The sequence below is a fragment of the Telopea speciosissima genome, chromosome 11, assembly GCF_018873765.1.
Source record: "Telopea speciosissima isolate NSW1024214 ecotype Mountain lineage chromosome 11, Tspe_v1, whole genome shotgun sequence".
NCBI lineage: Eukaryota > Viridiplantae > Streptophyta > Magnoliopsida > Proteales > Proteaceae > Telopea > Telopea speciosissima.
In genome coordinates this window covers 6655115-6725873 of record NC_057926.1, presented here as the reverse complement: position 1 = coordinate 6725873, position 70759 = coordinate 6655115, and the positions used below count along the sequence as shown (strand labels likewise).

At 39.3% G+C, this 70759-nt stretch overlaps 7 protein-coding genes across 8 annotated transcripts; 3 read left to right on the top strand and 4 right to left on the bottom strand.

Annotated features, from left to right (window-relative positions):
- Nucleotides 1-5064: 5064 nt before the first annotated feature.
- LOC122645626 (salt tolerance receptor-like cytoplasmic kinase 1) lies at nucleotides 5065-6344 on the bottom strand. Of its 2 annotated transcripts, none has more exons than XM_043838941.1 (2): nucleotides 5915-6344; nucleotides 5065-5809 (listed from the first exon to the last, which is right to left on the bottom strand). In XM_043838941.1, the coding sequence occupies exons 1-2, from the start codon at nucleotides 6321-6323 to the stop codon at nucleotides 5100-5102; spliced, it is 1119 nt and encodes a 372-aa protein (XP_043694876.1). In that variant the 5' UTR covers nucleotides 6324-6344; the 3' UTR covers nucleotides 5065-5099. The 2 variants fall into 2 exon arrangements, with proteins under 2 accessions (XP_043694876.1, XP_043694877.1); XM_043838942.1 differs by having other exon boundaries at nucleotides 5065-5803.
- Nucleotides 6345-12827: 6483 nt separating this feature from the next.
- LOC122644719 lies at nucleotides 12828-16553 on the top strand. The gene is made up of 8 exons (XM_043838112.1): nucleotides 12828-12958; nucleotides 13024-13255; nucleotides 14251-14403; nucleotides 14494-14570; nucleotides 14619-15499; nucleotides 15590-15651; nucleotides 15733-15994; nucleotides 16240-16553. The coding sequence occupies exons 1-8, from the start codon at nucleotides 12828-12830 to the stop codon at nucleotides 16551-16553; spliced, it is 2112 nt and encodes a 703-aa protein (XP_043694047.1).
- A 12694-nt stretch (nucleotides 16554-29247) lies between these two features.
- Nucleotides 29248-33243, bottom strand: LOC122644718 (basic blue protein-like). Its single transcript, XM_043838111.1, has 3 exons — nucleotides 33103-33243; nucleotides 29970-30078; nucleotides 29248-29447 (listed from the first exon to the last, which is right to left on the bottom strand). The coding sequence occupies exons 1-3, from the start codon at nucleotides 33241-33243 to the stop codon at nucleotides 29248-29250; spliced, it is 450 nt and encodes a 149-aa protein (XP_043694046.1).
- A 3838-nt stretch (nucleotides 33244-37081) lies between these two features.
- On the top strand, nucleotides 37082-38237 carry LOC122644717. The gene is made up of 3 exons (XM_043838109.1): nucleotides 37082-37642; nucleotides 37702-37903; nucleotides 38194-38237. The coding sequence occupies exons 1-3, from the start codon at nucleotides 37082-37084 to the stop codon at nucleotides 38235-38237; spliced, it is 807 nt and encodes a 268-aa protein (XP_043694044.1).
- Nucleotides 38238-39929: 1692 nt separating this feature from the next.
- LOC122644577 (basic blue protein-like) lies at nucleotides 39930-40927 on the bottom strand. Its single transcript, XM_043837955.1, has 2 exons — nucleotides 40753-40927; nucleotides 39930-40131 (listed from the first exon to the last, which is right to left on the bottom strand). The coding sequence occupies exons 1-2, from the start codon at nucleotides 40910-40912 to the stop codon at nucleotides 39932-39934; spliced, it is 360 nt and encodes a 119-aa protein (XP_043693890.1). The 5' UTR covers nucleotides 40913-40927; the 3' UTR covers nucleotides 39930-39931.
- A 5894-nt stretch (nucleotides 40928-46821) lies between these two features.
- On the bottom strand, nucleotides 46822-48092 carry LOC122644716 (basic blue protein-like). The gene is made up of 2 exons (XM_043838108.1): nucleotides 47903-48092; nucleotides 46822-47021 (listed from the first exon to the last, which is right to left on the bottom strand). The coding sequence occupies exons 1-2, from the start codon at nucleotides 48090-48092 to the stop codon at nucleotides 46822-46824; spliced, it is 390 nt and encodes a 129-aa protein (XP_043694043.1).
- A 4526-nt stretch (nucleotides 48093-52618) lies between these two features.
- On the top strand, nucleotides 52619-53377 carry LOC122644715 (protein FAR1-RELATED SEQUENCE 5-like). The gene is made up of 2 exons (XM_043838107.1): nucleotides 52619-53242; nucleotides 53327-53377. Exons 1-2 carry the CDS (start codon nucleotides 52619-52621, stop codon nucleotides 53375-53377), a joined length of 675 nt encoding a protein of 224 aa, XP_043694042.1.
- Nucleotides 53378-70759: the final 17382 nt, after the last annotated feature.

Genomic DNA, 70759 nt, shown 5'->3' with positions numbered 1-70759 from the left:
TCGTCGACCGCCATTGAAATCATCTGGGAACGATCGAACGCGTAGCAAGAAAAGAAGGGGGCTAGAGTTCCAACATCTAACTCCAGGTGCTTGGTTTCGTATTATGAAGAGTGAGGGTTAGCAGAGCTCGCGAGGGTTAGGGGATTAGGGAAATTGATTGATTCTTTTTAAAATGTAAATGTATAATATGTATTATATGCATTTTATTCATGTATAATACTCCAAACTTTAAAAATCTCTTATAAAACCGTATCAACGCATTTTATACGCAAAAAAACATATTTTCCAATAATATGTTCGGATTCACATATAATTCGCAAACTTACTAGCTATGGGGGAACCACCTGATCCCCACAAATTCCATGTATAGTGAAGCCTTCCACTTGTAAATAACTTACATGTGGCTAAGAAAGGTTTACGATGTAACACGGTTGGAGATTTTCAAAGGTGATGGGAATTGGGATCTCCCTCATGAGGTTCAACTTACTTTTGTTTGATGATCACTTGTATCTCTACCCCATCTTTATGAAAATTTTCTGGTTTGAGACTCTAGTTTTTTACCTATTTCCATTTTGGGAAATAGAATGCTATCCGGTTGTGCGCCTTGTGTGGCTCCCACGCCTAGACACACAAGGTGCACAACCGGGTGCCATTTTGTCTCTCTTATTAGGGGATAGCTATGCCTTGTATTGGAGTTTAAAGTCTTTCTCTCTCTCCATGGTTTAGGGTAAGTCTAGGTATCCCCACTGGATGTACTTTATTTTTACTAATATTTAGAAGGGAACAACTTGTTATCACAATAAATTGTAAGTTTCTTTTAATAACACTTTATCTTATTCCGAAAAATTATGTAATATAATATTTAATGCATGGGGGAAAAAAGATTTTGAAAAAATTGAAAATCATTTAATGCAACATAGGGAAAAAGTTCTCTGTCCGGGAGTGTGGCCTACACTAGCACTCCCATGAGTCTATCTCTCTCCTCCCCATGTGAAAAGACATCTTTGCCCCCTTGTTTTAAAGAAGAGAGAGATAGACACATGGGAGTACTGGCGTAGGCCACACTCTCGTACAAAGTTATGTGAAATGAAGAAATACCCTCATTGGAAAAAGAAGTATGTTGTACTAAAAGAATAACAAAAGTAAGATTACAATCTTATTGTAACCAACTTTAGTTATAACAAGATTTAAGTCACTTGAGATCAATGAGAGTTTCAAAGCTTAAAAAATAACCTATTTAATAACATGAAGCCTACGTACACCATTGGCCACTCTGATCTATCGAGTTGCAAATGTCACCCCAAACTTCCTAATACCTTCTACCATAATTTTCCTCTTGGCAAAAAGAAAATTTGACCTCAATTATGTTCATCAACCCCAAAAGGAAAAGTACAGAGTTTTTGCTTTACCCTCTCTCATGCCAAATTTGCTACCCTTTTTCACTACCAATCCCGTTGGACTGAAAATGAACTCTCTCATAAAAATAAGGGTAAAGTACATGTACCCCCCTATAATGCACCCAATATTCCTCGTAGCCCCCCTAAGCGGCTCAATATTTCACATACCACCCTTCAATATTCCACGTACCACCCCTGCTTTACACCCCAAATGCCAGATAGGTTCAATCCGTTAAATACCATCGTTAGATGCCAAAATTTTGACCATTTTACCCTTTGCTCCATTTTTTTAAATCTAAAATGACTTAATTACCCTCACTTATTTGTTGCCCTAAACTAATTGAAAATGATCATTTTACCCTTTGTTTTATTTTTATAAATGAAAAGACCTAATTGCCCTCATTTATGTATTACCCTAACCTAATTTAAAAAGACTATTTTACCCCTAAATATTTGTTCCTAAAAACCCCAAAATACCCTCATCTTCCCCAAATCATCATCTTCTTTTACATACCCACCACGCCCGCCACCTAATTACCAACAATAATTATGTCAAAGAATTCTTGACAGCAAAATAGCCCATCAACAATAACCCAATAGAAACGAGGACGAACAGGCTTTCACAGGGGAGAATAGACAAGGAAAAGAGGATAGAGAAAATTGAAGGATTCTGTCAGCAGTATCAGCCGTAGGGATGAGGGAGAAAGGAAAAGAGTAGAAATCGTGGGGAAAAAATCTCACAATCGATCGATTCCCTTATTAGAACCACAAAATGGTAGGGTTACAGCTTTCGATCGATTCCCTGAAAGCTGTTCCCTTACCATTTCGGTAAAACCTCCTTAGGGTTACAACGACCGTCCAATAGAGATGACAAAGGCTTTCGCTTTCTGAGCATTAACCCCAACTTTTAGAAACAAAAATTTATACACAATCCACTGTAGCTTCAATGCAAATTTATTGCTATCCTAAAAGATATTAGATGAAGATTCTTTCTCTCATAACCAGACGTCTTGGTATGATCTGTCTTCTTCCTTTTCTCTCGATCATCACAAAATTGAGAAATTATGTTGCTCAATGTTGAGTCAATTCCAAGTTAAAGCCTTATTTTCGGGTGAGATATAGAATCGAACCATAATCTTCGATGATCTTTGCAATAAAAATTTCTAATAGAATAAGGGAGGCGGAAGGAGAAACAAGGAAAGATGGAAAGAATCAAGTAACAACAGAAGTTATTGAGCTTCCCTCACTTTCTTGTTTGCTCCAGGAGACATTAAACAGAGCGATTCAGATCATGTGATGAGAGAGAAAGAAGGAGAGAAACTGGTATTCGAGATGGAGATGGGGGCTTGGGTTTCAGTTTCGTATGGAGAAAGAGATGGGTTTACAGGTTTAGGGTATTAAAGAAGAAGAAAAAGAAAAGCAGCAATAGGGAAGAAGCAGGTTCGTTGGGAGAAGTTTTAGAAATGGAGGATGGATTTTGGGGAAGATGAGGGTATTTTGGTAATTATGCCCTAGTAAGGGCATTTTGGTAATTAGGTGGCTGTGGTGGTGGTGGTGGGTATGCAAAAGAAGATGATGATTTGAGGAAGATGAGGGCATTTTTGGGTTTTTAGGAATAAATATTTAGGGGTAAAATAGTCTTTTCAAATTAGGTTAGGGTAATACATAAATGAAGGCAATTAGGTCTTTTCATTTATAAAAATAAAACAAAGGGTAAAATGGTCATTTTCAATTAGTTTAGGGCAACAAATAAGTGAGGGTAATTAAGTCTTTTCAGATTTAAGAAAATGGAGCAAAGGGTAAAATGGTCAAAATTTTGGCATCTAACGGTGGTATTTAACGGATTGGATCTATCTGGCATTTGGGGTGTAAAACAGGGGTGGTACGTGGAATATTGAAGGGTGGTAAGTGGAATAATGAGCCGCTTAGGGGGTACGAGGAATATTGGGTGCATTATAGGGGTACGTGTACTTTATCCTACAAATAATGGTCAAATGAAATAAATTTAAATTATTTTAAAAAGTAATTTTATTATGAAACAATTTTTAATACTAAATTTTGGTCCAATTTGAGGTCATTTGATTACCATTTTGATTAATCAGCGCTGTAGTGGCATTCTAGCTAATTTTCCATATAACAATTATTTTTGCCACTTCTAGATGGTTCTAGTCGTTAGGTAGTCAAGGAACCACAAAGTCTTTGAACCTCTAAGTGAGACCCCAAACCATAACCTAAGACATCCAATCACATCATCATTACCCACAATTTCAAGATGACAAAATGAGGTATTTACAAAAAGTCTTTCTATGACTGAGACAAAATGTAAATAGGCCTGTAAACGGATTGGATTCGGCTTGGATACGGATCGAATGTAATCAAATTCGGATATTTCTTGGTCGAATTCAGATACCTCTAAACGGATTCGGATGCGGATCGAATTTGAATTTTTGACCATCCGTTTACACCTCTGTCTTGTGTAACCCGAACCTTCCTCCCCCTAGTGGATACAATTCACTCTCAATCCATAGTTTTAGATCATGATTCTCTTTTCCTCATATTCTAGAACCTGTTGAATCTTCAAAAACCCTCAAAATCATTATTTACTTAATTTTTTATAATTAAGTATTCGGATTAGGATTTTTATCGAAGTATTCGGATTTTTTTCAGATATCTCTAAACGAATTCAGATGCTTCGAAATAGATACGGATGCGGATCGAATTCGGATTTTCAGTTATCCATTTACAACCCTACATGTAAACGAAAATAAAGAAGTGGTTCTCCACCAACCATGGCGGGAGCTGGAAGGTCCAACGCTAGAAAACCCCCTTCCACCAAAATAGGGAGTTGGTCATTTCACAGGTGGGTACCACTTGGGACTCACCTATGAAATGATTAACCCACCCCTGTTTTAGCTGGGCAGGACCCTCCAGCTCCCGCCACAGCTGGAGGAATTCTGTTCCCTATAATTCACCAACATGAGCGAAATATTCTCTTCACCTTGCTTATGGGTACCAGAGGGAAAATTATACATCAATTTGCCTGCCCGTCAATTTCCTTAATTCCCTCTAATAGAGGGAGGAAGATCCCACCCAGGCAGACAAGTGGTAGGATGGTCATTTCTACCCCCTTATTAGATGGAATTGAAGAAATTGAGGGACTTGTAAATTGAGGGGATAAAGATCCGTACCATAGTATGGAAATTGTGATGCTCTTCATGGCACCACAACAAAAAACCAAGGCAACCATTAGCCAAATTCAACTAAATATTGTCAGATTAGAAATCATATTCCCATGACGATTCCCTACCCTTAAATATAGAATCAGATCCTCTCCAGCACACCAACAGCACCTCCCGTTCGCATCCAACGGCTGGCAGCACCCTGGAATTCGTGTCGGTGAGTCTATACTGCCATAATTAGTCCTTGGTAAAGTCTAACGAGATCCTAAAGAAACGGAAAAAGCACTTATTCAAGATCTCATACTACACGCAACATAGATCTAAGCCAATTGAAACCATAAAAAACTATTTAATGTTATGATCCTTCATCACTTGAGTTATAATATTTATATCTACAAAACAATAAACAAGCTCAAAGATAGTTTTTTTGTCCCCTCTCCCTCCATCTTTTGGCCCTTCTTATTCACAAGTTTTTTTCATGAATTTTGTTTTTTTTTTTGGTAATAACTAGTGAAATAAAATCTCAATTCAAATATTTACAAAATTCCATTTTTGAAGTAGCAATATCCTTGAATCTTCCTGCTGCCTCAACGAAGGATACAGATGGAATACACTCTTTCATGGTATTCAAGATATCAGTCATGGAAGGCCTAAGACTTGCATGTTGACGAAGACAAAGTGAAGCTATTGAAGCCATGGCTATTACTTCCCTACCTTTAAATTGACCCTCCAATCTTGAATCTACCATTTCTACTGCTTTTTCTGGATCTTGAAGAATTGGATTAGCAATTGATGTCAAGAGCTTCTCCTTTTTTGTACAAAAGGCTTCAATTCCTGTTATTAATTCCAAAACAATCACGCCAAAGCTGTAAACATCATTCTTCTTTGATACAATCCCTGTTCTCAAGTAATGAGGATCTATATAACCTGGAGAACCCATTATTGAATTCCTGGAAGATGGAACAACTACTGAAGAAAAACCCATCTTTGCATACCCGAAATCACAGAGCTTACAGTTGAGATTATGATCAAGAAGAACATTTGATGCTTTAATGTCACCATGAACTATTGGAAGTTTGCAATTTCCATGAAGGTAATCAATTGCTTGAGCCAATTGGTATGCAATCAACATTCGATTGTTCCATGGAAGTACTGAATTCTTTCGATCTTGATTATGAAGCTTTTCGTGTAAATCTCCATTCGGAACAAATTCTAATAACAGAACACCTTCTTCTTCTGCAACATAAAAAAAAATAACAATGATATATAAATATATTGATGCGAAACTTGGATAGAATTCATCCTTAAAAGCTAGCTAATTAACAGTTATTTAATTACCTCGATCATCGCAGTAGCCAAGAAGTTTGACAATGTTCTTGTGTTGGACATGAAGAAGAACTTCGAGTTCTTTCTTGAAGATATGGCGAAGGCGTTCACTCTGGCAATGAATCTTAATAGCTCCAAGGGAGAAATCAGGGAAATAGCCGAGATAGACAGTACTGTATCCTCCTTCACCAATCACATGAGCAAAATTCATGGTGAATTTCTCTATTTCACTCCAACTGAATCTCTTGATCACAGTAGAGTTGGAAGATAACTGGTCCTGTTCATGATGATCAGGGATCAAATCCTTTGCTGGTTCTGTGACACAGATTGATAAATCTGTTACAGACAAACTTTGATGCTTTCCATTGCTTAACAACTTCTTGGATCTACGCTTGAGATTCAGAAATTTGAAGCAGCCCATTGAAGAAGAAGCAATGGATCTGATCAGAAGATATAAAAACAGAGTAAGATCATTGTTCAGAAAGGTTCTTTCTTTCTTTGTTTCAATGGAGAACTAACAAACTTGCCAAAGATGGGTTCCACGTTCATTGGGATTAGAAATTATTTGGTTTGGACCCAAATAAGGAAGAGAAGATTTTAGTGCTTATAATTCATAGATGAGAAAGGAGTAATTGTAAGGCTCCACATCAGATTATTATAATTCAGGAAATCCAATCGCCAAATCTCTCTCTCTCTTGACCAGTTCAACAGTTGATGAGAAGAGATGAGGAAAGGTGGAAATTGGGGAAGATACAACTTCTTGGAATGGGGAAAGAAAAAAAGAGCTTCTTGGAATTGACTTGCCACTTACCAGTGAAGTTAAGTTAATTAATTGAATTAAAATATAAAGCAAATGGGATTAGGTAGCAAAGATTAAAGAATGAATAAATTAATGAAGGGTTGCTTGTAATGATTCAGATCCAGTTGTTAAGTTGCTTTTAAAAGTTTAATTATTGGAACTGAGAAACGATTGGTCCCTTTGACCTGACTAGTTAGCTATAGTTGCCTTGAATCAATGAATATGTATCATGACCTTAACTGTAAATTCACCATATGTCAACCTTTTTAAGTTAAATGGTTAAAAAAACAATAATCCTTGAATTGGAAGGTTGGAACTATCGAAAATTAAAAAATAAATAAAAAAAATGTATTATTATACATGATGGACCACCATATGGCCCCCCAAACTTAGGCCTTAATCTACACATTGCACACTCTTCCCAACAATGTTTCAGATTCACCCATTTGCAGTTTCTTACTTTTAAGAGGGTTTTTTTTTTTTTTTTGTTTTTAGGTTTGAGGGGACAGTCTTACTACTTTCCTGAGGATCTCTTAAAGTTTTTAATTTAGTTTTTGGCCAACGAGGCTTAATTAATTTCCTTCATAAAGCGGAAAAAAAGAAATACCCATTTGAAATAAATAAAAAAAAGACATACCCAATGCATAAGGCTCTCGTCACTACGAGGTCTAAGGAAGGTCATAAGTCTTACCCATGTTTTAGCGGATTTGGCTCCTGTCCTGCAGTGGCGGGAGCTGGAGTGTCCAGCCCAGCAAAACCACAGCAAAACAGGGGTGGGGTGGTCATTTCACATGTGGGGTCCAGGTGGGACCCACTCGTGAAATGACCACCCCACTCCCTGTTTTGCTGTGGTTTTGCTGGGCTAGATGCTCCAGCTCCCGCCATTGCAAGATAGGAGCCTTTTCCTGTTTTAGCGCAATATTGTTTTTCCCAACTCAAACCCATGACCGCTGGGTCAAAATGGAGCACCCGTAGCCATTTGACATGCCTTCATAATAATAATCAAGACACTAAACCCAAAGAGTAGCTCAGTTGACAAGGAATCATGCTTAATGAAGCAAAGGGTCCTGAGTTCAACTCTTTTCTACCCCCCTTGGGTACCTCCGTGAGGTTTCACAGTTCTTAGGACCTCGATTTTTTCTGTTCATATGTGAGTTATGGGGTCATACATGGCCATGAGGCATTCACCGGTCTACATAATAAAATTATGGCGAATTGACCCTAAGGGGTCAGCTCAGTTGGCAAAAGACCAACTCTTCAAATAAGAGGTCAAGTTCAAACCACCTTGGGGCCTATCCCCACGGCCTATCCCCCACCCCCACCCCCACTATTAAGGCTCTCCAATTCCCAAAAAGACAAAAATAAAAAAAATTATGGCAAATGTTAATTTCCCCTGAGTGCGCTTTCATTGGCCCCCATGTTGATCCAGACACTACACGATCAGAAAGCAATATCTTGCCCAATACATAAATATATAAATAAATCAAGACACTAGAAGTGCCTTCCCTACTTATGCGGTCATAATCGCATCTCTTTCGATAGTACTTAGCTAGCTGCCCAATTTGAACTTGACCCCCCAACAATAAGTAGTTTTAAGTACTTCCCAACTAGGTTAGCTCAGGTGTTGGTTTCCAATTATGAGAGATACTTAATTAGAGGTTAGCCCCCTTAAACTCATGACGTGACCCATTGTACCTTAGGGGCGGGTCGGGCCATGGCATATATATATAACTAGGTTAATTAGTTGCTATATATTTTCTAAGTTTATTCATTTATTGTTAATGAGTTATAAATAAGCCATGTGTTTCATATGTTCAAACGGTTAGATTTAACATCAACATCAATTAAGAGGTCCTTTTTTTTTGGGTAGAATTAAGGGGTCCTTCGCTATAATAAAAATAATTAAAATGAATATGACATGGAAAAGATCCCTCCTCCTCCCTTATATTGCAAAATAAATATTTGTGCTTTACCAAAAAAAAAATTTAAATAAATAAATAAATATTTATGCAATCCAATGATTTTCACATTTTAGATTCTTACATTAAATTTAATTTTTAGGGCTTGATTGTGTTCAGCAAAGATATTGAAGTTTGTAATTAAGATCATGAGGTACCACTTAGCATATAAACTACAATGCCAATCTAATTGATCAAATTTTAATTCAAGATGAATAAATTATTGATTAGTAAATTTAAATATGTCCAAATATTATTTGTCATTCTTAAAATTTTCTATAGAGATTTGGTCATGTATTCACTCTATTGACCCCTTTTTTATTGATCCTTTATAAGATGTGGACCCCAGCCCATGCTACTCATTTTCTACCATATGGAAATTGGAAAATAAAATTAGACTATGGGCAAGAGATCTCTACTTGGTCGTATGGTCTCTACATAAGCGTTTGGGCCAATGGGAAAGCACACTTGGGTATCTATCCAGAGGATAGAGGCATCATCTCACGGTTCCCTGTGAAAGGGCGTAGAAAACACCAACAATTAGAGATCTTTTTCCCTTAGAGTATATAGACAGGTCTATGATTATTGATTGGAACAGGCTGATATTTTAGGTAGATGATCTCTAGACTAAGACCAATTCAATTGTCGGTTGGGTTTTCAATTATTTTGAATATCAGACAAGTGGCCATTAAGGATTGCCCTTAATTCTTTGACACAAGGTTAATTGAGACATGTCAACTAATGAATCCCCCCATATCCCCGCTTGGCATGGAAGTGGTCATCACTAAAATTATGTAAAAAGATTAATTGCATATCATGTTGAAAGTGTGTCAATCAAATTCAATTTTTATGGTTTAATCTTTTATTAATTTGCATGATTTCATTGGCGGTTGTTGTTCATAGGTCTTAATCTAAATGTGTTCGGTATTAGGGATAGAATTAGGTGTTCGATTTTCTTCATAGAATTATCTTTCATATTTTTTGAAATGTGACTCCAAAATATAAATGTGAGTATTCATATTGTATGTTTGTTGATCTGGATCATTCTGAGAGCCTTATATGGGCTAGTTGCCATTAGTTTTTTAAGCAACAAGACTCCCTTCGATAGTTATTTAATTTGGTCCGCAGAGGCGAGAGAGCTTTACTGTTGCAATTGAACCTTGTGTATTTTGGTGTACCAAAGGTTTATGTCTGCACTGGTTATATGTGGGTGCACGCTAGATTTAAAATGTTTATCTGTGAATGGAAGAGATGCTCAACATACAATCCATTTTTCAAATAGGGAGAATACTCTGAGAGAATTTTCTGACTGTGATTGGATGAAATTCTGAGCTTGGCAACAGTTTTATAACTTATATATAAATAAATATAAATATTAATATTATTAAATAATCATATTTCAAAAGTGTTTTACAAAAGTTTTTAAGTCCAATCTATAGTCAAGATTCTTTATATTGATTGTTTTGTTGGATTAGGGACTTTGATGGTGATTCTTTCTATGGCTGTAAATCCGCATGCGATATTGTTAAAGTGAAAGGACTTGACTATAAGAAAAGTTTATCACTTGGGGAATTTTTTTTTTTGTATACACTCGGGGGATTATATGTTTTTGTTTTATAGTAAACACTTGGGGGATTGTTTTTTCCGGCGTTAATGCAACAACCAAGGGAGGCAAGGGAGGCTGAGGGTCATCCTAAGTCGTTTGGTGCAGTGGTTCAACTACGTCTGCCGGTGGTTGAAAATCTCCCATCGTCTGTACGAGACGGTAATCTGATGAGAATAAAGATTCCACAAGCTGCGTATGTTGCGCAGCTAGAGAAGTTTAAGTATTCCCTTCTGGGGAGGGTGAACTTCCGATTTATAACAATGGATAAACTCTGCGAGGAGACAAGAAATTGGGCTCTAAAGGAGGATGTTTTCCTGAAGTCCACTGGGAAGGGTTTTATCATTTTCCGCTTCAAGAACGTGGAGGATATGATGGCTGTTTGGAGGAGAGGTCCGATGCGAGTGGATGGCCAATTCTTGAGGTTTCAACATGGGCGTAAGGACTTTACAGTCAAGGACCAAGCATCACTCACAGCTTACCTGGTCCGGTTTTCGAATTTACCATAGGAGTACTGGCATGAGGATATCCTGCTATCAATTGCGAAAGCTATGGGTCGTCCTATTGCCATTGATAGAAGGACAAAAGATTCGTCCCTACGAACACTATGCTAGGGTGTGTGTTTGAGTTAAAATAATACCGCAAGCGACGGTCAATCGTAGCTACGGGTCGAACACGAGGAGATATATGCTACTCTATTTAACTAACTTAAAAGTAATGCAAAGTGAACCAAATTAAAGTGTTAAATTAAACTAATTAAATTAATGAAAGTTAATGCATCCTAACTCATAAGCATCTAACAAAATTAAGGGATTAAATTGGCGTCTAACACGTGAGCATCTAACCTATCAAACTAAAGCGAATTGAAAGGAATAACAAAAACACAGCCACACTTCATAATCACATAAAAAAATAAGGGAATAAAAGTGCATCCACATACCACAACCATATAAAAAAATAAAAGAAATAGAGGGAGAAGAAGAAGAAGATAGAGAGAGATAGAGGAAAGGGAGAATGAGATTAAGGGTTTAGAGAATGAGATACCTTGATGTGCTTGAATACTAGAATAAACTCACCATGCTTCCTCTTCTAAATCTCCATGTCTTGTCATCAACATAGGAACTTAGACTAGGAAGCTTTCAACTAAAACTATTACAACCATTAAACTAGACTTATGAAATCAAAACTAAGAACTTGAATTCAAAACTAAGAACTTAAGCCACAAATAGAAAAAGAAGAGAAAATTTCACTAAGTGAATGAAATAAAAATTACACTAAAAACTGAATTAAAATTGAACTAGAAACTAACTAAAAACTGAACTAAAAACTACTAACTTCTTACAACCCGGAGGGCAGGGGTATTTATAAGGGGAAGAGAGGAGAAGAGAGAAGAGGGAAGTGTAGGAGAAATATTCCCTAAGAAAAGAGAATATTCTCTTCTCCTTCCTCTTTACAATGCCTTGAATCCTAAGAAAAAGAAAAAAATAGAAAGAAGAAGTAGAGAGGATTGTTTACATAGACTTTCTATTTCTGAAAGTAAACTTCCAATTCTAACAAGTCTTCCTTTCTTTGTAGATATCTTCTCCAAGCAATAAAATCAAAGCATCTTTGACTTTTCAACTTCCATAGGTGAGAGAATATCTTTCAAAATAAATCTATCCCAAGTAGAATTTCAAAAGTGCCCTTGAGAAGTTGGAGGAGAGAGAGAGTAAGGGTGATGACTAGGATTCCTTCAAGAATAAATAAAATACCCATTAAGTCCTTCAAAAACGTGGAGCATGGGGTACTTATATGGGCCTCACCATTGTGTTCTTGCGAAAAATCACCCAAAATAGACCCAAATTTCGTCCAATTTGGAGTTCGTGAGCCCAAGATATCTCAAGTTGAAGTTGGACTGTCCGAGCCCTCCAAATGGAATCTTTCGGGTACAGGAAATATAACTTCTGGTTATTGCATTAAGGCCCCCAGAATCCGGACTTTTGCTTCACTTTGTCCCCAGCCGACTATCAATAATTACAAATAAACCCTTACAGACCATTTTCGCGCGTCGTTACGTAAACAGCCGTAACTTCTTCGTTTCAACTCGGAATTAAGTGCCGTTTGAACTGCTACGAAGCTGACTCGATGGGCTACGATCCAAGCCATTAACACCTTTAAACAGATTAAAAACATTTCCTTAGCATCATCTCCTCCATTTTCACAAGAATTCACCTAAAACCCGAAAAGCACAAGAAAGCACCGAGTAACTCTGTCTAATGTGGTAAAATGTATGCTTTATGCCCTAAGATTTCACACATAAATGTTCTCATCGTGTGCATCGACGTTGATGAATCTATTCCCAAGGTGGGGGAAGTATATGTTGAGCGAGAGCAAGAAGGCTCTCCGGAGATGTTTGTGTTCATGCAGCGATGATCTTTGAAGACCCGCCTTCTCGATGTCTAGGGTGTCGTCATTTTGGGCATAAATTGGATGCATGCCCTAATCAGCGAAATAAAGAGAGGCTAATGAGGCTATTCCGTGCTAACTATGCTATGAGGGTGTTCAACCGAGGAGAACTAGGCAACAATGGCAACCGAGGGGAGCTCCGAGGAAGTTCCGTGGAGGCGGGCTCAAAGAGACATACATGATGCTAATTTGGAAGTTGAAAAGAACTCGAATCCTATTACGACTCCCGGGGGAACTCCTATTCTAAGGAGGTCAATCAAGAGGAGCAAGGGCACGTGGATTTGAGAGATGACTCCCCTTTGGAGTCGGTTTCTAGAGTTTGCAACTCTCTTTCCAACAACCGTGAAGATGAGGATGAAGTGGCAAAGGGTGTTAGTGGTAATGGTGGGTCTCCTACTCAGATTGAAATGCCTTTGCCACCACTGGCTCCGAGCTCAAACCAAGTTTTGAAGAGGAACCGGGTTGGGTCGACTCAAGAGGGTGGGCGTTTAGAGGTTGTGCTTTCTCCAGTTTCCATTACTAGCTGTGATAATGGTCGAACGACAGTGGTACATCATGCTGGTTCAACGCAGGGAGGGGAGGAGGGCAGGGGTGCACCCTTTATCAATGTGACGCATCGCCGGCAGGATCGAGAGAAGCATATCCAGCAAGCTAATATTATCCCAAGGCTCTCGTTGCGGTGGTCGAGGAGCAGGGGAAGTAAATCTAGTCAATACGGCTTTGCAAGAAGCTTAGAGAGAGGGTGCGAATATGCACCAGGACATCTCCCTCTCTGGTTTAGCATGAGGTGCCTTTTCTGGAATATAAGAGGTGTGGGAAACCAGAGGGCATGTGCCCATCTGTGTCTCCTTATGAGAGAGAATAAACCAGATTTTTTATGTTTAGTGGAGCCTAAAATTGGGGTGGATAGATGCCCATTGAGTTTCTTTGCGTCATTTAGAATGCATGCAGGGATCATTGCCAATTCCCGTGAAGTGGGTCCTTCTAATATCAGGGTCCTATGGAGGATAGGCTGAAGCGACCAGATGTTATACTCAATTCTAATCAACATATATCGATGTAGGTGGAGCTGCTTGGGGTTAAAAGCATCATTATGGTGGTCCACGCCAGCTGTTTTTGGGCAATTCGGCGGCAGCTCTGATGTGATCTAGTATCTCTAGTAGGGGTCGCTTGTCCGTGGTTAGTAATTGGGGATTTCAATTCTTATTTGTACTCTGAGGATAAAAGGGTCTAGGTCGATTCAACGAGTCTAGGTCGATTCAACACGGGCTCAGCTGAGGAATTTGCGGCAATGGTGGATGCAGCTTCCCTCTCTCCAATTCCATCATCAGGTTGCAGGTTCACTTGGTCTAATAATCGAAGAGTGGGAAACGTGCGTACAGTTTTGGATAGAAGTTTTTGCAACAATATATGGTGGCAGCAGTATGTTGGTTGTGTGCAGAAAGTGCTGGTTTGAGGAACCTCATATAATGCTCCCATTTTTGTTTTCTACGAGATAGTGCCTTGCCCTTCTAATGTGCCTTTTCAAATGCAGCGTTTCTAGACTGAACATGAGGATTTTAGGCGCTTTGTTCAAAGTTCTTGGGCAGCCCCAATCCGTGGTTCCCCTCTCTTTGTGGTGACTAGTAAATTGAAGCGCTTAAAAGGTCCAATTCGGGAGTGGGCAAGGGGGTTTTTCCCACACATTGATCAGGAGGTATCTCGATTGAAGGCATGTCTTGAGGCTGTACATAATTTAATTGAAGCAGAAGGGCTTTTGGATGAGTAATTTGACAATGAAATGCAGGCAAGAAAGGATTATGACAAAGCGGTACTGCTTCAAGAGAAGCTGTGGAGTGAGAAGGCTAGGGATAAGTGGGTAAAGTATGGTGATTGATGCTCAAATTACTTTCATCTTTACACTAAAATTAGAAGAACGAGAAACCTCATTCGAGAAATCAAAAAGGAAGATAGATCAGTGTTGACAGATCCTAGCGCAATTGGCAATCACTTTGAGAATATTTTTAAAAGAGGAGTGTCCATCAAGAATGCTGATTTGATTTTGGTAATCCCACCCCTGGTTATGGATGTTGATAATGCAATGCTAGCAAAGATTCCATCTCAAGAGGAGATAAGAGCTGCCGTCTTTGATTTGGATCCTACTAGTGCGCCAGACCCTGATGGGTTCCTAGGCGCATTTTTCAGAGTTTGTTGGGATATAGTAGGCATCGATGTTTGTCGAGGAATTCAGAATTTTTTCCGAGAAGGGGTAGTTACAAAGGGGATTAACTGCGCTTTCTTAAGTCTAGTTCCAAAGATTGAGAATGCTAATAAGGTGGGTCAGTTCCGACCAATTTGTTTGGGAAACTTTGTGTTCAAGTTGATCCCTAAAATTATGGCAACCCATTTGTCATCCATTCTGCATAAATTGATATCGGCGGAACAAGAAGTTTCTCAGAAGGGCAAGATGATCTTTGAGAATATTGGGGTTGCCTCAGAGTTAACTGGCCTGATGGCTACAAAATGCAGAGGTGGAGGTCTTGGTATGAAACTGAACACTCAAAAAACATTTGATACCCTTGAGTGGGGATATCTGTTTGATGTTCTCAAAGCTTTCGGTTTCTCTAATTTGTGGATTTCTTGGGTGCATCAGATTCTTCTCACAACAAGGATCTCAGTTTTGATAAACGGCGGTCCAGTTGGTTTCCTTGGGGTTGAAAGGGAGTTAAGGCAGGGTGACCTACTTTCACCTCTCTTATTTATTCTGTCAGAAGAAGTCCTATGCAGAGGCCTTAGTGCATTGCGCAATTCGGGTTAGATCTTGGCGCTCCCTGGTCCTTGTCAGGTGCACACCCCCTCCCACCTTCTATATGCTGATGACCTTTTTATTCTCATGAAGGCAGATATTAGGAGTGTGAAGCGGATCAAATATTTCTTAGAGGCTTATGGAGGTTACTCAGGTCAAGTAATAAACCTTGCAAAGAGCAAGACTTTCTTAGGGCGGATTTCGGTAACTCGAAGGTAGCACCTGGCTGCAATTCTGCAGATACCTTTTTGCACGTTCCCAACGAGGTATTTGGGGCTAGAGCTGATGAAAGGGAGAGTGAAATCTGAAGCTATTTTGCCTCTGGTTGATCAATTCAAGAAACGACTTTCTACTGGGAAGGGTCTCCTGTCTATGGCTAGGCGGGTTGAGTTGGTAAGATCTGTGATGAGTAGCGTACCCATTCACAATTTTTCAGTTTACCTCTGGCTTGCTTCAACTATTGGGACCATGGAGAGATGGATTCAAAATTTTATTTGGTCAGGTAAAGCTGGGAGTTCTAGGGTCATCGCAGTGCATTGGGACAACCTTTGCAAGCCCAAAAAAGAAGGGGGTCTTGGGATTAGCCGCATGAGGGAATTAAACTTGGCCGTGATAGCTAAGCTGGCATGGACAATAAAGATGGAAAAATCAGTTTTTGTAGCTTTTTTGCGAGGCAGGTTTATTTAAAGAGATGGGTGCTTAAAAATTCAGTGGGCTCTTCATCTATCTTTTGTGGCCTATGAAAAGTGTGGGATATAGTTCAATCGGCAGAGCGCTGGGCAGTAAGGGATGGAGCTACAATTCGGTTCTGGTATGACAAATGGATAGGAGATCAGTGCATTGAAGATATTTTACAACCCTTCCAGATTCCTCGCAATCTCACTGCTATAGTTTCTGATTTTTTGGAGGGGGAGAGTTGGGTGTTTCCTCAAGTCACGAATCCTGCCCTTCATGAAGTGCTTTCAAATATACAGGATATGGGTATCGCTGTCTCTGGAGTGGCAGATACTCGGTTTTGGGCACACACAAAGTCAGGGCTATTTTCGGTGCAGTCTGCTTAGGAGGTTCTGAGGATGAAGGCAGCTACACCAGCTTGGTATGGGGCGGTTTGGCAAAGTGACCTTCACCCTCGCAACTCAATATTTGGGTGGCGACTTGTACATGGGGCACTTGCAATAGATGATAAAGTGAGGCGTAGAACGGTTCCCATTGTTTCCAGGTGTGAGCTTTGTTTAGCAAATTGTGAATCAAGAGTTCATCTATTTCTTGATTGTTCTTACTCGAGCATGGTTTGGAAGGAAATACTCTATCTTTTTAATGAGGGTTGGAGTGGGTTTCCCTCTATAGAACTTCTTATTTCATGGTGGAGGAGTAAATCAAAGGTGGTTTCATTACCAAGAATTTGGGGGTTGCTTCTAATAATTATCTGTCAGCAGATCTGGAAGGAGCGCAACAGGAGGAGGTATGAAAATGCAAGAAGCTTACCCAGTCAAGTGGTTAAGAGATGTATTAGAGAGGTCTCAGACTGTCCGTTCATCAAGGGTGGAGATAAAGTCGGTCAATGAGCTACTATTGGCCAAGAAATTATGGGAGGTAAGATGGCAGTCACCTCCAGTTAAAATTATAAGGGAGGTAAGATGGCAGTCACCTCCAGCAGGTTGGTGGAAGCTTAACATTGATGGTTCTTCTTTGGGAAACCCTGGGTCCTCAGGTGCAAGAGGAATTTTTCGAAACCATGTATCAGATGCTTTGCTTCCATTCAAGGAGTGGACACGAATTTCTTAGCAGAGATGATCGCATTTTTCGTTGGAATTAAAGAAGCTCGGACTTTAAATATTCAATTTCTATGGGTGGAGTCTGATTCGGCAGCAATGGTTTCCTCCATTCTTTCAGGCAAGATCCCATGGAGGTTTCGCAGGTATGGTCATCGCTCACTTCTTATCTTGGTTCCATTCAGTGGAGAATCATGCACTGTTTCAGAGAGGCTAATTCGGTCGCTGATGCTCTAGCTAATCAAGCAGTAAAACATCAAATTTCAACCTTTTGGAACGTTGCTCCCTCGGTCATCTATAGGGCTGTCACTTGAGAAGCTCTAAGGCAGCCATACTACAGATTCTCTTAATTGAGTTTGGTTTCGGGTGGGTGCCCTTCAGGGATTGTTGTGTTTGGTCTTTTACTAATGGCAATGCCGAAGGTGAAGGGCCAAACATCAGAGAAGTTTTGTATCTGGTAGTTTTCCAGTCATCCTTCTAAATTTTCTTTTTTCATATTAATATACACACTTTACTGATCTTTAGCCAAAAAAAAAAAAAAAAATTTGGTAAGTTGAGTTAGACTCACATAATGCAACCTTAGTGATCAGATCACCCTATAGGATTACACCACTTGGAGTGTTGACTCAACATAGTATTGCAAGGACCATATCTTATTTATACGTAGCTAGTTGTAGGGGGCGGGGGGGGGGGGGGAGGTAAACTAACAACAAATTAGGGTATGAGAGAGTGCCCATAAGTTTTCAAACATACCCTCTCCTCCTTCCTAATTCTTCTTTTTCTTCTTTAAATGAGAACTAGGGTTTGTCGTGAAACCCTAATTTGAAGAAGAGCTTCTTCTCTTAAAGTTTTTTAATTTTGTTTTAGGCCAATGAGGCTTAATAGATTGCATCTATATGAGAGTGTTTGGAAAAAAAAAATCATTCATTTGACATGGAAAAAAGGTGTACCCAATACAGGAGGCTCTTGCCACTATGAGGTCTAAGGAGGGTCATATGTCTTACCCCATTTTAGCGCATTATTGTTTTTTCCAACTCAAACCCATGACCTCTGGGTCAAAATGGAGCAACCGTACCCATTTGACATGCCATCATGATAATAATCAAGATACTAAACCCAAAGAGTAGTTCAGTTGACAAGGAATCATGCTTAATGGAGCAAAGGGTCCTGAGTTCAACTCTTTTGCAACCCCTTGGGTACCTCCATGAGGTTTCACAGTTCTTAGGACCTCGATTTTTCTGTTCATATGTGAGTTACGGGGTCATACATGGCCATGAGGCATTCACCGGTCTACATAATAAAATTATGACGAATTGTGCTTTTTTCATTATAGATAAATAAATAAAAAAGAGAAAAAGAACTCTAACTGGTCGCATGGTTCCTACACACAGATATAAGACCGTGTGAATTTATCGTTTAGCAGTCAGTAAAATAAAATAAAAAAATCTCATTCGACAGATCCCCTGAGTGCGCTTTCATTGGCCCCCATATTGATACAGGCACTACACGACCAGAAAGCAATCTCTTACCAATAAATAAATATATAAATAAATCAAGGCACTCTTATGCCGTCATAATCGCATCTCTTTTAGTATTACTTAGCTAGCTACCCAATTTGACCCCCCAACAATAAGTAGTTTTAAGTACTTCCAACTCGGTTAGCTCAGGTGTTGGTTTCCATTTATGAGAGATACTTAGTTAGAGGTTAGCCCCCTTAAACTCATGACGTGACCCATTGTACCTTAGGGCCGGGCCATGGCATATATATATAACTAGGTTAATTAGTTGCTATATATTTTCTAAGTTTATTCATTTATTGTTAATGAGTTATAAATAAGCCATGTGTTTCATATGTTCAAACGGTTAGATTTAACATCAACATCAATTAAGGGGTTTTTTTTTTTTTTTGGTAGAATTAAGAGGTCCTTCGCCATAATAACAATAATTAAAATGAATATGACATTGAAAAGGTCCCTCCTCCTCCCTTATATTGCAAAATAAATATTTATGCAATCCAATGATTTTCACACTTTAGATTCTTACATTATATTTAATTTTTAGGGCTTGATTGTGTTCACAAAAGATATTGAAGTTCGTAATTAAGATCATGAGGTGCCACTTAGCATATAACCTACAATGCCAATCTCATTTATCAAATTTTAATTCAAGATGAATAAATTATTTATTAGTAAATTTAAACATGTCCAAAAATTATTTGTGTCATTCTTAAAATTTTCTATAGAGATTTGGTCATGTATTCACTCTATTGACCCCTTTTTTATTGATCCTTTATAACATGTGGATCCCAGCCCATGCTACTCATTTCCTGCCATATGGAAATTGGAAAATAAAATTAGACTATGGGCAAGAGATCTCTACTTGGTTGCATGGTGTCTACACAAGCGTCTGGGCCAATGGGAAAACACATTTAGGTATCTACCCGGAAGATAGGGGCATCATCTCATGGTTCCCTATGTGAAAGCATAGGAAACACCACCGATTAGAGATCTTTTTCCCTTAGAGTATATAGACAGGTATATGATTATTGATTGGAACAGGCTGATATTTTAGGTAGATGATCTGTAGACCAAGACCAATTCAATTGTGGGTTGGGTTTTCAATTATTTTGAATATAAGACAAGTGGCCATTAAGGATTGCCCTTAATTCTTTGACACAAGGTTAATTGAGACTTGTCAACTAATGAATTCCCCCATCCCCGCTTGACTTGGAAGTGGTCATCATCACTAAAATTATGTAAAAAGGTTAATTGCATATCATGTTGAAAGTGTGTCAATCAAATTCAATTTTTATGGTTTACTCTTTATTAATTTGCATGATTTCATTGGCGGTTGTCGTTCATAGGTCTTAATCTAAATGTGTTTGGTATTAGGGATAGAATTAGGTGCTCGATCTCTTCATAGAATTATCACATTTCGTATTTTTTGGAATGTGACTCCAAAATATAAATGTGAGCATTCATATTGTATGTGTGTTGATCTGGATCATTCTGAGAGCCTTATATGGATTAGCTGCCATTAGTTTTTTAAGCAACAAGACTCTTTTCGATAGTTATTTAATTTGGTTCCTAGACTTGAGAGGGCCTTACTGTTGCAATTGGACCTTCTGCATTTTGGTGTACCAAAGGTTTATGTTTGCACTGGTTATGTGTGGGTGCGCTAGATTTAAAATGTTTATCTTTGAAAGGAAGAGATGCTTAACATGCAATCCATTTTTCAAATAGGGAGAATACTCTGAGAGAATTTTCTGATTGTGATTAGATGAAATTCTGAACTTGGTGACAGTTTTATAAATTATATATAAATAAATTTAAATATTACTATTATTAAATAAACATATTTGAAAAATGTTTTATAAAAGTATTTAAATCCAATCTATACTCAAGATTCTCTATATTGATTGTTTCATTAGATTAGGGACTTTGATGGTGATTCTTTCTATGGCTGTAAATCCGTCATGCGATATGATTAAAGTGAAAGGACTTGATTGTAAGAAAATTTTATCACTTGGGGAATTTTTTGTGTTTTTTTGTAAACACTTGGGGGATTATATGTTTTTGTTTTATAGTAAACACTTGGGGGATTGTACGGTATTTTCCATTAATGGTACTTCAGTGTTTTTTACTAGGTAAACAATACTAAATTGGTAATTAAGTTGAGTTAAACTCACATAATGTAACCTTAGTGATCAGATCACCCTATAGGATTACACCATTTAGAGTGTTGACTCAACATAGTATTGCAAGGACCATATCTTATTTATATGTAGCTAGTTGTAGGGTTGGGGTGGGGGGAGGGAGAAGGTGAACTAGCAACAAATTAGGGTACGTATGAGAGAGTGCCCATAATTTTTTAAACACACCCTCTCCTCCTTCCTAATTCTTCTCTTCTTCTTGAACTAGGGTTTGTCGTGAAACCCTAATTTGAGGAAGAGCTTCTTCTCTACAACGATCTCCTCTCCTATGAGGAATACCGTGTACAGTTACTGTAATCCTTTGGAGGACTTGCACTTGTGGATTTTAAGGTAACCTTAAAACTCTATCTGTTTTGTTAATTTATTTCTAGTGTTCTAACGCGCACAAAGATCGAATCCCATCAGAAATTTTTGTTTTAGAATCTTCCACTATCTATATATCAAAATGCTATATAAAATTTAATATTATCAACCAACATCTGCCTAGAGCAGTGGTGCGCTTCATGCCCATGTTGTCACGACCAAACCATGTCCGAGTCGATCTGAGTTTTCATTGACTCGGTGTTTTTGCCTCAGTCGTGTAAAACTTGCCGAATCTGATCTAGGAAGAATATTATTGAAACTTTGTCATCATTTTCGCTCCCTTTCTCCCCCTTCACTTCCCTCGAAAAATTATCTCCTCCAGTTTTCTGCCCGGCCCAGTTCCCCAGTTCCTTTAATAGGGGATGGTGGACCCCATCCGAATAGAATGTTTGGGCAGGGGTAGGGTGGTCAATTCAGTTCCCCCTTGTTAGAGGAACTGGGGAACTAAGCAAGACAGAGAACTGAAGGTGATAAAGATCCCACTTCCCTCTTCGTTGTTAACAAGGACTAGCTCGGAATCGATGTGATCAATCCATCTCTCTGTAAGGGATTTGATTGAATGAAATTTGCTATCCTTGCTTGTAGCTTTTGGAAAATTCATGCTATAAAATCATGGGTGCGATTTGTAGGCCCAACATTTTTGTCTTTTTTTTGTTCACCTCCACTACGCAAAAATTTCCAACGCATTTGTAGGCATGGGATTTTTTCTTTTTTAATAGTCTAAACCGAACCGGGTCACCCGAGAGGGCAGCTACACTAGGCGCAAGCCACTTAGAGTGGAGGTCGGCCTAGGTGCGGTTCCCTTCTTAGGTTTCCTACTTCTAGTAGAGGGGGCAAGGGGCTCTATATATGCACTCATATTTTCAGCTTCCCCCCCCCCCCCACCCCAACGCTAAGTTGTTAAGTCTCTCTCACACGTACTCTTATTTTTGCTCTTCAAGTCATTATTGTGCTTTTTGTGGGATTCTAACAATTTCCAAAGATTTGTGGTATGAACTTCTTCATGGAGAAACATAAACAATATATCTAGAAGTTGATGAAGATCGTGGTGTTCATAACCATTATCTGTTCGAGATCTATTTTCACTACATTCCCATCTCCATTTCAAGTAACATCCTACTGGCCGGTGTAACATGTGATGTGATGTGTTAACAAATAGATTAGCTTATACACTTTTCATCAGCATAGACGAGGATTAAAATGACATTTGTGTCATTCCTCTTCTTTTTCTTCTACCCACAACTCCACTAGATCCTCAACCTCAAAAGTTGCTCTCCTCGTCGGAGGAATGAGCTGGTATCTATTTCTTCCAAGTCGGAATCAAATTTGCCTTGGAGAGCCTTTAATTGCAACAAGTTTTGAGAAGGCAAGTAGAGTAAAAAAACCTAGTTTTCCAACTATACTTCCAGGATGAGAGATTTAAAGGAACTCTAGATAAACTAGGCCGAGTTGTCCAACAAAATGTGAGCAATCCCATTCGAATGAACACTAAGCGGATAGAACTCTTTGATCCAGCTAAGATCTTTGCCATGTTGTTAAGCTCCCCAATGATCAACCTCAACAAAGTAATTTAAGATGTTCTTGATCTCGAAAGTTAAACTAAACAATTCTCAATCAAAATATTATGTTCAAACTGATTTTCCTATAAGACTAGCGCACTCAACATGCGTAGAGGCTTGGCTACATTACTTTTTTCACATCCTCCCTAAGAAAATACATGTTAAGATAAATCCATCAGGCACAGATGAAATACCATCAAGGGTAGTACATGATGTAAATGGATAGTCAAAAATCCGTGTCCAATCTGTGTACGAATCCGTTAGGGGTTTCCGGATCCAGAATTTTGGTTTTTTGAAAAATATCCGAATCTGTCCGAAAAATAATCTGGTTCGGATTTGGATATTCCATTTCAGATCCGGATAATATCTAGTTAATTTACTATCCGATTGTAAAATGCGATAACTTTAATATTTTTTGTAAAAACATATAATATATTACTATAGGATATTTTGGTAATCGGAGTCGAAAATCGGTAATCGGAGTTGGAAATCCATAATCGATATAGGTCAGATTTGGTTACCAATCGGATCGGATAATATCTAGATATCCGATAGACTCTCTAATTCGAATATGATATAAGTTTTTAAAAATCCGTCAAATATCGGACTGAATACGGATATGTCATTCGGTAAACAGATTGAGATTCGGATAGTAGTAAATCCGAGCTGAATCCGATCCGTTTACATCCCTAGGTGCAAGTTTGGTCCAACAAACCTGAACCTGATTAAATCCTGCCCTTAGGCAAGTAGGGCCAGGGCTGCGCTGCAATGACTCAACCCAAGGCCTTAGCTCAGGCCCAACTCTGGGCCTGGAAATCCCAATCCTAACCCTGCCAACCACTCTGAGCCCGGCAGAGTCGGAACTGGGCTAAGATATCCTAACCCAACTTTGGGCCTGGCTGGGTTGTGGTTGAGCTAGGGATGTAAATGGATCGGATTCGGCTTGGATAGTGCTATATCTGCATCCGCATCCGATTAGCTTTCGGACGGATTCGGATAGTGCTAAACGGATACGGATCAGATATTTTATCCTTTTACATATAAATATAACCTTTTTGGATAGCTATAGCCTATCCGTATCCGCATCCGTTTAGCTTTCTTCAGCTAGTGCTAAATGGATACAGACACGGATACAGAAACAGATTTCGACTATTCATTTACACCCCTAGATTGAGCCTTGAGGACCCTCGGCTGGGCCCAAAGTTTTCAAAAACCCAGCCCAGCTCAGCCTTGTAACACCCCTAATTACAACGTCATAACTTTTAAGTAATTTTGTCTATCTCATCATGAATAGGTTTTAAATGCATTTGTCATACTATATGAAATGACTACACTATCCTTATCTTGTTCTTTATGTTGCAAAGATTTTATTGTTTTGAAAAGAAAAAAAAAGTTTCATAATTATACTGTTTTTTTTCAAACTTTATTTCTTACATAATTAGGTTTTAAATGTATTTGCTCATTCCCTAGGTAATTACTTGGATACCCTTTCTCTTTGGTTTTTGTTTTGATCAAAATCACCCTCTTATGTAATTATCCTATTTGGCTAGATCTTAAATAAGTTATGGTTACCCATCCAATATGAGATTACTCCCTTATTTAACAGCTAATAAAGAGATGCTTATAGACACTTGGACAAGTTTACCCGAATCCAACAAAGTCAGACTCAGTAAAACCCAAACCTAGCTATGACTTGACTTGAGCAGTTTTTCATGGGTTTGGGCTTAAAAAGCAAGTTTAAGGCCAAATTAAAGTAGGCTTGTCCTTTTGGACTTTTAGTGACCTTTGGGCTTAATTGGCAAGTTTAAAGCCAATTTAAATTAGGTGCTTGTCCCTTTAGACTTGGAAGAATAGGATAGGTTTAAAATTCATTGTTAATGTGTGTTTTCTTCTTGTAATTATCATTATAAGTTGAAGGTGGTAAGCAATTAATAAGTTTTAAAGCAGATAACCAATTTGCCATAAGAAATTTCATTTATCAGAATTTTGTGGGAAACACAAAGCCTCTTGAGCAACAAGCTCATGAAGTCAAGGAGTGGAATGTGGTCAATCTGTCTTACACGAAATAGACAGGGCCTTGCCAGGCTATCTGGTATACTATTATTACTTATACCAGCAAGGTTTAATTATGGTTTTGGAAAACCCAAGGTATGGGGGTTACCAAAAATAAAAGAAAAACCCTAAGTATCGAACCTGTCCCCCCTCACCTTGTGGGTAAACCTGTAAGAATAATTTGTTCCAAATAGGGACAAAACCATAAAACCTAGGATCTCCATAGGGCGTTCAAGAACACAATAAAACAGTTAATAGAGAACCAGAGATAGAGCCACTAACCTTGTTTCGAATCCATAGTGATGATAATCGTAGCGAAAAATAAAGACCAAAGATCATGGAGCTTCCCCTCTATTCCCAAAGATAACTGGCTTGATGAGAATACCCTATGCACAAGGATGATGAACACTGAATATCTCCCTCTCTTTCCAGAATGCACTCTTCAACAGAGATTGAAAATAATTAGTTGTGATAGGCTAGAGGGGGGACATAGCTCTCTTTATATAGTAATTCCTATAGGGTCTCACTCATCATAGTCCCAGTAGGAATCTACCTAGCCCACACTAAGCCAGACCCGGTCCGACCCTAATTCAAGGCCTAAAAAATCCAATCTTGACCCGCCCTCAAGGTCTGGCCGGGCTGACCCTGATTGGCCCTAATCATGGAGAGGGGGAAGGGAGAGAAGCATAGGCTAGGCTAAGCCAGAGAGAAAAGTATTAATTTTACATAAAATAACACTATAATAAATATATTATATCACTTATTATCTTCATGTATAATATATTATGAACGCAGGTTCTTTGTCTGAGAGTGCATCTAGGCTCAGGTTGCACCCAAACACATGGGGTGGGATAACTGTGAGATTTGGGTCATTTGGTGGGGGGGGGGGGGTGCTCATTTCACCCACCCCCCATGTGTCTGGGTGTACCATGTACCCCAGTGCAGAGAACTTTATCCCATATATTATATAACAAAATGTGTTCAGTGTGACATTTAAATTTATTATATATATATAATATTATATCAATATATATTTTATAATATAATTTGAAATAGGGTCGGGCTGGGTCGACCGGGCTCAACCAAAGTCCTCAACCCTGGCCCGGCCCAACCTGACCCAGATTCAGGGCCAGAACTTTCCAGCCCTGACCCGCCCTCAGGGTCAGGGTATCACAATCCAAGCCCTGTTCGGGCTCAGAGCGGGCCAGGTTGGGTTTGGGCCTACAGGGCCAAACTTGCACCCCTACATACTGTGTGATCACCTTAGGACATTTCATTATCCAACGTCCAATTAGGAAGGTTGCAGAGTTCCATTTGATAAATGTCTGGCAAGAGTATCTGCAACGATAGACAATTAAAGACATCCAATGGGATTGCCACTAGTGGCGAGAGAGCGGCCCAATGATGAGCTCCCCGGGATGCAATTACGCTAGGTTAATGGGATTGACTCATACTTCCTTCTATAACTACTTGTATTCTCTGACAGTACCAATTACTTCAGGGAGAACCAGCCGAGATTGTAAACTTCCATCCACCGGAGGAGTTGACAGACAAGATCATCCATTTGATTGCAAGGCTATCGCAGCAGCAGTTTGGCCAGACCTCAGGTTAAGGAAAGCCACAAATGTTTGAGTCTAGGGCATTCAAGCATCTCCGTTTTTGGGTCACATGTTCTATTCTGTTTTTTGTTATACCCAAAAATTATGCCATGATGTTTCTTTTCCTTCTTGTTGGTGATTGTAAATTTGACTTTAATGCAATCTGATTTCATATCACCACTTTGGTGCAACCAGGTCTCAACCCAGTCTTAATCGGGTTATGGGCTTGTTTAAATCTAAATAGGCTTTAAATGGTGCAGTCCATTATAATTGAATATTTTAATTTTACATAGAGGTAAATCATCTTGACACATCTTTTTGTATTTTCACATTAAAATTGAATATTTCAACCGTTTGAAAATGGCCGATTCATTAGAAATAGTACAACTCGTGCTGGCCCATCCGCCCATAATATAAAAACATACCCAATACATCAGTGTGCCTTTCAATAAGTCCAGCCCAACAGAAAACTAATATCATAAACAATTTCGTTAATATAAACAGATTTGGGCCAATAAATCAAACAGGGTCCAAGCCCATAGCAAAGAAATTTACAAGTTAAAGGCTCGGACTGTAACCGGGCTAGGTTGGGCCTGGAATCGGTCCGTCCAATAGGGCGCCCAATGGGATAGGACCCCACACTGGGACCACCCGATTGTTGAACGTGTCAGGCTTAATTATTAAATGTATCGGGCTTAAGCCCGACACGCTTAATAATCAGGCTGGGCTTTAACAGGGCGGGCTCAGTCAGGCCTGTTGGGCCGGGCCTGAAATTGACACCCTTAGTCTCAATCTTACACATGACATTACATCCCTCTATCCCAAAGTTTCGATCTCCACACCTCATTTCAATGGTGGTTCCTTATCTCTTGAATAAACAGTGTTCATTACCAAAAATAAATAAATAAATAAACACAGTGTTAGATCCCTTTTGTATGGTCGTTACTAGACAATAAACACAGTGTTAGATCCTTTTGTGTGGTCGTTACTAGCTGTGATTGAATAAGAACTTTCATTGGACTTTTTAATGGCCTTCAATTTTAGAATTCGGATTTTTCCCGTGGAAATAAAAGTAGGGTTTTATTCTGATGAGATCTCAAAAGTTAGGCCCCGTTTGTTTAGAGGGGAAGTTAGGGTGGGATTGTCGGAAAGATAGAATCCACATGTTGGAGGAATTTTGTTGAAATAGAGGTATTGAGGTACAGTTGAGATAAAATAATTTTCCGATGATTAATAACCAAAGGGGTAGGATTTTGCAGTGTCACATTCAGCAGACAAAGCAATTAATGATGTCCCCACAATTTTTGTAAGTCTACCATCCCAAATTAATCAAACAAGATTGAGGTGGGATTTTAAAATGCCATATCAGCATTTTCCCACCCCACCTAAGTCCCCTCTAAACAAATGTGGCCTTAGGGTTTTTATACCCTTGGATTATTATTCCAATGAAATTTCAAAATGTAGGGTTTTTATCCCCTTGGGTTACTACCCCATTGTTTACCACAGGTTACACAAACTTGCCTACTAGGGCCATCCCATTATAATTTGTGGTGCCACTTTCAATCATATTTTTAATGAAGTATCATGGGCATCTCTTGTAATTAAAAACAAAAAAAAAAAAAAAACTTATATTTGTTGCCATGGATTATGGAAAAGAAGAAATGTGGACGATATAGAAGCAAGGAGACTTTCCCAAAGAATCCAATGAGTGTTGTTGTTAGATGGCAAATCCATAGAAATTTGGACGGATTAACTAATGTTGCCTTTAGAATGTTTCCAAGTTTTGGGGTTATGCTCAACTCCTTTCATGTGTAATACATCTTAACTAACTAAAGTATACATCTTTCTACCCAAGAAAAAAGACAAGAAGTTTTGTTTAATAAAAACAGTTTTATAAGAGTTGTATCATGTTTGTAATAAAAAAACAATCAAGAGACATTATAGGTAGAGTTGATATTTGACAACGGTGGTAGCCTCTAAGAATGCTGATGTTATTATTTCCTTTTCTTTTAAGTCAAAAGTTTTCATGCACGGACGTGCCTATGCACAACTTACATTAAATACATTTAGATCGACATAAATGCCCATTAAAAATGAAATAAACACCTTTACCCCCCCCCCCCCACTATTTGACAGAGTGGATAGGAGAATCTTCCATGTGAATACCTTCCCTTTCTTTTAGTTTATCTCTTTTTATTATCTGTGAAAGCAGGGGTAAGACTGCGTACATCTTGACCCTCCCCAAACCCTACAGTGGTGGGAGCCTCGTGCATTGGATATGCCCTTTTTTTTTGTATATATTTAAAAAAAAGTACATCAAGCTTTTACAAGTCCTTTTACAGCCACAATAAAACTTCAACAAGAGAGCACATAAACAAGACAGTTGCCATTTCGATTAGTATTGTAGTTTTGGTAAAACCCATGCACAACCTAATCGGATTCCTCTACTTCCACCTGCCCCTACTGTCGTGTGCGCTCTACACACAAGCAAAGCAAAATGTACCGTCTTACCTCTGCCCGAGTGCCTTGTCCGAGCTAGGGTAAGGCGATACTTTCCGCCACGCTTGTGTGAGGGGGCGCACCACAGTACCAGGCAGGTGGAAGTAGAGGAGTCCCTGCATAACCTTCAAAATTTTCTACCAAAAAAAAACACATTCAAAATTATAGAAACTTAGAAGGAATGATCTTATTTGTGAAAATTAATTTGCAAAAACTGCAATCCTCATGCCACTCGAACAATGCTCTGGAAAGTTGCAAATGAAGTAGTTATTTCCCTTCACCAATTTGATGTGATCATTTCCACTTGTTGCCATGAAGGATCCTCTTGGAACTGAGCAAGTGCGGTAGCCCTGGTGGTTGACCTTCACAACATTGTGAGAGTTCGCAAGGTACTGAAAAACTGTTAAACATTTGAAGTAAATTATTAACTTCATAAAAGAAAAAAAAGAAAGAGAATCAAAGAAGGAGATCAAACAACAAATAACAAAACTTCTAAGTTATGGCTAGGGTTTCAACAAATAAGATCTTGATCTAAAATTTCATTCAATATATATTGTAAATGTATATCATTTTTTGGTGGTTTCCCCTGCGACCACTGCCATGATGACAATGGGGATTGAGGAAAACACGATGAGGAGTCGCTAGCTAGGAGGAGGGCTCAGGACCTGTGGAAGAGCCTCCATTCCTGATCTAGAAAGAGAGTCAAGATTGATTCTCTATGGTCTGGTAAGAAATCTGGTTAAGGGTCACGTTACGGAGGTAGGAAGGTGTTAGGCACCAACTCTGCCTGATCTTCCACTATATGTTAAGACTCGAACATCAGACGGGTTTCGCCTTTACACACACACACACACAAAAAGAAGAAAGAAAAAAAAACCATTTCTTGGACCATTTTGCCCTTAGTCAGGTATGTGGTACCTACCAAGTATGTCACCAGCCATGAACTTCTTTCCCTTAGGCCAAGACTCAACCTCAAAGTTCCAACCAGTATTATCCCCAACAATGTAGGATTTTGCCTGAGCAATCTCAAACTGAATGATAAAGCAACAAAAGAGAACCAACATCACAATCCCTCTGGTGGCCATTACTGTACTACCTCTTTCTTGATCAGCTATTATCCTCCAAGCTAGATAGCTAGCTATAAGGTTACTATTTCTTTACAGAAAAAGACTGGAAGAGAATGAGAGAGTTATTTGGAAGTTTCTGCAAGGAGATTAAGGGAATGAGTCTGTCTTTTATATATTGAGTTAGCAGGTTATGTAAGAGAGAGAGAGATAGAGGGGAAAAAATATCTAATTTATTTATATATATTTTTTTGGATGGATAAGATAAACTAGGAATTCATGCTTCACCACTAAACCCTTATCAAACCCACCACCATCTCCTAGATCATTTCTATTTTTCAAAAATTTTTGTTCTGTTATTCAATTGATTGATCTAAGTATCCCCACCGACCATATGTCTTTTCTTCTTTGTTTTTTCATACAAATGTGCTACGTATTCATTAATCATATATTGTGAGAATTGCTTATCAAAAAAATAAAAATAAAAACAAAGTTCTTTGATGCGGGGTCGCAGGATGCGCTTAGATACATGGGGTGGGCAAAATGATCGGCCCATCACCCCTAATGCCACTACCCCGCCCTATGTGTCTGGGCACAGCCTCTCCTGGACAAAGAATGTGGGTCCAAAAAAATATTGTGAGAATTTGTACGTGAAAGTTATGTATTAACATAAAAGCACATGGACAAATTTTTTGTTTTTTTGTCTAAATTTAAGTCAATGGCTACCTGGCCAAATCAAGAAAAGAAAATTAAAAACCAATTAAAAGATAACAAATCATCCTCCATGATTGAATATAACAATAATTTATTCTCTTTCTTTAACATTATTTTTTTGGTCAATCTCTTATTGATTAATAGATTATTTAAAACAGAAAAAAAAAATAGTAGACATGAAAGGTCACATGTGATGGATTCTTATTTGGATGGACAGACCGACAAAGAACAAATTAAATATTTTCATCATGAATCAATGAGAGCTTGATTTGATACTCTACAATGAAAAGTCAAGGTACGCTTAAGAAAAAGAAAAAATTAAAAGTTTATTTTCTTGTTATTTTTAACATAATTTATTGGGAAGGGTTTGCCTAGACATACATCGTATAGCCCATTGGATGGCCTTAATGTATACCACATGGCAGGTCGAATGGGGGAAAATTATTCTCCTAGGTTCTCTGTCCGATACAGTTAGAGGTGTCAAGAAAGCCCGCTCGATCCGAACCCGCCCTAAACCTGGCCCGGACCCGACCCTAATTTTTTAGCCCGAAGGGTGGATTAGGGTTTAGAAATAGCTTGACTCTGGCAGGGTCAGGTCGGATTCGGGTTTAGGCCTCGGGTTGAGCCCGGCCCGGCACGACCCGACCCTATATTGTTTATAAGTATATATATATATATATATATATATATTTTTATATATACAATATATAGATATATAGATATTTATATATATTATATTATTCTTTATCCTAATAAAAAATAATAAAAAAACACTCAAAACCCTCTTAACCTAAATGTGATTCACATTTCCCTTCATTCGCCGTTTGCTTGAAATGTTCTCCAAACCCCATCTCTTTCAGTCTTTCCCTCTGCGATGTCTGGATTAGCCTCATCTATCATTCTCGTTTGGACTTTGGAGGAGAAGGCTGACAAGGAGAACTGCAAGGCGGGTTTGGACCAGGTATGTCCGATTGTTCTTCTTCTTCCGTATCTCTCTCTGGTTCTCTCTCTCGCTCTCTTCTCTTTGCTCATTCTCCTTTTTTTTTCTTTTCATCGGGTCGAACCCTAGAAGGGTTAATCGAAGTTTCGAAGAAAAAAAGGGGTGGTGGGCGTTTTCGCTGGAATCGATAAGGGTTTTTTTTTTTTTTAAGTCAAAAGGGAAGCGTCTTCCCTGAATTCTCTGGTTGAAATCTAAGTACCAGAGGAGCTCCCATTACATATCACCATTTTAAACAAACAAACCCCCTAGATTTCACTTTCTGGTTCCCCAGATTCTCTCTCTCTCTCTCTCTCTCTCTGGTTCTTCTGTTATTACTAGGCCTTCATTAGGCCTGTCACGAGGATTGCCTTTTTAATTAATCTGTGGAATTAGCACTCATGGTCATTGGAGTTAATTAGTTACTAGATTGTAATTGTAGTCACAGTAGGAGTCTTAATTTTATTGGGAAGTAATACTTAAAAACAATGTCCCTAGTGGAACAGCCGAAGTAGTTTTAATTTTATTGGTTAACCTATTGCTTCGATCTGTTTTAGTTTTTTCTTAACCAATAATAATATTTTGTTGATTAAGTGTCCTGGAATGTTAATTTCTTTCTTTTTGTTCATGATATTCTTCTAAATTTCTGATTTTGTTACATTATATTTCCAATTTCATTAAGATTGAGATTTGTTTTCATTTTCCTTCTTATAGATTTAGGGGTTTCTTCGATTCAATTTTGATCCGGTCCGCTGGCTCCTTCAGTCCTTCTAGCCTTTGGGTTACTGGATTTTGTATATTTTTCTTCTGCTTAATTTCATCAACAAATGTCATTTATTTTGATTCTTTTGTGCATGACTTCTTGTAGTTCATTATGTGTTTATTCTAAACTCTAAACCACGTATAGATTGAAGTGATGTTTACAATCTGATCAACTTTGGCATAGTAAAAATTACAGGCATAAGAAAAACCATTTCCAAAAAAAAAATTAAAGCCAAGGTCGGTTCAGGACAAAGGGGTCAATCGGGGCAACCCGACCTGCTGGGTCGGGTCGAGCAGGGCCGGGTTAGGGAAAACCTGGCACGGCCGGGTCGGGTTGAGGGTTTCTTGGCCCCGCAGAGTTGGGTCAGGGTCAGCGTTTAGGTTAAGGCCTCTAGGGTCGTGGTCGGGGTTTAGGCAGCCCGCGCCCAACCCGACCCATTGACACCCCTAGATACAGTTCCCTAGTGCCTCTAATAAGAGGGGGGTGGACAACAGCTTAGCCATCTGAAGGTGATCGTCGTTCATCACATCGAGTTCACCACAAGATCACAGACACTCAATAAATCATCATCTTGAGTGGGTATCTCAGGTACCATATGGCGTTGAGTTGCTTCTTCGCTATTCCGAATCACTATATTTAAGCTTCTAGACTTCCTAGGAGATTCTTTACGCATTTCCATCACCCTCTTACCTTTTTCCTACCATGAGATTGCAATGAAATTAATCCAAAATGAAAAGAAAACCCTAACCTAGGGTTTCATAAGAGTATATAGGAAATGAGAAGGAGGAGAAAAAGAAAATGGATTCAAGGCTCCAATCCTTCAAGCTATCCTACAATTCTATCCTACAATTGCAATAAAAGATGGAAAGAACCCTTGGAAAATCCCCAGAGCACCAAAAATCGTGAAAATAACCTGATTAAAATGCGAAACTCATCACAATTTTATCCTCGATCCCTCCGCAGATCAACAATGAAATGACCCGAGTCTCCAATGGGCCAGTGTCGATCGACAATCGCCCCTTGTCGAGCGAGGCCAACCAATGTCTAGCTTTATTGTTTAGTACCCCTAACAAGAATCATTATCTTCTCTTGTAACTGCACGGTGCAGTACTGCATCGTGCGGGCAAGCAGAGGCCATGTGGCATAGTGGGCCCCACATGGTGCACATGGCCTCTGCAGCCACCGCACGGTGCAGTACTGCACCGTGTAGTAACTACATAGGATAAAAATTCCCCCTAATAGACATCTTTTACAAAAAACACTTAAGACATGACCCTTCGACAACAGAATCGGTCCGTCAATCCTACTAAACCCCCGTATAGAGTTTCCCACAAGTAAGTTGCATCTAAAATACTCTTCACATAATGTCTTTTAAAATTGCACACTATTTTGATTATCGTTTTACCATTGCATTTGATGATTTCGTGCATCGGTGTTTTCATCATTTTGCGTCTTGCAATCTGGTACCCCTAAGCAAGGTGCTAGTAGACGATTTGTCGGTTTCAAATAGAATCACTTCTTTGTCTTTCAACTATTTCATAGTCTCAGTAAAAGAGAGGCATTCTGTATACATTTCATTTTTTCACCCCTGAAGACCACTCAGACAATGATGAGTAGACATCGACGCTAAGATCTCTGTTATTTACTAACCAAGAAGGTTGTCCACACCCTTGGGCTCATTCACAAATCCTTTAAAAAATTACAAAAAACCCCTTGAACCAGAAAATGACATAAGGGACTATTACCCCAGAAATTCGATGGTGCATTCAATATGCAAACTATTTCATCATATCCACACTTGGAACAAAAACAAGATCAAATACTCTTTCACAGGGAGAAGATTCTATTTCAAAAGAGCGGGACTAACATTGGAGGGAGTACTTGCCACCCAGTGCAATTACTAATTCTCATACCGAACCAAAGTATGCGAAACAACGAGAAAAAATGGCTTTTGAATCACCTAATTCATACATATAGAACGAAGGATATGGATGTTTGAACATTCCAAGTTTAATCCTGGATAGGCCCAGCTAGGCCTGGTTCTATTTGGAACTAGCCCGGTTCTAAAGTGAACTGGTCATAATAGAAACAAAAAAAAAAAGGATTACTCAAAGGGGAAATCGACATAAAGCTCCCGAGTCAACAATGAGCCACAGTCGACTAAGCTCACTCGACATCATGACAACCCCTCCATTTTTTTGAACAAAATATTGCCGGTGTTGAGGTAAACAAATAAAAGCTTGACAACCACTTAAATGGGGTGGATATTCGAAGCCCCGACTCAATGACAAGGCTTGTTCTTCGACAGGGCCTCATTGTCAAGCATGCCCTCTTCATTGTTGGAATTTATCTAAATATTGTTGTGGGACTTTAGTCCCACATCGGTTGTGAAGAAGGAAATCTTTTGGCATATATATGATTGTGATCTATTATAACATGTTATGTTTAGAAAGGATTGTACGATGCACTAGCGAGCGAGGACTGTGACTGTCCGAACGCGTACGCGTGCACGAGGCGCAATGTGGTGCTTTGATGGTACACTTTACACTTCGCAGGTACATTGAGCCCAGTGGTTGTGACTCATCCGAACAACCATGTGAGCCCAATGGTTGTAACCCATATGAACAGCCAAGTCCAAGCCATAAAAGCCCACGAGTTTAGTCATTCAGTATGTAACAATTCTCATAGTTTCAAAGTGATTACTGTGCCTGATTTATCTTGGGAGGCAGATTTGCTGTAACCTAGTGCAGTAGTAAGGGTGCAAATACTGTCTTAAGGACAGAGCGATCTCGTTCGACTCAGGCAGCCTCACCTGTCCACTCCTTTTTTTTTTTTTCTAGTTTTCTAACATTCATTGTTAAGTGCTGCAGATTTGCCATTTTTTTTCACTTTCCTTTCTTGGAAGATTGTGGTGCCAATTGCACATGGGATCTAATTTGGAAGCTTGGGGCCTGTAATTAGAAACTCTTTAGCCCCCAAGTTACCCCTTTTGCACGAAATCTACACGGTTATACCTTATTGGACAAAATTATTGTCCAAACTTACACCGTTGATGAAAAAACTGACTTGGGAGATTCCTAATGAATGATGTAGATCCATACAATTATCCTAGAACGTACCTAAGGGTCTACGTACTATATAGATAACAGTTCTCTCACATTGAGGGGGCCGGATTCTCCTCAAGTTGTGCTTAGGGAAAACTCTACAAAAGTAAGGTTTCTTCTTTTGAGTGAGTTAAAAAGAACATGTTGCTACCCTTACACTTAGGGTGAACACATCCGAATTTTAGGCCTTATCCCTAACTCTAGATTGGTGGTATCCAACACGAATTTAGCTCATCTCCAAGGAGGCGTGCACCCAGGGTGTTGCCAGGGGGCATCCAGCAGTTGAGATGTGCCACACACATCTTGGTGCATCCCTAGGGATATGTACGGCACAGCCCAATGGCTGGTAGTGCCCTGGGCATTCCCTGCTCCTTGATTTAATTAATTGATTATACCTCTCCTTCTCTTTTGAGGTATAAATTAAAGTGGTGTGTGTTATGCTACCTTTCTAGGTAGAGGTCACATACACACACCCATGTAACGTGTATGAGATCCTATATATCTTCATAGATAGTGATCATGCATGTATAACTTGGGCTCACTATGTGAACGTACGAGAATGGCTCCCAACTGTTCAGATGGAATCCACTCCATATGGGTCCCATAGAGTATCGATTGCACTTCCACCGCCACTTTCCAGGGGACAATGATCAACCGAAGCTTTTACAAGTCCTCTTATGAACTATTAGACCGGGCTTAGTAAAAGTCTACTTTTACCCTTGTAACTGAATCCCTATCACATACGATATAGAATTCCATAAGAATAGAAAATCTATACTGCATGTGATATGGATTCCTTATTGGTTTTCGTAACCTACTCTTCTATTCTTCTCTTCTATTCCTTGTAAATCAAGGCTTGTAATATGTATATGTTCTTCACAATTCTAATGAAAAGCTCACAGTGATATTCACAATCTCTCTGATTTTATTATGGTATCAGAGCGTTATTGGGATTCTTCACCTTTTTCTCGTTCGTTGCAACCAGTCTCTTCTTGATTGTTGTCTCTCTTTGATCGTTGCAGCAAGTCTAGTTCTCCTCAGATCTTCATCGTTCCAGCAGGCGTTGTTGCTACTGTTTGCAATCTCACCTTAGTCTTCAACGATGGTTACACCCATTCCCTCGGATAGTTCTGATGCCTCAATCCAATCAGTTCCCACTGTTTCAGCCAGCGGATCAGGGACTGAGCCAGCGGATCAGGGACTGAGCCATCGTCTCCATATTATCTTCACCACTCTGACAATCCTGGTGCTGTTCTCGTTTCTTCACCGTTAACAGGAGATAATTATCTGACCTGGCGACGAGCAATGCGAATGGCACTTTACGCCAAAAATAAAATGATGTTCGTTGATGGAAGTTTATTGAAACCAACATCTCCCCCTTCTGATGTTCAAATCTAGGGATGGTTTAAATTCATGGTTCTCTCTTGGATTTTAAATGTGTTGTCTCCCGATCTTGCCGCCAGCGTCATCTATGTGGAATCAGCACATGATGTGTGGAAAGAACTTGAAGAACGTTTCTCCAGAAGTAATGCTTCCCGAATTTTTCACCTCAAACGTTCGATTGCTACCATACAACAGGGTACTGACACCCTTTCCGCTTACTTCACCAAGCTCAAAGTACTCTGGGACGAACTCTGCTCCTACATCCCAGTACCCACTTGTTCATGTGGTGCTCAGGTTGCTTTGCATTCCACTGTCCAACAGGAACGTGTTTATCAGTTCCTTATGGGGCTCTCTGATAGCTATGCAGCTCTTCGATCCAATATCCTGGCTATGGATCCTTTGCCTGATGTCAACCAGGCTTATCATATTCTTCTCCAAGACGAACAACAACGCTCTTTGACTTTGCCTTCTCCAGTCGATACTGCTGCTATGGCTGCTGGCCATACCCTCAACGCTTCTTCAGATCGTCGCAGTACCAATCCCGGGAATCCACGACAGAGCAGAGGGCGTCCTTGGTGCGACTACTGCAAGGTTTATGGGCATACTCGTGCCACTTGCTGGCCCTTAATGGGTATCCTCCTGGACATCAGTCTCGCACTCGTCGCCCTTCTCAGGGCCCCAACACTGGCTGTGATCTTGCACCCAAACCAGCCCAGGTTGCTGCCATCTCTACTATGCCTGTTAATGGGTTAACTACTGATCAAGTTCAGCAGCTCTTATCTCTTTTGAACATTGGTTCGTCTTCCCCCAGTTCCAATCTAGCAGGTACCGCCACTTGTCTCTCTGTTTCAGGTATGGCTTCTTCCTCTTGGTTACTCGACAGTGGGGCCACTGATCATATGACACATGATCTATCCAGCCTGACCAATGTCTCTACTGCCACACACATCCCTCCGGTTCGTTTACCCAATGGACTCACCCTACCCGTGACCCACTTGGGCCATAAGTCTCTTGGTCCGGATGTCACACTCCATGACGTTTTATTTGTCCCATCTTTCAAGTTTAATTTAATCTCTGTCAGTAAATTAACTAAATCTTTAAATTGTGCTGCCATTTTTTCCCCTACTTCTTGTGTTTTGCAGGACCTGTCAACGAAGCGGCTGATTGGAGTGGGAACGATGCATGATGATCTCTATTACTTCACTCCCTCCACTGCGGCTCCCTTAGTTCCGCCTACAGCTTTTCCGACTCACTGTTCCACCTCCTCCACCCTGTGGCACATGCGGCTTGGTCATCCATCTAGTGATCGTCTTTCTCGTATTTCTTCTTTTATTTCTGATAACATTCACCCTGTTAAATCTAAGGGTGTCAATTTGGGACCGGAACCGGGAACCGTCCCAATACCGTCCCGCTAAAACCAGGTACCGTACCGTCCCATTAGTAAATGGGACGGTCGTATCTCGATTTTGGTACCAATGATAAATGGGACGGACGGTTCTGGGACGGATTCCCAACGGTACCATGCATCAAATACCAATAAGGTACCGGAATGGTACCGACATACTAGTACCGTTTAAAAAAGAAAAATATATAAGATCTTTTTTTTTTGGGAGAAAAAATAGGGTATAAGAATTATATTTATGATGCATTAGGGACGGGACAGCCACAGCTCTTGAAGTCTCGCCTCTCAAAATCCCGGTTCAGTGCTACTCTCTCGTCCGCAAGCAACTTCATGTACCAAGTTTTTCTTTTTCCACTCAGTAGTACCATGTGACAAGAATATGTGTGATAATAAGGTTTTGTTTGGGAAATCAAAGAGGAAAACACAATCGGATTTTCCCATTAGGAACAATTAAACTTCTTCCTTTTTCTACAAAGTTTAGAACCGTTTAGGAACCGTACCGTCCCATCCCGCTAGTAATCGGGACTGGGATCTAGGTTTGGTCCCGTTAAGTAAATGGGACGGTACTGGGATTGACACTTTTGGTACCGGTACCGGTACCGTCCCGTCCCAAGTACCGGGAACCGTCCCAATTGACACCCTTAGTTAAATCCCATTGTGATGTATGTCATTTATCTAAACAAACGCGTTTACCATTTTCTTTAAGTACTACGCGTAGTTCACATGCTTTTGATCTCCTCCATTGTGACATTTGGGGTGGTTACCATACATCGTCTCTTACTGGGGCTCATTACTTTCTCACCATTGTGGACGCTTTTTCTCGATGTGGCTGGGTTTATTTGATGCGTCACAAATCTGAAACTGACACTATTCTCACTTCTTTTTATCAAATGGTGTTTTCCCAATTTAATTATCGCATCAAACAAATACGGACTGATAATGGACTCGAATTTTTTTCTCATCCCATGAGCGCATTTTATTCCACCAATGGCATTATTCACCAGCATTCTTGTGTCGGCACACCCCAGCAAAATGGGGTTGCTGAACACAAACATCGGCACCTTCTTGAGGTCGCCCGTGCCTTACGCTTCCAGGCCCACCTTCCCATCCAATTTTGGGGTGATTGTATTCTCACTACCGCCTATCTTATTAATCGGATACCTACACCCACCAACCACATCAAAACTTCAACAAGAGACCACATTAACAAGTCATTGTTGCCATTTCAATATTGTATCGATTGCGCTTCCATCGCCACTTTCAAGGGCAATGATCAAATTGAAGCATTTACAAGTTTTCTTACATACAGCCACATCAAAAACTTCAACAAGAGACCACATATATAACCAAGTCTTCATTGTTGCCATTTCAATGGGCGCTATATATATATATAGCTTTGATAAAATACAATCACAACCTCAAAAACTACTACAGGAAGAAATTAAAACTTGTTTTAAGACAAAATAAGTGAAAATTAATTAACTTGCATAAACTGCCATCCTCATTCCATTCAAACAATGCCCCGGCAAGTTGCAGATGAAGAAGTTATTTCCTTTCCTCAATTTGATATGATCATTTCCGGTACTCGTAATGAAGGATCCTTTAGGAACAGTGCAATTCCGGTAGCCCCAGTGGTTCACCTTCACAACATTGTGAGCCGTTGGAAGGAACTTGAACACTGTTAACATTTTAAGTAAATGGTCAATTTCAATATAAATAAAAATGAATAATGTATTCTAAGGCAGTGTTTGGTATGCATTCTTGGAATGCATTCTAGATCGATTTCGCATTCTCGGATCCCCCCTTTAAAAAAAAAAAACTAGTTTCTCTAATTTTCTCATCATTAATTAAGAAGTTATAGTAGAAGATCTTACTTAACCTGATCAGATCATATTCAAATCTGTTATATTTGACGTATCTTGTTGTCATCGTGTAGGTGAACTAATTATGAAGTCGTAATCTTAATTTTTTTATATTGTCTTAGTGTCAAATGTTGTTTAATGTAGAGGACCATTCACCCCCCATCCTAGGGTTCACAAATTCCTCCTAGGGTTTTAGTATGTTCCAAAATACCCTCCCGATACCCATTCTCACCGTCTCCTGCTCCTCTGTGAATGGGATCCCATTCATAGTGTGTGGAGAGAAACTCGGTCCATGACATAATGATAACTCACTTTCAACTTGTTTTAAATAAAAACCCTTTTTAACCCATGATTAGAACAACTATCGAGAATAACACAAGGGGCAAACATGTAATTTTCTTGCTATAAACATTAATGGAAGGGTATGTGATACGTACCAAGTACATCTCCAGCCATGAACTTCTTTCCCTTAGGCCAGGACTCAACCTCAAAGGTCCAACCGGTCACACCCCCAACAATGTAGGATTTTGCTTGAGCAATCTCACACTGGATGATGAAGCAAAGGAGAAACAACATCACAATCCCTTTGGTGGCCATTGCTGCACTACCTCTCTCCTGACCAGCCATTATATCCTCCAACCTAGCTAACTAGCTAGCTATATATGCTTACTATTTCTTTACAGAAAGATTGGGAGAGAATTAGAGAGTTATTTGGAAGTTGCTGTAAGGAATTTAAGGGTATGAGGCTGGCTTTTAAAGAGTTGGGTTATGTAAGAGAGAGAGAGAGGAAGGAAATCTAATTGATTTAGTGGAAGCCACGAAGTGGGAGGCTTAATTGGAGTAGTTCTTCATTATTAGTCATCTATTTCTTAATTATTTTTTTCTCACCTTAATTGACACTACTTAACCAATTTAAAAACACAAAAGAAACTTCAAAAAAAAAATATATATATTTTTATAAGAAACATGGAATTCATGGTTCACCACTAAACCCACCCCAATCTAATAGCTAATAGCTAATAACTTTTAAATGATAGGGAGAAAGAACATTATCTAGCTGCATAGCGTATACTAGTGTCTTTTGTGTTTATTTCTTATCGGTAAGTATTTCAATTGATGCTCCTACCAAAAAAAAAAAAAGTATTTCAATTGATGCGGCTGATTTTGTTTGGTGGTTACAACCATTTGATAGGTGGAAAATAACTTGGATAGGGCAGATGTAGAATTTTGGAACCGTACTATAATATATAATCTACCGTGTATTGGATTTTCCCCTGATTCTTTCAACGGTTCCCCTAGTCCCAAATGGAAATTGATTTTCTTAAAACCTTAAAATTACATGTGGAGATCTTTGATTGATTTGAAGTAAGATCATGATGATCATATATTTAAATGTACAATATATTGAGGGTTAATGTCTTGTATTCTGTCATTTGGATTGTGGGTTTCCTCTAGAAAGTCGTTCATAAGAAAATTTTTAAGGTTTATGTAAGGTTAATTTGGAAAATTGTATATAAATTTGTAGTGATGGGATTATTAAGGTTACGGTAAATTCTTTGTAAACACAGAGAGACGTGAGGAAGAGAGCTTGTAAAACTATTATCATCACTTCATGGACATAGACACCTTACGAAACCACATATATCCCTACGTTTTTGCATCATGCATTGATTTTTGTTTCTACACAATACGCCCTTTTAATACAGGGCATATTGTGTTTTGCATGGCTTATGTAAGAAATAATTGTGATCAACATAATCAAATATTTAAAAGAAGAAGAAAAATCTTGCAATTAGGTTTGAAAATTTAATTTTAATTAATAGATTTGAATTTCAAATAAATTATTATTTCTACTTCATTGCACGACCCTTGGAATATATACCAATAAATTATAAAAATAATTTAAAAATATGTATTCCACCGAACATATTTATTATCTTAACTTCTTCAAACAGAGGTTCTACGCAATCATTAATCTTAAAATTTTTTTGGTGAACCTTTTGTTGATTAAAATATTATTTAAAATAGAAGCGAAAAAAAAAAAAGTAGATATAAAAAAGTCACAAACGCGGTGAGATTCTTATTTGGATGGAAAGACCGACAAAGAAAAAACCAAATCTTTTTGATGCATGAATCGGTGAGAGCTGCCTGCGCATAGCGATGGCCAGAACTTAAGCCAATTAGTTTGGTCCAGCAGTTGGCCCTGTGGCGGATAGCTCTCTGGGCGGTTCAGACCACGATGGGTTAGGCCAGAGTGTGTCTCCTTGTTGTGGGCTGGACCCTAATGGGCCTATTGGCCCAGAGGAGTCTAGTAGTGGGGCCCGATTCCAGGTATGTTTGCTGTCACTACTAATGGGCTTTGTAGCACTTGTCTCCCTTCAAGCTTGGACCTTTCCCGGTCTAATATTTTAAGGCCCATGGCTTATTCTAAACCTGAGGTTATAGCCGGTTCGTTTGTGTTTGCCCAGAACTCTGCTAACCTGGCTAACCATTTTATTGGTCCAGCTACTGGTACTATGACTCTAGAGAATGCACCGTTACTGTCATGTAGTCCTATTGTTGTGCATTCTCAAGCTACCACTGATATGGTAAGCCCTAGTCAAAAAAATGACAGTCAGGCTATTACGTCTGCTTCAAAAATAGTATTGATAGCGGAAGAGGTGCCTCTAACCCCTCCTTCTAAGATGCCCTCGATAGTAATTGTAGAGATAGAGGACAACTCTCGGCAGCCTTCTTTTGCGCCCAAGCGTTATGCTTTTGCAGATTCAAGTCTTTTTTGACGGACTTTTAAGCACTTGCGTATCGATCCTGGGTGTGCGAGCTCATCGTTAGGTATCCCAAATCCTCTATGGACTCTACTTGAGTGGCATGCCCCAAAGCAGAGGAAGAAATCTCTTGCTTGAAGACTTCAGATAGTTTTTTTATGAGGGTTCTGCAATGCTTGCTAATGTTTCTCAACTACATAGTTGCCTCTTCGCTATTCCGAATCACTATATTTAAGCTTCTAGGTTTCCTAGGAGATTCTTTACACATTTCCATCACCCTCTTACCTTTTTCCTGCCGTGAGATTGCAATGAAATCAACCCAAAATGAAAAGAAAACCCTAACCTAGGGTTTCATAAGAGTATATAGGAAATGAGAAGGAGGAGAAAAGAAAATGGATTCAAGGCTCCAATCCTTCAAGCTATCCTACAATCTATCCTACAATTGCATTAAAAGATGGAAAGAACCCTTGGAAATCCCTAGAGCACCAAAAATCGTGAAAATAACCATAATTAAAATGAGAAACTCATCACAATTTTATCCTTGATCCCACTGCAGATCAACAATGACATGACCCGAGTTTCCAATGGGCCAGTGTCAATCGACAATCGCCCCTTGTCGAGCGAGGCATTCTGTATACATTTCATTTTTTCACCCCTGAAGACCACTTAGACAATGATGAGTAGACATCGACGCTAAGATCTTTGTTATTTACTAACCAAGAAGGTTGTGCACACCCTTGGGCTCATTCACAAATCATTTATAAAATTACAAAATACCGCTTGTACCAAAAAATGACATAAGTGACTATTACCTAGCTCGGAAATTCGATGGTGCATTGTTAGAAAACTGGGATAAAAAAGGAAGAAGACAGAAAGATGGCCTGAGTCGAACGATGTCGTTATGTCCTTAAGACAGTATTTGCACCCTCCTATTCCTGCAAAGGGTTGTAGCAAACCTGCCTCCCAAGATAAATCAAGCTGGTCTGTCATTGGTTGCAGAGACAATAACCACTGAAGCAATAAGAGATTTTTTTTAATGTCTGGACTGAGAGAATTCGTGGCCCATTTATAAGCCCATAAGGCCTGTTCGGATGGGTCACACCCATTGACTCATATGGCTTGACCTGACAGGTCATGGCTATTGGGTTGGGCTTTCATGGCTGTACGTGTGGGCTGCAACCATTGGGGTCAACGTTGAACCAATGGTTGCACCCCCCTTTGATTAGCCACCGATCCAATGGTCGGATTGATCCTAAGCACCCTTTGATCAGACACCGTCGATCCTGAAAAGATAAAGGCGACATACTGCGATGATGCGCACATGCGCCATCAAAGCGCCACATTGCGCATGCGCACGCGCTCGGACGGTCATCGTCCTCGCTCGCAAGTGCACCGTACAATCTCTTCTAAACATAAAATGTGATAATAACAACCACTAACACATATAAACCCAATGAGCTTTCCTTTCATAGCCGATGTGGGACTAAACATCAATATTTTGAAAATTTCCAACATGCATTCAATATGCAAACTATTTCATCATAGCTACACTTGGAACAAAAACAAGATCAAATACCCTTTCACAAGGAGAAGATTCTATTTCAAAAGAGTGGGACTAACACTGGAGGGAGTACATGCCACATAGTGCAATTACTAATTCTCATACCGAACCAAAGTATGCGAAACAACGAGAAAAAATGGCTTTTGAATCACCTAATTCATACATATAGAACCAAGGATATGGATGTTTGAACATTCCAAGTTTAATCCTGGATAGGCCTAGCCAGGCCTAATTCTATTTGGAACTAGCCCGGTTCTAAAGTGAACTGGTTATAATAGGAAAAAAAAACACAAGGATTACTCAAAGGGGAAATCAACATAAAGCCCCCGAGTCAACAATGAGCCACAGTCGACTAAGCTCACTCGACATCATGACAACCCCTCCATTTTTTTGAACAAAATATTGCCGGTGTTGAGGTAAATAAATAAAAGCTTGACAACCAGTTAAATGGGGTGGATATTCGAAGCCCCGACTCAACGACAAGGCTTGTTCTTCGACAAGGCCTCATTGTCCAGCATGCCCTCTTCATTGTTGGAAGTTTTCTAAATATTGTTGTGGGACTTTAGTCCCACATCGGTTGTGAAGAAGGAAATCTTTTGGCATATATATGATTGTGATCTATTATCACATGTTATGTTTAGAAAGGATTGTACGGTGCACTAGCGAGCGAGGACGGTGACCGTCCGAGCGCATACACATACACGTGCACGAGACACAATGTGGTGCTTTGATGGTGCACTTTGCACGTACATTGAGCCCAGTGGTTGTGACTCATCCGAACAGCCATGTGAGCCCAATGGTTGTAACCCATATGAACAGTCAGGTCCAAACCCATAAAAGCCCACGAGGTCAGTCATTCAGTATATAACAATTCTCATAGTTTCAAGGTGATTACTGTAAAAACAATAATCAAGTCCAGGCTTGATTTATCTTGGGAGGCAGATTTGTTGTAACTCAGTACAGTAGTAAGGGTGCAAATACTGTCTTAAGGACAAAGCGATCTCGTTTGATTCAGGCAGCCTCACCCGTCCATTCCTTTTTTTTATTTCAGTTTTCTAACATTCATTGTCAAGTGCTGCAGATTTGCAAAAAAATTTCACTTTCCTTCTTGGAAGATTGGGGTGCCAATTGCACATGGGATCTAATTTGGATGCTTGGGGCCTGTAATTAGAAACTCTTTAGCCCCCAAGTTACCCCTTTTGCACGAAATCTACACAGTTATACCTTATTGGACAAAATTATTGTCCAAACTTACACCGTTGATGAAAAAACTAACTTGGGAGATTCCTAATGAATGATGTAGATCCATACAATTATCCTAGAACGTACCTAAGGGTTTACGTACTATATAGATAACAGTTCTCTCACATTGAGGGGACCGGATTCTCCTCAAGTTGTGCTTAGGGAAAACTCTACAAAAGTAAGGTTTCTTCTTTTGAGTGAGTTAAAAAGAACATGTTGCTACCCTTACACTTAGGGTGAACACATCCGAATTTGAGGTCTTATCCCTAACTCTAGATTGGTGGAATCCAACACATCTTCTTCAAGGTTATCTCAATAGGTAATCATCCTACTCCTTTGTTTTGATTTAATTAATTGATTATACCTCTCATTTTTCTCTTTTGAGGTATAAATTAAAGTGGTGTGTTATGCTACCTTTCTAAGTAGAGGTCAGAGGCACCCATGTGACGTGTATGAGATCCTATATATCTTCTTAGATAGTGGTCATGCATGTACGACTTGGGCGCACTACGTGAACATACGAGAATGGCTCCCAGCTGTTTAGATGGAATCCACTCCATGTGGGTCCCATAGAATATCGATTGTGCTTCCAACTTTCAAGGGGGCAATGATCAACTGAAGCTTTTACAAGTCCTCTTATGAACAACCACATCAAAACTTCAACAAGAGACCACATAAACAAGTCATTGTTGCCATTTCAATATTGTATCGATTGCGCTTCCACCGCCACTTTCAAGGGCAATGATCAAATTGAAGCATTTACAAGTTTTCTTACATACAGCCACATCAAAACTTCAACAAGAGACCACATAACCAAGTCTTCATTGTTTCCATTTCAATGGGCGCTATATATAGCTTTGATAAAGTACACTCACAGCCTCAAAAACTACTACAGGAAGAAATTATAACTTATTCTAAGAAAAATAGGTGAAAATTAATTAACTTGCATAAACTGCCATCCTCATTCCATTCAAACAATGCCCCGGCAAGTTGCAGATGAAGAAATTATTTCCCTTCCTCAATTTGATATGATCATTTCCGGTACTCGTAATGAAGGATCCCTTAGGAACAGTGCAATTCCGGTAGCCCCAGTGGTTCACCTTCACAACATTGTGAGCCGTTGGAAGGAACTTGAACACTGTTAACATTTTAAGTAAATGATCAATTTCAATATATAAAAATAAAAAATAAAAAAAACAGTGAATACTTTATTCTAAAATTATTTTCTCTAATTTTCACATCATTAATTAAGAAGTTTTTTTTTTTTTTTGGGGAGACAGGAGGGGTATCCGACTTTAGGTCGACTAAATCCCCCCTGGGCTCGTACATGACCCCTGCGCCACGCACGAACCGAGAGCTTCTGGGCCCTAGTGAGCCTTAGGTGGGTGGCCCCAAGAAATTATGCAGTGGCAAAGGTTTGATCACGAGACTTCACTTCCTGAGGTGGAGTCGCATGTCACCTCCAAGCCAGCTACGCTAACCCCTAGAGGTTATTAATTAAGAAGTTATAATACAAGATCTTACATGACCTGATTAGGGATCATATTCAAATCTGATATATTTGACGTATCTTGTTGTCATCAAGTAGGTGAACTAAGAAGTTTTAACCTTAATTTTTTTATTCTCAAAAGTTATTTAATATAAGAGTAATTATCTTGTCATTTCACATGAATAATGACAACTTTTTGAAAATTTCTCAAGGACAAAGTTTTCTTCCACCCATAGAGGATAGTTCACCCACCATCCTAGGGTTCACAACCCTCTCCTAGGGTTTTTATATATTCAAAAATATCCTCTTGACATCTATTCTCGCCCTCTCCCACCCCTCGGTGAATGGGATTCCATTCATGGTGGGTGGAGGCAGAAAAACTCGGTCCATGACATAATGATAAGTCACTTTTAACTTGTTTCCAAAAACCCTTTTTTACCCATGACTAGAACAATTGTGGGGAATAACACAAGGGACAAACATGTAGTTTTCTTGCTATAAACATTAATGGAGGGGTATGTGATGCGTACCAAGTACATCTCCAGCCATGAACTTCTTTCCCTTAGGCCAGGATTCAACCTCAAAGGTCCAACCGGTCACACCCCCAACAATGTAGGATTTTGCTTGAGCAATCTCACACTGGATGATGAAGCAAAGAAGAAACAACATCACAATCCCTTTGGTGGCCATTGCTGCACTACCTCTCTCCTGACCAGCCATTATATCCTCCAACCTAGCTAACTAGCTAGATATATATGGTTACTATTTCTTTACAGAAAGATTGGGAGAGAATGAGAGAGTTATTTGGAAGTTGCTGTAAGGAGTTTAAGGGTATGAGGCTGGCTTTTAAAGAGTTGGGTTATGTAAGAGAGAGAGAGAGAGAGAGAGAAGGAAATCTAATTGATTTAGTGGAAGCCACGAAGTGGGAGGCTTAATTGGAGTAGTTCTTCATTATTAGTCATCTATTTCTTAATTATTTTTTTCTCACGTTGACACTACTTAACCAATTTAAAAACACAAAAGAAACTTCAAAAAAAAAAAAAATTTTTTTATAAGAAACATGGAATTCATGGTTCACCACTAAACCCACCCCCATCTAATAGCTAATAGCTAATAACTTTTAAATGATAGGAAGAAATAACATGTCTAGCTGCATAGCGTACACTAGTGCCTCTTGTATTTATCTCTTGTCGGTAAGTATTTCAATTGATGCGGCTGATTTTGTTCGGTGGTTACAACCATTTGATAGGTGGGGAATAACTTGGATAGGGCACATGTAGAATTTTGGAACCGTACTATAATATATAGTCTACCGTGTATTGGATTTTCCTCTGATTCTTTCAACGGTTCGCCTAGTCCCAAATGGAAATTGATTTTCTTAAAACCTTAAAATTGCATGTGGAGATCTTTGATTGATTTGAAATGAGATCATGATGATCATATATTTAAATGTACAATATGTTGAGGGTTAATGTCTTGTATTTGGTCATTTGGATTGTGGGTTTCCTTATCAAAAGGTTCGTTCATAAGAAAATGGATAAATTACACATCACTCCTTAGTTTTCAAATGAAACTCAGATTACCTCCTAGTTTTTGAAAAAACTCAAATCACCCCCTCTACAGTAACAGTGTTAGTTTGCTATTCGTTATTGGTGTGAAAGGATTATTTTACCATTGTACTAAAACATTAGAATTAAATTTAGAATACTACCCTTCCTTTATCTTCAACGTCAAAGGTGATATAGGGATTTAAATTTATTTAACTGGTTGACATCATCGCTTAACAACATAAAACTAATGGTAGGGACTAATTTGTCATATAGGGGTCTAAACCAGGAGGTGATTTAAGTTTTGTTTGAAAACCAGGGGGTGACGTGTAATTTACCCTAAGAAAATTTTTAAGGTTTTTACATAGGGTTGATTTGGAAAATTGTGTATACATTTGAAGTGATGGGCTTATTAAAGTTACGATGAATTCTTTGCACACACAGAGAAACGTGCAGAGATGACTAGTAAAACTATTCTCATCAATCCATGGACATAGATACCTTACGGAACCACGTATATCTCTGCGTTGTGGCTGTATAATTGTTTCTTTTTTCCGTTTCATCGCGTTTTTTGCATCATGCATTGATTTTTGTTTCTATACAATATGCCCTTTTAATACAGGGCTCATTGGTTACCAAAAAAATATACAGGGCTTATTGTTTTTTGCATGGCTTATGTAAGAAATAAATATTTAAAAGAAGAAGAATCATCTTGCAATTAGGTTTGAAATTTTAATTTTAATTAATAGATTTGAATTTCAAATAAATTATTATTTCTACTTCATTGCACGATCCTTGGAATATACACCAATAAATTATAAAAATAATTTAAAAATATGTATTTCACCGAACATATTTATTATCTTCACTTCTTTAGTTTTTTCAATCGGAGGTTCTACGTAATCATTAATCTTAAAATTTTTTTGGTGAACCGTTTATTGATTAAAATATTATTTAAAAAATGGGGCGGGGTTTCCTGGTCTGTCCATCCCATTTAAGAATCTTTTGAGGGATAGTTTTTGGACTGCAGGATTAAAACAGTTAAATATGATGCATTGATTTGGTATACAATGGTATACACTTAAATACGTATCTTTTATTATACGAAATATGTATTGTCTTATTAAAAAAGAAATACCTATCTATAATGGAAAAAGAAATACCTAACACACTTAAAAAACCGTAAAACACTCTTTCGTCTTCTCGCCTCAGTCTCCTAGGGTTCTTCGTGCTTCCCACTTGGAATGTCATCAACAAGCTGTAGGAGAAGCAACATGTATTACGTCTGCTCTCTCTTGCTCTCTCGCTGTCTCTATCTTTCTCTCTCGCTCTGTCACTGTCTCTTTCTTTCTGTCTCGCTCTCTCGCTCTTTCTGGCATTGTGAATGATTGGATGTGGGTTTTTTTTTTTAAAGCTTTAACATACCCTATTCACGAGCTCTGAAGGCCACCGCATTTTGGATACAACATCTTCACTGCAGGTGTACTTCGTTTTTTTGTTCTTTAAACTTGTTTAATCCAGCAGCAGTATAGAACTATTTCAAAACCTATGGCATTGTGAATGATTGGATGTGGGTTTTTTTTTTTTGAAGCTTGAACATACCCTGTTCACGAGCTCTGAAGGCCACTGCATTTTGGATACAACATCTTCACCGCAGGTATACTTCGTTTTTTTGTTCTTTAAACTTGTTTAATCCAGCAGCAGTATAGAACTATTTTAAAAGCTATGGCAGCAACAAAGAAAGGGGGAAATAGGCTATCGGTTAGATTATAGAGGGAAACATCTTCACTGCAGGTATACTTCGTTTTTTTGTTCTTTAAATTTGTTTAATCCTCCGGCAGTATAGAACTATTTCAAAACCTATGGCAGCAACAAAGAAAGGGGAAAATAGGCCATCGGTTAGATTATATAGGGAGGATAAGAATATAGAGCCTCCATGTTAGCAATTGATTTTCTCTGTAACCTGGGGCTACCATGGAATGACTAAACTCTTGGATTTAATCCAAGATACTGATCAGGATTTCTGGGAATGAGGTTTAGGGAAATCATCAAAGCCCAGAACTGCAGCTTTTATATGGCTAAACAAAACTGTCAATCTCCTTTTCTCTCATTACACCATTGCTGATGGGTTCCTGAATCAAGAAGTTGAGTTTTGGTGAGAGAAACACACCTTCTGTTCAGCTGCACTCTTTAAACTCAGAGAGAAATCCCATCTCTATGGGTTGCAATCTTATGGTGCCTCCTATTGCTTCAACTCAATTTCCATTATATTTTGCTGATCTTAGTCCTGTTTTCTTTATTTTCTCCCTTCAAGCCCTATGTTGCATCCCTGTCCATATTCTCTGTTTCAAGCCTATTTCGATACCCATATCCATAATTATTGTGCCCAACTGGAGGTGCCAATCTGCCTAAGAGTGTCATATGTGATGAATAGCAGTTTATGAAAAAGGAACATAAATGTCTCAGCAAAAAGTTGCCAAAGAGATGGCGGCTTCAGTTATTGCTTGTTATGTATAAAGGTGATAATTAGGAAAGTACCAAAAACATGATTGTTGAATTATGTGTGCAATGAAAAAAAATAATGTCATGCATATTGTTAGTAGAGTAGTGGACAACTAGAGATGTCAAAGACTGTCATAGGTGGTAAATGGCAGAAGTCAAAAGGAACAAGAACAATGACAGATTCTAATGTAGACAAAGCAGAAGAGAGTCAACGAGATGGTGATTTCAGTTTTGCTTGTCATGTATGGGGTTTGTAATTAGGAAAGTTGGGGAAATGTGAATATTTATTTGTTTGTATAAAAAGAGTGGTTGTTTAATGCATGAAGTGCTGGTGAGCCTGGCTCCATGCTTGAACCCTAGAGATACCAAAGATATAGCGGATGTTTCACTATGGAATCAATGGCAAAGAAAGAATATTTTCCTAATAAATAGAACATAGAGGGCTGCCACACAAATGAATTGAGGTTGTTCAATTTTTTCGTTTTAGATCTGGGTCTCATTTATTGTTTAATTATTTGCGTGGGATACAAGAAAATTCTAGTGTCTTATCCCAAAAAAAAAGACCTCTATTTATATAGAGTTTTGTAGCAGAAATAGCTGTGGAAATCCAATAGGCAGTACCTTCCTTTGCCTGGTGGACCAGAGAAAACTCAGTTTGATAATAATTGGGTGGATCTGTGAGTAGTCTATCCTACCCCAGGTAGTTGTGATAAAAGATTCTGTTGGTCATGCTATGATTGTTAATTTTGTTTCTTGATCTCTCTCCAGAAACTTCTTGGAAGGGGGTATGTTGGTTCACTGGGCAGAACTGAGGACCTACTTTTTTATAGTAATTATAGACCATATAAGTAGAATTCGACTCTTGTTCGCAGAAAATTCAATGTATGAAGCTGAGGTTAAGGTCTCTAGGTCAGAGATAGCATGGACGAGTTTATAATGTTGTTCTACTGAAAGGTTTTATGAGTTTGGTGGTCACTGTAGTAACTTTTTTTCTACTGTAAAGGTCTATGAGTTTGGTGGTCTCTACAGTAACTACTGGAGAGGGAAGCTAGTAGTAATTTTGCTTGTATAAACACAAACCCTCCATTGCTAGTTGGCAGTCCTTTGGAGGTGCATGCATCTAAAGTGTATACAAGGAAGATTTTTGAAATCTTTAAGAAACATTGGTCTGCAGCACTAGTATTAACAGCCACGTTAATGGAAGTACACGGTCAAAAGCAAAAATATTTGGTGGGTCCCTTTGATGTTCCCGATGAGTATAAGTGTGAAGTTAGGTATGACCTTGATGCCGATGTTGTCACTTGTAGCTGTAAATTGTTTGAGTTTATGGGTTTGTTATGCAAGCACATCCTGCGAGTCTTCCATAAGACGGACCTCAAGGAGATACCTTCCCAATATCTCCTAAAACGGTGGACCATGGATGCAAGGCATTATTTGTCGAGTCACAAAGAAGTAAGTGATGGAGGATTTGGATCAGTAACAAGTATGTGGGCTTTCCAAGATGCTGTTAGGCGTTTGATAGCCACAATCAGTGGTTCACAAGAGGCATGTGATTCTGCTACGGTTGCGTTGGGGATTGTGAATCAAAAAATCTTACAAGCAATGGGTGAATCCAACTCACAAACTTTTGGTGTTGACCCACAACCCTCTGCCAATGCTACACATGACCTCTATCGTAATCTCCATATTCCTATGGATGTGGTCGCAAAGGGTCAGCCTAATGAAAGTCGTAGTAAACATCCAATGGAGATGACAAGTGGAAGGAAGAATAGATGTGGCAACTGTAAGGAGTTAGGGCATAACAAGTCCACTTGTAAGAAGGTTTGTTTCTAAGAAACTTGGTTTTTTGTTAGTACTTTTTAGTGCAATACTATTGATGTGGGACTATACCTTATGTTTGTTCAGGTAGTATCAGCGTCGGCAAATGATTTCAACAGCCCGTACAATGAAGAATAGATATTAGAGAGAGATTTCTGATCTGGTATGTTTGATCTCATGTATGTTGTCACTTCTTCTTCCCACTACTTCCTCCTCCCAACCCCCACCCCGGCTGCACTGTCAGTCTACTTCTGTCTTTTTTACTTCTTACATAAGAATGGTACAGCATAAACCATGTGTTTGTTGAATTGATGCATGCTGCTTAGACATATATTGTTGAGTGCTACCATAGTCCAAAATCTCGTGAGATCTCGCCGAGATTCTCGATTTTTTGTAATACCGAGTCGAGATGGCATCAGAAACTGAAAAGTGCAATATCTCGGCGAGATCTCGGATCTCGGTTTCGACCCATTATTTTAACCCACCTACCACTTAAATACCTTACCTAATTGGACAAAACTCGACATATCTCGGCGAGATCTCGGATCTCGGGTTGACCCAAAGTTCAGGCTTCAAGTTGGAAAAAAAAAATGCACCAACTCGGTGAGATCTCGACTCGTCTCGGTTTTTCCAAGAGTCGAGTTGGTTCCGAGACCCGAGTTTTAGTACCTTGAGTGCTACAAGAAAATTTTTTGTTTCATTAATGAAGATACATAAGGTAGACAATATTTCGGATACAAGATCTATGGGTTTGGGGTATTGCTTTGCCAATGGCTGCTGTTATGATGATTCATTTCATGGTATGAAGGTCTAAACCAAGGGTTCATGAAGAAACACATTATGCTCTCTAGTTGCTGTATTTTTTTTTAAGTTAAACTCATGAGATGTTAAACTTTATTAATGGCAATTGGAATTGTTGCAAATTTTTTTTTTTTTTGGTAATTGCCATGGTAATATATATATATATTTTTTTTGAGTAAATTACTCCCCCCTCCCCTCGATTATGCCCTCATGACATTATGCTCTGTAGTTGCTGTATTTTTCCTGTTATTAGGTGGGTTCTGTCCTGCATTTGGGTTATTTGATTATCTTTATCTGTTTGTAAGTTTAATTAAAAGAAATCTGTTGTTTAAGTATTTGGTTGCTCAGGAATGGAGATACATATGCTGGAAAGTATTTTGGATACAAGATCTATGGGTTTGGGGTATGACTTTGCTAATGGTTGCTGTTATGAGGATTCGTGTCATGAAGGTCGGAACCAAGGGTTTATGAAGAAACACAACACATTATGCTCTGTAGTTGCTGTATTTTTTTTTTTCAAGTTAAACTCATGAGATGTTAAACTTTATTATTGGCAATTGGAATTGCTGTATTTTTTTTTTTCAGTAAATTACTCCCCCCCTCCCCTCAATTATGCCCTAATGACAAGCCCCACCCCCTCCCCTGGTTCATGGCATGAAGGTCGGGAGCAAGGGTTCATGGAGAAACACATTATGCTCTCTAAGTGCTGTATTAAGTTAAACTCATGAGATGTTAAACTTATTTTCTTAAAGTTGGCTATTGGAATTGTCGTAAATTTTTTTTGGCTCTCATGACATGGTATTTTTTTTTTTTTTGGGGAGTAAATTACTACCCCCTCCCCTCGATTATGCCCTAATGACAAGCCCCATCCCCGTAAATTGAATACCCAATTGGATTTCTGCTGCTTCATGGAGAAACACATTTTCTAATTGATTGCTCTTTGACAGCCCTCTGTTTTATTTATCATATAATATGCTAACTCTGGATTAGATTCATTATGATTGATAGATGGAATATCATCTAATTATTAATCGGAACACTTTGTAACTTTTAATTTCTCTTGGACTTGTCCAAATTGTGGCTCCATGGAAGTCCCATATCCTTTAAGCACCAACCCAAAGGGTAAGGATGACACATTTATGGACTAGAAAAGAAGATTAAAGATCGCTCTACAAACAACTAAGGCCTCGACTTATACTTACTCCTCAATACACAGTCCCATTTACCATACGGATATGAAGTCAATCAACATTCTATTGGTTGGAGAATTTAATGTAAAGACGAATATTGGGAAGCGAATTTAATGTAAAGGAGTTCATTGGGAAGCGATCAAATTGATTAAGAGCCAACTAATAGAATAGTTGGGAACAACAATATCACATTAAAGAAAAGTCAACAGAGTAAAGATTGAGTTCACAAATGAGTTCAGAATAGAGTTCACAATTGGTTAAAAAAATTCAAGAATTTATTGGCTTCATGATTGAAGCTTGGCCGGTTCTTTTAGGCTATTGTGCAATGCTATTAAATGGTAACAGTGAGTTCCATGCATATTTTATTGTCTTCAGAAATTTCCTAGGAAGAGGAGAGGTAATGTACAGAGGCTAGGCTGCAAGAGAAGAACACTAACACACTGAACTGGAGGATGTAATCACCTCTGCCTCCATCTAGAATGCTGTAACTAGGTGGAATTTTCTTCTGTCTTGGAACCACTCTGTTATTCGCATATGCTTGTCTAAGGGCATATTTTTTAAAGATTTTTCTCTTAAAGTGCAAACTGTGTGATAGGTTGGGAATATCACATGGAAATAAACTAATCCTAAAGGGTTCGAAGAAGTGGAACCAGGCTTCCCCTTTAAACCTGTAATGGATGCATCAAGAAGTGTCCTTTCAGACTTTGGGAAGACATCTCCATTTTAGAATCAGACTGATATCCTTCCATCCTTTGAGCTTATAACGTCCTAACTAATAGAACGAAGGACCAATTTATATATTCCCTCCTCCCCCCCTCCCCCTTCTCTCTCTCTCAATCTCTTTACTTCTCCAGAATTATCCATTTTTCTTATCCTAGATTTGAAGTGGAATGAAATCATTCCTATTGAATTGAATTTTGATAAAAAATCAAGAAATCGTTTTACATTCTACTGTAAAACAGATTATTTGGCTTCCCAATTTGCCTTTCCCAATTACTAGCGCACATGGAGCCATCAATGCTTCGTCTTCCCAAAACGTTTTCTGGAATATGGAATGAGTGTCAATGAGTAATTAAAGCACCAATTTTAGAGAGATTTCAAACGGCCAGGAGCAAACAAGTGAGAGAGTAGAAGAGTGGAAGCTAAGGGATGCGATTGAGCTTCCTCATAACAGATTTACATCTGTCAAATCCGTCGTTCAATAACCAATCTCAAATAAATCACTAACGTTCTACCAAAAAAAAAAAAAAAATTCACTAACGGGAAGACGTTCTATAATCAAATACATAACTGATATCTATCTTGTAAAGACTGGTTTCCTTATCCAAAGGAGCCACTCACCGTAAGGTCACTGACGTCGTTCATGTCATGTAAACCACTCAGCTGTTCATCAACCAAAAAAAAAAAACCACTCAGCTGTTCTAATAGAGTTAAAACTCTCTGCAACAGTTGTATAAATTCATACGAATACTTCAATACACCTCTTGAATCTCTTAGTTATCTAGTCTTTTACTTACTCATCCCTTATTTGACTTTAACCACGTGATGAAAGGTTTTAGGCTTTTAATGGGTTGTGCTTATCGAACGAAGGACTAATTAATGACTTGTTAAAACAAAGAGAGAGACCCAAACGGGCAGATCAAAAAGGTTTTTCTGATAATTTCACTGTTGGTTAAGTTAGCACTGGTTACATTAGTAGTGGTCAGTTGTTCATATCAAAATAATTAATTAAGGGCCATTAATTAATGAGGTGTTAAAACAGAGAGAGAGAGGGAGAGAGAGACCCCAAACGATAATCCTTTATGGGATTTAGGTTGGCCTTCTACTTCTACCAAAACAAAAAAAGGGATGGCCTTGTGCTAAGCCAAAGAAATATTTAGATGTAACAAAATGAATAAGAAATCGGTCCATGAATCGGTTCGATTCAAGATGGATATTGAAGAAAATGAATAAGAAATCGTCCCATGAATCGGTTCGATTCAAGATGGATATTGAAGAAAATGAATAAGAAATCGGTCCATGAATTGGTTCAATTCAAGATGGATATTGAAGAAAATGAATAAGAAATCGGCCCATGAATCGGTTCGATTCAAGATGGATATTGAAGAAAATGAATAAGAAATCGGGCCATGAGTAACGAGTAACCAAGTATCGAATTACGGAGCCGGATCGAATAACTGGAACTGATCCAGACCAAATAACCGGAACCGATCCGTACCAAATTTAATATGGTTAAGTCTTGGATCTGAAAATGTCTTTAAAATTCGATTCAGATCGGATCCGGATCTACCAACCTAACCGGTAAATGTAATCGAATATTCCCAATTGTCACATGGGACAATGAGTCGACAAGGGGAACTATCCAAATGCCTTGACCCCTTGAAGCTCGACACTTGAAGACTCTGAAGCACCTTCGTTCTTAGCTACTCACCACAATCCTTGATCGATACCCGTATGTTATGCATCTCGATCTCATGCAGGGGGACAGTTGCAGGTCAGGGTTGATATACACAAGGTTTTAAAACTCGGAATCAGGCTAAATCGGTTCAGAAATTGAGAATCTAAGCTAATGCCCTGACCCAAATGTATACACAAATTAGATATTAGAAAATTGAACGAGTCTTTATTTGAGGTAAAAACTCACATTAGGGGGGGTGTCAATGGGTTGGCTCGGGTTTTTTGGTTTCGATGTGGTTTTTAGAGAAACCGAGACCAATCCAATGAGAACTTTTCGGTTTCGGCTCGGTGTTCATGAGTCAACAAGGGTGTCAATGAGTAACCAGTAACCAAGTATTGAATTCCGGAGACGGATCGAATAACTGGAACTGATCCGGACCAAATAACCGGAACCGATCCGGACCGAATTTAATATGGTTAAGTCTTGGATCTGAAAATGTCTTTAAAATTAGATGCAGATCGGATCCGGATCTACCAACCTAACCGGCAAATGTAATTGAATATCCGCCTTGAAATTTAACATAAAACCCTTAGACTAATTGACGGTTAACAATTCTCATAGTTTCAAGGTGATTACTGCAAAAATAGTAATCAAGTCCAGGCCTGATTTATCTTGGAAGGCAGATTTGCTGTGACCCATCTCATTTGACTCAGGCAGCCTCACCCGTCCACTCCTTTTTTTTATTTTTGTTCTCTAACATTCATTGTCAAGTGCTGCAGATTTGCAAAATTTTTTTACTTTCCTTTCTTGGAAGATTGTGGTGCCAATTGCACATGGGACCTAATTTGGAAGCTTGGGGCCTGTAATTAGAAACTCTTTAGCCCCCAAGTAACCCTTTTTGCACGAAATCTACATGGTTATACCTTATTGGACAAAATTATTGTCCAAACTCACACCGTTGATAAAAAAAACTGACTTGGGAGGTTCCTAATGAATGATGTAGATCCATACAATTATCCTAGAAAGTATCTAAGGGTCTACTATCTATAGATAACCGTTCTCTCACATTGAGGGGGGGATTCTTCTCAAGTTGTGCTTAGGGAAAACTCTACAAAAGTGAAGTTTCTTCTTTTGAGTGAGTTAAAAAGAACATGTTGCTGGATCTTTATCGTCTCCATTTATTTAGCCCCTCCTTTTCCTCCATTACACCTTATAGGGGGTGAAAATGACCACCCTACTCCCTGCCCGAACACACTGCCCGGGTGGGGTCCACTCCCCCACTATTAGATGTAATGGAGAAAATGGAGGGACAGATAAATGAAGACGATAATTTTTCACATGTTGCTACCCTTACAATTAGGGTGAACACATCCGAATTTGAGGCCTTATCCCTAACTCTAGATTGGTGGTATCCAACACATCTTCTTCAAGGTTATCTCAATAGGTAATCATCCTACTCCTTTGTTTTGATTTAATTAATTGATTATACCTCTCCTTCTTCTCTTTTGAGGTGTAAATTAAAGTGGTGTGTGTTATGGTACCTTTCTAGGTAGAGGTCAGACACCCATGTGACGTGTATGAGATCCTATATATATATCTTCCTAGATAGGGCTCATACATGTACGAATTGGGCTCACTACGTGAACTTATGAGAATGATTCCCAGCTGTTCAAATGGAATCGACTCCATGTGGGTTCCATAGAGTATCGATTGCACTTCCACCACCACTTTCAAGGGGGCAATGATCAACTGAAGCTTTTACAAGTCCGGCCTCTTATGAACAACCACATCAAAACTTCAACAAGAAACCACATAAACAAGTCATTGTTGCTATTTCAATATTGTATCGATTGCGCTTCCACCGCCACTTTCAAGGGCAATGATCAAATTGAAGCATTTACAAGTTTTCTTACATACAACCACATCAAAACTTCAACAAGAGACCACATAACCAAGTCTTCATTGTTTCCATTTCAATGGGCACTATATATAGCTTTGATAAAGTACACTCACAGCCTCAAAAACTACTACAGGAAGAAATTATAACTTATTTTAAGAAAAATAAGTGAAAATTAATTAACTTGCATAAACTGCCATCCTCATTCCATTCAAACAATGCCCCGGCAAGTTGCAGATGAAGAAATTATTTCCCTTCCTCAATTTGATATGATCATTTCAGGTACTCGTAATGAAGGATCCCTTAGGAACAGTGCAATTCCGGTAGCCCCAGTGGTTCACCTTCACAACATTGTGAGCCGTTGGAAGGAACATGAACACTGTTAACATTTTAAGTAAATGATCAATTTCAATATATATATATTTTAAAAAAAAAAAAAAAAAAAAACAGTGAATACTTTATTCTAAAATTATTTTCTCTAATTTTCACATCATTAATTAAGAAGTTTTTTTTTTTTTTTCGGGGAGACAGGAGGGGTATCCGACTTTAGGCCGACTAAATCCCCCTGGGCTCGTACATGACTCCCGTGCCACGCACGAACCGAGAGCTTCTGGGCACTAGAGAGCCTCAGGTGGGTGGCCCCAAGAAATTATGCAGTGGCGAAGGTTTGATCACGAGACTTCACTTCCTGAGGCGGAGTCGCATGTCACCTCCAAGCCAGCTGCGCTAACCCCTAGAGGTTATTAATTAAGAAGTTATAATACAAGATCTTACATAACTTGATTAGGGATCATATTCAAATATGATATATTTGACGTATCTTGTTGTCATCGAGTAGGTGAACTAAGAAGTTGTAACCTTAATTTTTTTGTCTTTTTTTTAATTCTCAAAAGTTATTTAATATAAGAGTAATCTTGTCATTTCACATGGACAATGACAGCTTTTGAAAATTTCTCAAGGACAAAGTTTTCTTCCACCCATAGAGGAAAGTTCACCCACCATCCTAGGGTTCACAACCCTCTCCTAGGGTTTTTATATATTCAAAAATACCCATACCCTCTTGACATCCATTCTCGCCCTCTCCCGCCCCTCGGTGAATGAGATTCTATTCATGATGGGTTGAGGCAGAGAAACTCGGTCCATGACATAATGATAAGTCACTTTCAACTTGTTTTAAGAAAAACCCTTTTTTACCTATGACTAGAACAACTATCGGGAATAACACAAGGGGCAAACATGTAATTTTCTTGCTATAAACATTAATGGAAGGGTATGTGATACGTATCAAGTACATCTCCAGCCATGAACTTCTTTCCCTTAGGCCAGGACTCAACCTCAAAGGTCCAACCGGTCACATCCCCAACAATGTAGGATTTTGCTTGAGCAATCTCACACTGGATGATGAAGCAAAGAAGAAACAACATCATAATCCCTTTGGTGGCCATTGCTGCACTACCTCTCTCCTGACCAGCCATTATATCCTCCAACCTAGCTAGCTAGCTAGCTATATATGGTTACTATTTCTATACAGAGATTGGGAGAGAATGAGAGAGTTATTTTGAAGTTGCTGTAAGGAGTTTAAGGGTATGAGGCTGGCTTTTAAAGAGTTGGGTTATGTAAGAGAGAGAGAGAGAGAGAGAGAAGGAAATCTAATTGATTTAGTGGAAGCCACGAAGTGGGAGGCTTAATTGGAGTAGTTCTTCATTATTAGTCATCTATTTCTCAATTATTTTTTCTCACGTTGACACTACTTAACCAATTTAAAAACACAAAAGAAACTTCAAAAAAATATATATATATATTTTTATAAGAAACATGGAATTCATGGTTCACCACTAAACCCACCCCCATCTAATAGCTAATAGCTAATAGCTTTTAAATGATAGGGAGAAACAACATTGTCTAGCTGCACAGCGTACAGTAGTGCCTCTTGTGTTTATGTCTTGTCAGTAAGTATTTCGATTGATGCGGCTGATTTTGTTCGGTGATTACAGCCATTTGATAGATAGGGAATAACTTGGATAGGGCACATGTAGAATTTTGGAACCGTACTATAATATATAGTCTACCATGTATTGGATTTTCCCCTATTTCTTTCAACGATTCGCCTAGTCCCAAATGGAAATTGATTTTCTTAAAACCTTAAAATTATATGTGCAGATCTTTGATTGATTTGAAATGAGATCATGATGATCATATATTTAAATGTACAATATGTTGAGGGTTAATGTCTTGTATTTGATCATTTGGATTGTGGGTTTCCTTATCAAAAGGTTGTTCATAAGAAAATGGGTAAATTACACATCACTCCTTAGTTTTCAAATGAAACTCAGATTACCTCCTAGTTTTTGAAAAAACTCAAATCACCCCCTCTACAGTAACGGTGTTAGTTTGCTGTTAGTTATTTATGTGAAAGGACTATTTTACCCTTGTACTAAAATATTAGAATTAAATTTAGAATACTATCCTTCCTTCATCTTCAACGTCAAAGGTAATATAGGTATTTAAATTTATTTAACTGGTTGGCATCATCTCTTAACAACATAAAACTAATGGTAGGGACTAATTTGTCATATAGGGGTCTAAACCAGGGGGTGATTTGAGTTTTGTTTGAAAATCAGGGGTGACATGTAATTTACCCTAAGAAAATTTTTAAGGTTTACATAAGGTTGATTTGGAAAATTGTATAAACATTTGTAGTGATGGGCTCATTAAAGTTACGATGAATTCTTTGTAAACACAGACAAACGTGAAGAGATGACTAGTAAAACTATTCTCATCACTCCATGGACATAGACATCTTACGGAACCACATATATCCCTGGGCGTTGTGACTGTATAATTGTTTTTTTTTTGCCGTTTCATCGCATTTTTTGCATCATGCATTGATTTTTGTTTCTATACAATATGCCCTTTTAATACAGGGCTTATTGGTTACCAAAAAAAAATACAGGGCTTATTGTTTTTTACATGGCTTATGTAAGAAATAAATATTTAAAAGAAGAAGAAGAATCTTGCAATTAGGTTTGAAAATTTAATTTTAATTAATAAATTTGAATTTCAAATAAATTATTATTTCTACTTCATTGCACGATCCTTGGAATATACCAATAAATTATAAAAATAATTTAAAAATATGTATTTCACCGAACATATTTATTATCTTAACTTCTTTAGTTTTTTCAAACGGAGGTTCTACTTAATCATTAATCTTAAAATTTTTTTGGTGAACCGTTTATTGATTAAAATATTATTTAAAAAATAGAAGAAAAAAAAAATAGCTATAAAAAGGTCACACAGGTGGTGAGATTCTTATTTGGATGGAAGGACCGACAAAGAAAAAACCAAATCTTTTGATGTATGAACTGGTGAGAGCTGCCAGCGCATAGCGGTGGCCGGAACTTAAGCCAATTAGTTTGGTCCAGCAGTTGGCCCTGTGGCGGATAGCTTTTTTGGCGGTTCAGACCGGTTGGGTTAGGCTAGACCGCTAAAGTGTGTCTCATTATCGTGGGCTGGGCCCTAATGGGCCTACTGGCCCAGAGAAGTCTAGTAGTGGGGGCCCGATTCCAGGTATGTCTTCTGTCACTGCTAATGGGCTTTGTAGCACTTTTCTCTCTTCGAGCATGGACCTTTCCCGGTCTAATATTTTAAGGCCCATGGCTTATTCTAAACCTGAGGTTATAGCCGGTTCGTTTGTGTTTACCTAGAACCCTGCTAACCTGGCTAACCATTTTGTTGTTCTAGCTACTGGTACTATGACTCTGGAGAATGCACCGTTATTGTCATGTAGTCCTATTGTTGTGCATTCTCAGGCTACCACTGGTATGGCAAGCCCTGGTCGGGCAAATGACAGTCAGGCTATTATGTCTGCTTCAAAAATAGTGTTGGTAGCGGAAGAGCTGCCTCTAACCCCTCCTTCTAAGATGCCCTCGGTAGTAATTGAAGAGATAGAGGACAACTCTCGGCAGCCTTCTTTTGTGCCCAAGCGTTATGCTCCTGCAGATTCAAGTTTTTTTTTACGGACTTTTAAGCACTTGCGTATCGATCTTGGGTGTGCTAGCTCATCATTAGGTATCCCAAATCCTCTACCAACTCTACTTGAGTAGCATGCCCCAAAATAGAGGATAAAATCTCTTGCTCAGAGACGTCAGATAGTTTTTTATGAGGGTTCTATAATGCTTGCTAGTGTTTCTGGTATGAACTGGACCGATCAAGCTCTTTTCGAGGAAGAGCAACCTCCTAGAAGGGATGGATTGGGGAAGAAGATGGACGAGAAGATAGATTTGAACTGAAAATCGTTGCCATCCCTGGCAAGAGTACTTCTATTTATACTATTTCTATTACATTACACTCTTTTCTAACCATTTTCATGCTCCTTACTAGTGTCCCTATTCCATTGCTTAATGGCTAACAACTATATCATTCCTTTATTTAGCTAATTGTCTTACACGTATGGGTCCCCCTCCTAGGTTGCCACTAAACTTAATCATCCAAGTAACATGGGCGGTTCCTCTGCCTAGCCTGCTTTGCAGTCCACGTGGTTGCATCCCTGCTGTTGCGTGGGGGAGTTGGTGCTGGTGTATCATCCCTTCCCCCATCAGGGGCAACCTTGTCCTTAAGGTTGAAGTTGGGGTAAGTGATTGCATGTCGGAGAGTGTCTCCCACGTGGCATCGGATGGGGTGGAGCCAGACCATTGTATGAGCACCTAGGGGCATGGGCTGGCGCCACGCAGGATCGTACGACGGTCGAGGATGTGGAGTGGCTCAAGTATGGGACTGGAGCAAATGGCGAGGGGGGGGGGGGGGCAAGGGGAGCACCTGAGTGGTCGTGTCGCCCATGCAAGGCTTCAAAAGGGACACGTAGAAGATGGGATGGATCTTAGAGTCGTCAAGTAAGCGAAGCCTGTAAGCAACTAGGTCGATGCATTGGATGATTTGGAGTGGGCCATAGTAGCGCCGAGCCAACTTGTTAGAGCAACGATGAGCCAAGGAGGATTGATGGTAGGGCTGGAGCTTGACGAAGACCCAGTAGTCGGCAGAGTACACGACATTGGTACGATGCTTATCAGCCTGGTGTTTCATGCGAAGCTGAGCATGCTGGAGGTTCCCTCGAAGTTGCTGGAGCAACTGGTCACGGTGGTTGAGCTCGCGATCCACCTGGTCAACCTTGCTCCGGCAAGGGATGTAATCTGGAATGGTGGGTGGTTTGCGGCCATAGAGGGCCTCAAATGGCGTCATACCGGCTGAAGTGTGGTAAGATGTATTGTACTAGAACTCAGCCCAATGCAGATACTTGACCCAATGGTGGGGATGATCCATGACGAAGCAGCGCAGGTACTGTTTGAGGCATCGGTTGAGGACCTCCGTTTGTTAGTCCGTCTGGGGATGATAGGAGGTGGTCATTTTGAGTGTGGTGCCCATCTGATGAAAGAGCTCCTTCCAGAAAGAGCTGAGGAAGATGGAGTCTATTGCTAATGATGCTGCGGGGCATGCCGTGGAGGTGAACGACAGACTATGCAAATATCTCGGCAACCCTGGGCACTATATACTTGGGGGGTAAGGCCAAGAAGTGGTCGTATTTAGTAAGCCTATCGACGACAACCAGAACCACCATTTTACCATGGGAACTGGGCAAACCAACAATGAAGTCCAGGGAGATGTCTTCCCAAACACGCTCGAGGATGGGAATAGGCTAGAGCAGGCCGGCCGGCAAGCTTATGACATACTTCGTCTGCTGGCAGATTAGACATTCTGAGACCCAACAGTGGATGTCCTTGCGCATGGAAGGCCAATAGAAACCCTGTTGGATTCTGGCCAGAGTGCGTGAGAACCCAGAATGACCACCAAGTGGACTAGAGTGGAGTTCAATGAAGACCATCTAGCGCAGGGCGGACAGGGGTAGAAGCACTAATCTGTCATTGAAGTAGATCAGATCGTTGACCGTTCTATAGGCAGGAAATTTGGAGGGCTCTTGCGAAATAGAGTGGAGAAGCTCCTGTGATGACGTATCCAGTTGGAGATCCCTCTGGATCTGAGAGACTAACTGAAATTGAGGTGTGGAAACACCGTCTGCACAACGAGAAAGAGCATCAACTACAGTGTTGTCCTTACCTTGCGTGTAGGCGATGCGGTAGGTAAAACCCAAGAGCTTCTGTAACCAATATTGTTGGTCGGGGGTTTGTATGGACTGTTCCATGAGGTGCTTGAGGCTTCTGTGATCCGTGCGAATGATGAACTCGAGGCCAAGAAGGTAGTGGCACCATTTACCCACTGCCTCGGTGATGGCGAACAACTCTCAAGAGTAGGTGGAAGAAGCTCGGAGGCGAGGGGAGAATTTATGGCTATAGAAGGCGATGGGGTGGCCGTGTTGGGAGAGTACAGCGCCCATACCAAAGCCAGAGGCGTCGGTGTCAACGGTGAAAGTGGCAGAGAAATCCGGCAATTGAAGAACCGGTGTCTCTATGAGAGCATGTTGCAGAGTATGGAAGGCCTCCTGGGCAGCGGGGGTGTTATACCCGCACCCCGGATCATAATTAATTATTATTTCTTCCCCGTGACGTGTAGTTATCACTGCCACGTATGCTGGTGAGCTTTTCTCGCTGTGGTCAAACCTAGCTACAAAATTATTGACCATAGTACAGGTTTGCCTGTGGAGAAAACTGTTCGGGGTCATGGGTGACGCACCATGGCAATGGAGAAGTAAGTTCTAGCCCTTAATTTTACTTATTTACCCTTTTCTTCGATGCCCTCGAAGTGCGAGTCAAGGTTTGGACCGTCCGGGCTATTTTAATTGAGTTGAGAAAATTTTATTTGTAGGTCCTACTTACCTCGAGAAACATGTGAGGGACTTGTGTTCCATTATTTCGTCGACCCCACCCTTTAATAGACCCCCTTTGATAGACTTCTTTCCTATTTAGAACTAATGGGTTGACCCATTTAACTTAAGGTACTCATTTAACTTGGGTGATCCATTTAACTTAAGGTACACATTTAACTTGGGTGACCCATTTAACTTAGAGTACCCATTTAATTTGGATGACCCACTTAACTTAAAGTACCCATTTGACTTGGATCGACCCATTTGGCTCTTGACCCATTTAACTTAAAGGATCCAAGGCCTATTTTCTATAAATAAGACTAAAGGGGGAGAAACATTCTTTTCTCTTTACTTCTTCCATCTTACCTAAATCGTGGAGGAGAGAAAGAGGAGAGAAAGGAGAAAGAAGAAAGAAGAAAGAAGGAAAGAAGAAAGAAGGAAGGAGAAAAGGAGGAAGAAGGGTGGAGAATCTTGGTTGGAGGCTTGAAGATCACTTCTTGGAGCCCTCAACGTGGAGCACTACTTTCTTGGGGTAGGTAAGCCATTAAAACCCATCTCTCTTCTTCTATTTTGGGGTTTGGGAAATGGAAAAGACTTGACCTAGGGTTCTCTTGGAATCCAACGAATCGATGGAACCTCTAAGCCTTGGTTATTGTGGAGTTATTTTACTCAATGGCTTGCTCTAAAGCTCTCAATCTCATTCCAATTGAAAGACTTAGGGTTTCTACCCTAATATGCCCTAAATTAGGTTCTCTTTGCTTTTTCTCTTGAATCCTTGGGATACATGGACCTAATGAGGTCTTAGGACCCTACTGAACCTAGGAGGAAGCTTTCTTGAAGCCTCATTACCTTTAAACCTCTTGGGAAAGGAACCCCTGGTGAGAAACCTTTTAATTTTTTATTCTGCAGGTATGTGATTTTACATGCGGTTTCAAGACCTACGAGAAACCACCCTTGCAACCACCCCCTGAATAAGCCCCTGTTAAAGTCGATTTTAGGTGCGATTTCATGTTCTGATACAAACCACCCGTAAAACCACCATTGGTAGAGACCTTCCTAAGCCCCTAGTTAGCTAGGATTTACATGTGGTTGCAGGAATTGGGCATGAGACCACCCATAAAACCACCCTGCCTCTGAAACCTTATACTTAAATGATTATGGGATACCTTTTGGGGATCTTTCCCTTTACTTATTTAACCTTATTCTCACTCTTTCTTTAGGTTTAAATTCCCATCTCGTGACGTGTTACTTAATCGCGGCGACAACTTGTAACATCGGAGCATAACATATACTGTGAGTGGGTTTGATCTTGTTTGGGCTTGCTATCATTAAATATACATGTATCATGCTAGTAGAATAATTATTATGCATGTTTGTACATTTTGCATATTTATAATGATTATGATATGATGATGTTGTGGTTACTTTCTTTTTCCTTATTGGATTATGGTGTCGATGAATGCCGATGCTAGAACCCCAGACTATATATAATATTTTGATTGAATGTCATATTGAACTGTATGCACCGTGCCGTGCTGGTAACTGGGCACTAAACCAGATGAAAAGTTGATGCGCCCGGATTACCTCTCGGGACGATAGAAATTGCATGTAGTATATCTGTGGCTAGGACCTGCACCTTTATGCTACGACCCTTGCCAACATGGGTTTAGGTGTTGAGTAATCAGTACCCCGGATTCTGTGGAGGTGGGAGAGGCCAGTCATGGTAGTATTGGTTATCGGGGTCTGCCCCTGGGTGGTTTTAGTGGCTTCGATCGACGTAGGCCCCCTGGTGACAATTGAGGTTCATTGTGGCGATAAGTTAAGTGACCCACAATGTTTCCCGAGTTGTCACAGTAGCATATACCTCTGACTTAGTTGTGATGTTAGGTGAAAATTTTATTTAACATATGCATGCATCATTGGACTATGTGAATTGTGTGTTTGTGCATCCCCATCCCCTCACTGACTCAGTGGAGCTAACCCCCTCGTGTACACACTTTTTTTTAGATTATGATGTAGGTACGGAGGAGTCGAAAGCTGTGTTAGAGAAATATGGCAACGGGTGTCCTTGTGACGATTGCGCCTACAGCGTGAGGATACTTGGGACTTGGTCTCTTTTCTGATTATTTTTGGGCTTAAAGCCCATGTATAAACATTTATTATTATACCCTTGTTGATAGTTAATAGATGGTAATGAAAAATGGATTAATTACAGTATTTATCATCTAGGCTTTGATCATCTTGTAACTATTTGATTTTATACGCTTCCGCAAAACTATTGATTTTTTGGAATGTAATATTCTCCTTTTCGCACTCTGATATTATATTACTTTAATATTGGTTATGACTGTGCGTTGGGACACTGTGTTAGTAATCCTGATAGCTTTATGGGATGACACGCGTCGTCCTAGTCACCCCTTATAATGTATTATATTCCTTGTCTAGAATGGGGGCGTGACAGAGTGGTATCAGAGCAATGATGCTCTGCACCAATCACAGTCTCGCAGACTCTTGATTTACTCTCCACAATTAGGTTCTAAACTAAAAATCTTCAAGAACATAAATGATTATGTGCAGACATAGGAGAAGACTGATTATGGTGAAACAAGGACTTAGAAGATAATAGGTAACATGGAACTTAGGACTTGAACCATAGGCTGTTAAGCTACAACTATGTAATTGCTTGGTTGAGTCTTAAGTAGGTCATAGATGAGCAATTATATGCTATAATTCATAAACAATAATGAATCAATCATAACCAACCACAATTATCAACAATGATTTAAACAAGAGAGAATTAAGCAAATACATAGAGATATATATAAGATTAATTATAAATATCCAGTTGTTCCAAATCTTCCTGGAAGGCAACCATATCCTTCTCATTTTAATATCCAGTTGTTCCAAATCTTCCTGGAAGGCAACCATATCCTTCTCATTTTAACATTCATGATTTCATCCATTTCAACAAAACATATGACTCCATCCTGCTCAATCAAAAGATACCAATCTAAACACCATAATTGTTCCAGAGTCTCTGCTTCGGCATAACTGTGCCTTTCCCAACTCAAAATGCAAGATCTCATCTGTTCCAACTCAAAACATTTGATTCTGTTTATCTCAGATTAAATATACAAGTCTACCATTTCTAAAAATCCCCAGTTGTTCATCCTAAGATAAGAACTAGAAGAACTGATCCAGGATAACTTCAATTTATTGAGAGAAAGCTGGGCTAGACATTGCACCACCACCACTACCGTGACCAAGAAAGGTGTTGATGTCATCTACCCCTCTCTCGATACCCTCTAGGCATCGAGTCTGGTCAGAGAGTTGCTTTGTGACCTCATCAAAGCCATCCACCACTCACAGGTTCAGCTGCCTGATAGCCGTCAGAATGTCACTACCTCCCGCTTGACGAAAATATAGTGGTTCTTTCCCGGTGAACAATAGGTCTTCGCTTCCTCAATAGACACATTAAGAATCCCCGCTAACTCTGTTGTTGTAAAGGCTATAGGAACCCCCTTGACATATGAAGCAACTCGATAATTTTGTGTGCCCGGGTTCTTGGTGTCCAGATTTGTACAAAAATGTCGGATGAGTTTTGGATAATATGGTTCAGGGAGGTTGAGAATGTTGGTCCACCCCAATGCCTCGAATCTCTGTTCCACCTTGTATACTTTGAGATCATCCAACACTACATTTCGCCCCTTCCACTATATTTTTGAAGCGGAAGTAGTCTTGGTAAAACTTTTAGTCCTTTATCTTTTGAAACCATAGTGGATCTAGGACAGTTGGTGCAACTTATTCAACGCATGCACGCCGTGTTCTTGGAGCCATTGATTGTTTTAACCTGCAGCCAAAAGCCAAGATTGATAGCAAATTAGTACCTTGAATGCTAATGCCTAAGTAGATGATCAATGTAAGGTTGTGAAGTTCAAAACCTAGCCCTTGATTTTTCTTTCAAAGCAAATTAAATTACAGCAGGATTCTTAGGCTAGAAAATTCTGATTTTTATCCAATTGTGATCTAAGAAGTTGGGGAAAAAGGAAAGACATGACCATTATGTGAATAACATGATAAATAATGAAGATTCATGGTCATAATATGCCTAGAAAGTAATGTTTTATACCAAATAGTGAGTTCAAGCAAAATATGGACTTATTTGATCTTGAAACAAACTATAAACTTTAAAGAAAAATTTTCAGATTTTGTGGTTGAGAGATTGAATCATAAGAAACAAGTAAATATGGTTTGTAACAACTCAAATAATGTAAGCTAAGCCCTATCTAGTATGACCGAATCAAATATGGCAAAAGAGAAGAGAAAATTTTGATTAGGTTTTGGTTTTTCCAAAATCCAACCCAAATCCTTGGATTAGATGCCATAGTTGTGTGCAAGCCCTTGTATAGGTTGCTTA

Bases quoted from the DNA above. Each gene is read 5' to 3' on its own strand.
- LOC122644719 (XM_043838112.1), top strand. From the start codon at position 12,828: ATGGCAACCGAGGGGAGCTCCGAGGAAGTTCCGTGGAGGCGGGCTCAA. The intron at 15,500-15,589 runs GTTAGATCTTGG...TCATGAAGGCAG, and splicing joins TAGTGCATTGCGCAATTCGG to ATATTAGGAGTGTGAAGCGG. The intron at 15,995-16,239 runs GTAAAGCTGGGA...GCCTATGAAAAG, and splicing joins TCAAAATTTTATTTGGTCAG to TGTGGGATATAGTTCAATCG.
- LOC122644577 (XM_043837955.1), bottom strand. From the start codon at position 40,912: ATGGCCACCAAAGGGATTGTGATGTTGTTTCTCCTTTGCTTCATCATC. The intron at 40,132-40,752 runs GTACGTATCACA...AAATGTTAACAG, and splicing joins CATGGCTGGAGATGTACTTG to TGTTCAAGTTCCTTCCAACG.
- LOC122645626 (XM_043838941.1), bottom strand. From the start codon at position 6,323: ATGGGCTGCTTCAAATTTCTGAATCTCAAGCGTAGATCCAAGAAGTTG. The intron at 5,810-5,914 runs GTAATTAAATAA...ATGTTGCAGAAG, and splicing joins TGGCTACTGCGATGATCGAG to AAGAAGGTGTTCTGTTATTA.
- LOC122644715 (XM_043838107.1), top strand. From the start codon at position 52,619: ATGGAAGTACACGGTCAAAAGCAAAAATATTTGGTGGGTCCCTTTGAT. The intron at 53,243-53,326 runs GTTTGTTTCTAA...ATGTTTGTTCAG, and splicing joins ACAAGTCCACTTGTAAGAAG to GTAGTATCAGCGTCGGCAAA.
- LOC122644718 (XM_043838111.1), bottom strand. From the start codon at position 33,243: ATGGAAATGCGTAAAGAATCTCCTAGGAAGTCTAGAAGCTTAAATATA. The intron at 30,079-33,102 runs GTGAACTCGATG...TTTATCATTCAG, and splicing joins TGAGTGTCTGTGATCTTGTG to TTTGAGATTGCTCAGGCAAA. The intron at 29,448-29,969 runs GTAGGTACCACA...AATGTTTAACAG, and splicing joins CATGGCTGGTGACATACTTG to TTTTTCAGTACCTTGCGAAC.
- LOC122644717 (XM_043838109.1), top strand. From the start codon at position 37,082: ATGGTTCTCTCTTGGATTTTAAATGTGTTGTCTCCCGATCTTGCCGCC. The intron at 37,643-37,701 runs GTTTATGGGCAT...CCTGGACATCAG, and splicing joins CTTGGTGCGACTACTGCAAG to TCTCGCACTCGTCGCCCTTC. The intron at 37,904-38,193 runs GTATGGCTTCTT...TGTGTTTTGCAG, and splicing joins CACTTGTCTCTCTGTTTCAG to GACCTGTCAACGAAGCGGCT.
- LOC122644716 (XM_043838108.1), bottom strand. From the start codon at position 48,092: ATGGCTGGTCAGGAGAGAGGTAGTGCAGCAATGGCCACCAAAGGGATT. The intron at 47,022-47,902 runs GTACGCATCACA...AAATGTTAACAG, and splicing joins CATGGCTGGAGATGTACTTG to TGTTCAAGTTCCTTCCAACG.